Raw genomic sequence first — 72,089 nt, 5'->3', positions numbered from 1 at the left:
TAATTTTGGCAAATACCTTCCTGAGGTGATAGTTCAAGAATGTATTAACCTTTATTATCCTTCTATGTATTCTCTGCTTTATGTAAAGCACTTTATAACCGTGTTTAAGAAAGTGCTATATAAATAGTTAATAATAATAAGTAATTGTGAATTAATTAATGATTCATGGCAATATTAAAAAATATTAATGTATTAGTATTGTTTATTTATTATTATATTTGATTCACTTGATGACTGTTGATCATTGCTTAAATTATACACAGTATTTCTAAAAAATGTTGCACCAGTCCTAATAAAAAGCAGGCATGAAATGAGTGTCACCCTGTGTACCTGTGACTCTTGCAGAGGGACCTTGCTCCTGCCTGGACGTGGTCTACAAGCTTTCACTACCTGTCTCGCTTTCAGCACAGGGTAATTACGAAATGAAGTGTTTGTAATTCCCTGGAGTATCGACACTGGCAAACTGCATACAGAAACACAAACACACACACACACACACACACACACACACACACACACAGCACATCTAAAGGCTTTTTGCAATCCTTGCATGTGTAATTGAAATCCACTGGGGTGCGTTTGTGTGTGTGTCAGTGTGTGTGTGTGTGTGTGTGTGTGTGTGTGTATGCATGTATGTGATAGCAGTTAACGCACTCATCTGGATTTGAGGTGGCACTAATCGCTGTTCCAATCAACATCTTAGCCTAATGAAATAAAAAATAAACAAATAAACATTACAATTGTTTTGTACACAGCACAACACAACTGGACCAGCACTGTGTTTTTTGTATGTCAATGTACTGATGTCAGAGAGAGAAAATGACTTTCTGTAATGCAGGAGTAATGCGGGAGTAATGCAGCAGTGTTGAACACAGTAATACTTTTATTCACACACAACGAAGACAATGTAGCTCACATGCTGACGTAAGGTTACACCAACAATCAACAACTACAAGTCTTTATATACATGAACCGTAACGACACGAAACGAGGAACAGGTGTGATACACGGGTAGGGCATGGCCATGCAGAGTGTATGTGTTCTGTTACCTGGTTTTGATTCCACAATTTGTTGTAAATGATTGAAACATTTGCAAAGTTCACAGATGTCAGTGTCATTGCTGGAATGTATGTTGCCAGTGCATCTGGAACGTTCACCACTGCTTTAACTGGGTCTAAAGAAACAAGCTGAACAAAAAGGTAGGACATCAACCTCAGATTCTATTTAAATTATCCCTAAAGATGGAGTTTTTTTACAGTTCATGATATTCTATAAATACAAAACATTCTGCAGCTTTTATTAACCAGTAAATAAAAGAATGGTTTGTGTATCACAGTATACACAGTGTTTCAGAGTGTATGTTTGTGGGGCAGGGTTTTGTGTGTGTGTGTCCATGTGCATATGCGCACCTTCTGGACAAATGTCTCTTGCAGAACCTCTGGTGCTGTCAGAATGTTGTTGACAAATGTTGGATTCTGGGATACAGTGAGAAGTTGAGAGGATGGAATACTGGACATGGTTGCTGTGGAAACACCTCCAATGAGCGTGCCCAGAGTCTCCAGGGCGGCGCCACTGCTGATCTGTCAATCAAAACATAATTAAATTAAAATGCATCTAGTGAGGTTACCAACAGCAAACAATTTTTTTCAAGATTAATTTAAATTATTTTGGATATGTGTGGGTTATATTTCCCAATACAAACATAAATAAACTGAAATTGTACATTTTAACTTCATTATCATAGTTCAATTTCATATCCAATTTAGTGAACAAGTAAGACAAAAACAGTGTTTTGTGTCTTAGGGTTTGGGGTTTGTGTTAGCGATAGGGTTAGGTTAGTTAGGTTATAGCAGCTCAGTCGTGTAGTGTGTAAAGTGTACTGTAATATACAGTGTGTAGTATGTAAGGTGTGCTGTGTTTTATTGTGTAGTGTGTAAGGTGTACTGTGCAACATGTCGCATATATTTACTTTGAAGCCTGCATTAGTGATGCTCTGGACGATGGCGTTGGCCTGGCCTTGGTTCCAGCCAATGACTGTGCTGAAAGTCGCCAGAGAACTGTTTATGACAGTAGAAGGGGCAGAGCTTATCTGACCCTCCGTCAGGCTGATGCTCTCGTTGCCGAGTGACTGGAAGATGGTTGCGGTTAAAGTGGGAATGTTTGCTAGTAGTACTGCTGTGACCTGTGAGGAGAAGAGGATTGTGGGTAACTCAAACAGTTAGCTGTAAACTGATAAGTGAACAGATTGATCACTCAGATGGACAGGAAGACCTAACTGAGTAATTACCTCTGGATTAATCGGACTGCAGAGGCTGTTGATGGTCTTTAGGATGCTCTCACTATCTTTTGCTCCAAGTGTCACAAAAGCAAAACCAGGAGCTGCACACAACAGTTGACCTGGCAAGCTACACACACATACACACACACACACACACACACACACACACACACACACACACACACACACTACTGATGAAGTATTTATTAGCAAATGAGTTCTGTCATGTGCATTTTCTGTGCAGAAGCAGAAGAAAAACATTCTGATCCATCCCCCTCTGATTCTGATCCATACTGACAAGCTTTTATTCATTTTGGTATAGTGAGAAGCGTCTAATATATTAAGTACATAGTGTTTAGTGTGGTATGTAGTATTTAGGGTACCGAGTGAGTATATAACCCAATATAGGGTTAGGGTTAGGGCTAGGATTAGGATTCTGCGTGTACAGCTGTGTGATGTAGTGTATTATATATAATGTATGCAGTTTGTAGTGAATGGTGTGTGTAGTGTATAACCTGAGGGGGTTGAAGTTAGGATTCTGGTTGTACAGCTGTGTTACGTAGTAGACAGTAACACTGGCTGCAATTCCTGAGGTGTTAAACAACTGAAGATTATCTGGGTTTGCCGCAAACACACCGATCTACAGGATACAATCAAAACTATGCATTAAAATCCGTGTGTGTGTGTGTGTGTGTGTGTGTGTAAAGCAAGTGCAACTGTCCTTACTGTTGAAGACTTCATGTGCACAGTCAAGACATCACACCAAACATCTCCACTTCCAGAGAAGGCAGAGTCAGCTGACCCTACAGTTAGTAACCCTAACTGTAACAGTGAGCGGTTAGGAGGTGGACGCATGTGTGGAGAAGAGCGATGGACAAATCCAGATTCAGAGTCATTATAATGGTCAAGGGTCATTGAGCCAATACGGAGAGTATGAGGATACATGATTAAACAAACAAAAACACACAAAGGCAAACAGGGGAAGCAAGCTATAACAGATGCTAGAAAGAACTCAGAGGCTAAGAAACACAAAGGCTAGGAAAAACAGTCAGACTAGGATACACACAATACAAACTTACAGGCATACAGATACAGGCTTTCAAACAGTCAATGAACAGTCAAGACACAGGGCACAAGACTGAGTTTAAATACATGAATTTAACAATACTAGAAATTATGAACAGGTGTGGAAAACCGAGAGAAGGGCGGAGAAAATGAAACTAGGGAATGGAACCAAAACACAAGACAAAGAAATCATGGAACAGGGAAGCTAGGAGGGACAAACTGTGACACTAACGCCAACTATGACACGGTCGCATATGGCAGGTCCACTGCTGCCGACAACAAGGCTCTCCAGAGTTTGGGGAACAGTACAGAGCTGCAGGACACCTGTAACAGGCCACCTATTACAGGACACCTGTGCAGGATGCCTATTACAGGAAAAGCCTGAGTAAAGCCAGTAGACTTACCTCTGACCACACACTCTGGACATGACCTCATAACGCCTCTAACATCTGACCTCACACAGTCCAGCTATTAAATTATGGATATTGGGACATACTAATAATAGCATGAATACATTTCATTATATGGTACATTTATGCAAAATGGCAATACATTTGAATAAAACAAAAGTCAGGGCTTCAAAAGAATGAACAATAAAAAGATTCATTAATCAACCTCAGTACGATGAAGATTGAGTTTATTTTGTCATTAGTAAATAGGAACATAAATGTAAGACTATTGTTCCCAAACTTATAAAGTCTAAATATCTAAAGATCTATATGCTCTTACATGATAGGATAGTTGTTGCAGTTCATGTATGATGTCACATTAAGAAATATTTCTGCGGTAACACTGGGGAGTAGAGGGACCAGCTTCATGAACAACCAGTCAGTCCAGTTGGAGGTTACAAACTGTGAAAACTCGGGGTTAATGATCTTGAAGGTTTCGTTCATCATTAGGTCTCTCACAGGAGTAATGATATTACTAACCTGCAAAGAAACACATTCAGAATATTTATATCATAATTACTTCTTGTTGCATGAGAGAGTTTTTGGGTAAAAAGTTTGTGTAAAATGATGCACGTCAGGTACCCCTTGAGATGTGAGGGCAGTGAGAAACACATCCACATTTGTGAAAGCATCGCCTGTCTCGAGTCGGTTGAACACTTGGTTCATCTGACTTGTGCTGTTCAGTGCTCCAGAGCTGAGAGTGAGCTCAGCTACTTGGGTAGGGCTCAGAAGGTCCAGTGATCCAGAAGGTCCAGTGATCCAAACTGCAAAAACATACAGCAACAAGTCACTGATAGGCCTTCTAGATCATGGACAAAGCCAAAGATGGACAAACAAAGACTTAGACCAAGATTGATATTTCTCACAGTGGAAACATTTGTGAATAAAGTTTGAACCTTTTCCACATTGGCCTTAAGAGGTTTGAGACATTGTGTGAGAGTGTGAGAGAATAGGAGAGTGTGATTATGAGATTGAGCATGAGAGAGATTAAGGCAGTGTTAAAAAGTGAGTGTGATTGTCAGTTTATTTGTGTTGCTGTGAGAGAGACAGACTGACAGAGAATCAATGTATCTCAGGGAGAATGGTTGTGTGTGAGTGACTGAGCATGGTATGTATATAAAAAATCAATAAAACAGTTTTTTACAAAAGATAAGTGTCAACATTTGTTCCTATAAGACAAATGTTACATGTCATGTGCTGAGTAGTGTTCAAAAGATAAGTAAGGACAATGGTGCATAACAGGTTTCAGTTCTCTTCAACATAATCCCTATTTACAACAAAATAATAAATCATTCAATTTTCTCTGATGTCGGTATTAAAAATACTACATGCTCTGTAGAATGGAGAGTGACATACCCCACTGATGTTGAACTGTGTCAGATCAAGGTACGACACATAGCCGGATAGCTTGCCAAAGTTCTGGGAGACCCAATTTGCGTCTGTCTGGTTATTCAACCAGCAGGCTGCATTAAATCATGAGGACAAGTGAGCACAGCATTAGAAAAGGAAAAAGATGAGAATCTTGTGGTGTTTGTTTAAATCTCAAATGTAGTGCTGATTTGTAGACAGGTAACTTACCTGTTTGATTGACTTGCTGTAAAGACTCCTTTAGGTAGGCTACCAGAACAGCTGCAAGTCCTTGTTTGTTGTTTTCTGGTATGTTGCCAGAAACATCGTTCAATCCTTGAACACTGAGAGGAAGAAGGAGATCTGGCTTTAAAAAAACAACAAAAAATACAGAGGCAGAAAAGTACAAAGGAAGAAGGACTTGGTCCTGGATCTCTTCACTATATCTAGGAAGGGATGGAGGAGAGGCATGAATCTGATGCTGGCCAGCCAAAAATTCAAGTTTTGCGCTGTAACTTTATTCCCTATGATTAGGTGAACTTAACCAAGTTCAACAACATTCTCCCATTTTACTCAATTTATCCCTACAATTTTAGTTATGTAATATATGTAATAAAGCAGAGACTCAGAACAACAATAAAACACTGATAATAATAATAATAATAATAATAATAATAATAATAATAATAATAATAATAATAATAATAATAATAATTAGCTGTATATGTCTATTTGTTTTATCTGTAAGCTATTTTTCTGCATTTTGGAAGGCATTGAAACACTTTTTCATTTCGGTCTCTGGTAGCTGGTTTGCACACATAGCAAGTAGAGAACACATTTCTAGATTATTTATACAAATGGTTATAACTCTGATCATTTATATATCGTAAATGTTTTTGAAATATTTTTCAGTAAACGATATGATGCTACCTCTCCCCAAGTGTCACACAAACACACACACACACACACACACACACACACACACACACACACACACACATATATATATATTTTTTTTTTTTTTTTTTTTTTTTTTTTATTATTATTATTAAACCCCAGACACCACTTGACTGTAGATAACCATTGCCTGTTGGTATTCCTTCAAACAACATTAATTTCTTAAAATTAAAACAAGTAAAACAAAAACAAATGATGCATTACCTTGTGTTTACAAGTGTATAGTGGCAGAGATTTGTAATGCAGATACCCCAGAAATAATGATGAAAGAGGATGTCCACTCTGATGTTTGTATCCTTGCAAGGGAGAGAAGTGCTTATCTGTTCAATGGTACAGTGCAGGTATGAGAATGGCAGCATGCAGGGAGAAGAGTGACTGCTTGAGTCTGTACAGGGTGGGGCTGGTCACATATAGTATCAGTTAGTCCAGCCTGCTGGATGCCTGATTAACCCCCATGGCCTTTTATTCACTACACACCCAACAGCACCATCCAGTACTGCATCACACAAAACACTTTTATTCTGTGCTTTACCAGTTATAAATTGCTGTTTGTTTAATAAAAACAGAATAAATGGAAAGTCTGAAATATAAATAAACAGAAACACAAACGGATGGTGTCTTGAGCTGTCTCTTGTTTGTGTTCCCCTGGATCAAACTCTTGTCCAGCTGGAAAGGTTTCTGGGTCATTCAGCCGTCTGCTCTTCCCTTCCTCCCAACCCTTCTCTCATGACAGTAAGAGTAAGAGAGAAAGTTTAAGAGAGTCTTTATTGTTATTATACGTGAGTATAACAAAATTTCATATACCGCTGTATAATGACGAAATATAATGGCATATACACACTTATAATGACAATTTTGTAATGTCACAATTTCAAGTCATTTAACCATGCACAGTAATGAAGCATCCATTCTCCTTTAATGTAACAGGGTGTCTGTAATACAGTGTCTGTAACAGGGTGTTTGTAATACAGTGTCTGTAAAACAGGCTGTCTTTAATATTGTGTCTATAACAGGGTGTCTGTAACAGGGTGTCTGTAACATGGTGTCAGTAATAGAGTGTCTGTAATGGAGTGTCTGTAACAGGGTGTCTGTGATGGTGTTTTTAACATGGTTTCTGTGACAGGGTGTCTGTAACATAGTGTCAGTAATAGAGTGTCTGTAATATGGTGTCTATAATAGGGTGTTTGTAACAGGGTGTCTGTAATACAGTGTCTGTAACAGGGTGTCTGTAATACACTGTCTGTAAAACAGGCTGTCTTTAATATTGTGTCTATAACAGGGTGTCTGTAACAGGGTATCTGTAATAGAGTGTCTGTAATAGAGTGTCTGTAACATGGTGTCTGTAACAGGGTGTCTGTGATGGTGTTTTTAACATGGTTTCTGTGACAGGGTGTCTGTAACATAGTGTCAGTAATAGAGTGTCTGTAATATGGTGTCTATAATAGGGTGTTTGTAACAGGGTGTCTGTAATACAGTGTCTGTAACAGGGTGTCTGTAATACACTGTCTGTAAAACAGGCTGTCTTTAATATTGTGTCTATAACAGGGTGTCTGTAACAGGGTATCTGTAATAGAGTGTCTGTAATAGAGTGTCTGTAACATGGTGTCTGTAATAGATTGTCTGTAACATGGTGTCTGTAACAGGGTGTCTGTGACGGTGTTTTTAACATGGTTTCTGTGACAGGGTGTCTGTAATAGAGTGTCTGTAATAGAGTGTCTGTAACATGGTGTCTGTAATATTGTGTCTGTAATAGAGTGTCTGTAACATGGTGTCTGTAACATGGTGTCTGTAACAGGGTGTCTGTAACATGGTGTCTGTAATAGAGTGTCTGTAATATGGTGTCTTTATTAAGGATCTCCTTTACATTAGTGAGTGATAAAAGACAAGTCAAATGGTTGAAATATTTGTCATCGTCATTTCTAACTGTTGTCTTTCTGTGTGCTTAGACAGCAACTCCCCTGCTCTAAGCAACTACTCACTGAGCTCTCGAAACCAATCTTGACAAATCATCTAATTTTTCACAAGCATATTTCATAAATCAAATAAATAAAACTTTACTTATTTCATATTTCATGTTTGTCTCAATAAAGTTTTATTTATTTTCAATTAAACATTTGAGCTTGACTCTGGTAAACACTCAACTGTTTGAGTCATAAGTAGACCTGAGTACCTTTGTGTGTGTGAACTGAATTTTGCACTGCATTGATTAGAATGACCTCGTGCCAACTTTTCAGCTTTCAGAGTAAACCAGTCCTGCATCTGTAATTGAGCCAACATCCATCTCATCAGCACAGACACTCTCAGTTACAAGTTCTGTGTATGTTACCAGTAAAGATATGCAACCTGTTCATTATCAAAGTCTATTTATAGTTGAATATTTTTAACCTATTCCATAATCTTCTTGCCGTCTCAGAGACATTTGAACTATTTGCGACAGTACAGTGGCGTTGCAGCCCAGACAGGTACAGTCTGCTTCCCCTCCCTTAATGACTCACCCAGCAGCTGAAATACAACTTGTCCAGAATGCAGCAGCATGACTGGTCTTCAATCTTTCAAAGTTCACACATGTTACTCCACTGCTGCGCTCCCTCCATTGGCTCCCTGTAGCTGCACGCATCAGATTTAAAACCTTGATGCTTGCCTACAAAGCCAAAAATGGACCAGCCCATTCATACACGAGGTCAATGGTCAAAGCCCGATCCATACCTCGAGTACTTCGAACCTCAAGTACAGCTCCACTTGAAATACCTTGCTTCAGGTCTCATGGATGACAAGCTTTGAGACTATTTTCTGTGCTGGCTCCAAGATGTTGGAATGAACTCCTGCTTGCTGTCCGGACAGCAGAGTCCCTTGCAGTCTTCAAACGCAGACTGCAGACCTATCTATTTGCAGAATATTTAAAGGACAACTGACACTGCTCCCTTATTGACTGACTAATTTAATACTTATTGTAGGGCACTGTTTATGTTTTTTAACAAACTCTAGCACTTATTGTTTATAGCACTTATCATTGTTTAAGATAGACCTTATGTATTTTGCACTTTTAGGTATCAGCATTCATCCCTGTATTCTACAGTATTCTAGTTCATTGGTATGTTTAATTCTAACCTACTATACTGTACTTGGATATATTCTATGAGTAAATGACAAAGCACTTTTATAAGTCGCTCTGGATAAGAGCGTCTGCTAAATGCTGTAAATGTAAATGTAAACTATGTCCCTCTCCCCCACTCCAACAAAATGCGAGCTCCCCATAGTCCATATGCGCCTTGAGAACTGCCGAGAGGGTTCTGTATCTGTGTGTTCCTCCAGCGTTACCCAACCTGTACCTGTGGCTATCCCAAAAGCCACCCAGTCTGTTCCTGTTCCCGGCGTGAAAGACACCATTCAGTCTGATCCAGTTCCTGCGTGAGAGATGCCACCCGTCCTGATCCTGTTCCTGGCGTGGAGGACACCACCTGTCCTGTTCTCAGGTTTGTTCCCATAGCCACACCTCCGGACCTCACGGACCTACTGCTGACCACCATAGCCGTGCTTCTGGACCTCCCAGACCCACCGCTGAACACCATAGCCTCGCCTCCAGACCTCCCTGCAGTGCCGCTGAACGCTGCAGCTGCACCCCTGGGCCTCCCAGACCTGCCTCTGAATGCTGCAGCCACACCCCAGACCTCCCAGACCCACCCCGGTCTGTGTCTTCTGCTGCCTCCGCCCCTGGGTCCCTGCCTGTCCCGCCCCACCCTGTGTCTTCCGCTGCCTCCGCCCCTGGGTTCCCACCTATCCCGCCCCAGCCTGTGTCTCCTGTTCCCCATGTGCCTCCTGTGTCTCCGTTGCTGCCTGCTCCGGCTGTCTCTTTATTTTTTCCTTCTCCATTTCCTGGTTTGGTTTTGGCTCCTGTTGTACTGTCTGTCCCAGTGTTTTTTTCATCCTCACTCTGTTTCTGTTGTGGGTTCTGCTCCTGCTCCAGCTTCTGCATCCGCTCCTGGTTCTTGTGCTCCCGTTCCTTTGGTTTCTGTATCTGTTCCCGCTTCTGTTCCTGGTTCTTGTTCTTCTGTTCCTGGTTCTGTTCCGTCTGCTTCTGTTGCCATGGTTTCTTTGTCCGCTCCTGTTGTGTCTCCTGTTTATGTGTCTGTTCCCTTGTCTGCTTCTGTTTGGTCTTCTATTCCAGTGCCCGCTCCTCGTCGTGTCTCGTGTTCTGCCCCTGATTCTGGCCTGTCTGTTCCTCATCTGGGTCCTGTCCCTGCTCCTCGTCTTGCTTGTTCTGTTCATGTCACATGCTAGTCCTTTTTTTTTCTCATGCTTTGGGGGGGTACTGTGATGGTTGGAGCAGAGCACCCCAGTGAGTGTAGTGCAGGGTAGGTCTAATGAATCTGCTGATTTTCCTCCATGGTAGAAGGTGATACAGTTGATATGGTAGAAGGAAGGTGATACAGTTGAACTCTATTTCCTTCATGTTCACTTTCATGCTTGAACAGTGTTCATACTGGTTTGCCAAGATCACTAATCTATGTTGTTCTGCCACTATGAATGCATATTGTCATTTAAGAATCATATCCTGAATAAAAATTTCATAATCTCTAGATTACACTGCTGCAGTATGTTGCTGCCGGAGTTGCTTACTGACTCTTCAGCTACTTTACAAACCAGTAGCCATATCCAACCAGGAAACGTCTTATTAAGTTTACAATGGTGGCCTTTTAAACATCAACAATAGTAGTGTAATTAAAGACTTGTGAATCCTTTAATGGTCACAATGACTTTAGAAATCTTGAATAGCCTGATATATTTGATCAATCTCGAGCTGTCACGGTCCAGCCCAACCACAGTGCTAAGGTGCAGACATATCAGTTTAACCTTATCCTTGGAGTTATGTGTGACTCAGCTGGTGAAGGTTTATTCTGTTATATAGCTAATAAATCCTGGAGTAGTGTTTCAGAGATAATTTATTATTGTTGTTGTTATAATTGTTATTATACTCATTGGTATTGTTGTTTTTGTTACCACAGTGATTGTTATTGTTATTATATTCTATAACAGTGATTTACAGTGATATTACTAATGCAAGAAGTTGTGCAAATGATCACAGGAGACATGTTGACATTCTCCACACATAATTCCCAGGGTATTTAGAGGGAGGCATTTTAATAGGAGTCTGGCATGCTGTTTTTCAGGTGTTGTAAATAAACCCTTTCCTGGATGCTTTGGGTGTCACAAACACCAGGACAAAGGCAGATGTGGATCCAATTGTGAGAGAGTTTATTATAGTAAACAAACAGGTAGGGGTTGTGTGGGGGGTTGGTAGGATAGGCGTCAGAAGCTGGGAGATCGCGATGCCGAGAGTTGTCAGTCCAATCCAAAACCAGTAGGCAGTAATCCAAAACCGGTAGGCAGAGTCCAGAGTGATCCAAAGGGCTAGGAGTGAGGCATGGTCTAGGACAGAAACAGAGGTCGGTAGCCAGAAATCGCAACTGGGGAATAAAACACTCGGTTTGCATCTGAGTGGAGCAATACTTCAGAAGGTGGACTGGGAAAAGGGGAAGCTATAAAGGAAACAGATGAGAACCAGAGGTGTAGCCTGTCAGTACTCAGGAGAGGGTGATCTATTCCGGGGTGTGCTAAGACTATTTGGCTGGATCGAATCTGACACATTGGGCAGAGTATACCTGACAACAAAACAGATGCACTAACACACCCTGCATGGCTTTGTCTTATGAGGTTATTGCTTATAGGAAGGGAATGAAAATAACTACTATGCTTCCTGTCTCTGCACAACTATGCATGTAATCCAGCTATTTATTTATTTGTTTGTTTGTTGTGTTTTCACTATGACATAAAAACAGAATGGAATGTTACAAGAAAACGACCGATATTTGCAAGTGACTTTCTATCTTTTACATTCTAAAATCAGACTCTTTAACGTCTTCTAAAAATGTCAGCAAAGAAAAAGATTCCTTAGAAGAAAGAACCAATGCAAACTCAAATATGGCATGATGGACAAAACATTGTCCATGATGTCATTCATATGTGGTGTAAACTCTGGAAATCAGTCACACCTCAGACAGATCATGGATTGTTAGCACTGTTGTTCTAGTGATTCTAGTAAACTCGATACTCCTGGTCATTGTTGATGTGATTGTTGTGCAAGTTTTACTTATCTATGCTTATTCAATAAACATACCATCTGTTTGTCTGTTTGTCAAGAGTGATATAATATTTGGTAGTTGAAAAACTGGCAATAAATTCATGAGTTGAGACTGAATTATTAATTATTAATAAATTAATTAAAATGAATACATTTTCCATGTGAGTCAGGGTGGTGCCCCAATTAACCACATTAACTGTAATTGACAATTTATTAAAAGTGTTAAAACTGCTACAGACAGCAACACAATTATGTGGTTCTCCATCAGCCTATGTTGGAAACAAGGTTGTAGGGTTACGTGTAAGTGTAGGTAAGACTGTTCATATTACACAATGCTTACGATGATTACTCTTATGAAGTAAATGTCCTTGCAAAGCTTTTTTAAACATCAGAGTTCATCTGTATATCTCTTTACAGTGATATGTCAATGATAAGTGTTATTCTAATCCTCATTTTAAGTTCTGTAACATTTTTTTACTTATCTCACTTGTTTTAGTAACTACTAGCCAGGGTGATTACAATTGAGCTATATACTGGGTTAAAGAAGAATTTTCAGTCAAGAATATCTGTTCATGTGTCAGCATGTGAGTAAGTATATGTTCACATGGCAGAGTGGACTAAGCAAAAAATCTGCACATAAACTGCAAGAAATCTGCCTGTATTAAGTTTTGTCATACAGAGAAGGAGTGGAGCAGATTTTTATCAGTGGTGCTATACTGAAATATTTAGTAGATATGGGCACAGTTTTTTTCATTGTGGTATAGAGATCACGTGCTTCAGTTTTTGGTGCTCCAACATGAATAATATTTTCTCCCTGTCCACTTTGTTTTTGAATTTTGGCAGTTTGAACAGAAACCACTGGAGGCTGCTGATTATTTGTTTTCCAGGACTGAACCCTCTTCAATAAAACAAGGCAAGGCTAGGTGAGGTAATGTAGTTATTTTAATGCAGTCTGGTTGTTATACTGAACACCTACTAGTTATGGTTCATAATTTTAGATGTGCTGTTATGGTGCCTTTTTTTCTTCTTCTTCTCAGACACTGTATCCTTATTCTGGACTCTCTGGAAACCTTATGTAACATCAGAGGGTAACTCACTGAATTTGATCTATTCACAATGTTTCACGGCCATCATTTCTTTGTATAATAACTGTTATCTATATTTCAACATTTTGTTTAAGTGCAGCCTGGGGAAAAACTAACAAAACTCCAAGAAGCTTTGTATAACTTCTTGCTATTTCTGTTACTGTTCCCTAGCAAAGTGGATCAAAAGAAGGTGGCATTTTTGTCAACTTGTTTACAAGGAGATTCCTGGAGGTGCCTTAAGAGATGTAATTTTTTTGTCCATATATATATGTTGTCCTATATACATGCAACACTGGAGAGTAAGATATACTCCTAAGGCCTCATTGTACAGAATAGTTGGATCATTAGATTGGAGCCAAATGGCAAACATTTGACTGTGTTATTTTTCTGCAAGTTAGTAGTATGGACTTGTAATTGTGTACTTATATCTGGAAAGTTTTTCTCATAATCATTTTTAACAAATTTATCAAAAGCATATGTTTACATGTTTGGCCTTTACAGCCAATCACACAGCTGCCATAATGTTCAGCAGGGAAGATAAACCTCTTCTAAAAAAGCCTTTTCTCACATTGTTTGCACATTTTAGAGTGCTTTCTTGTTCTGCCTCCAGAGGGTTTAAGACCTTCCAATTGTCTGCAAATCCTGTATTATATTGAAGTATGTGTTTGTCTTCCCCAGAAGAACAACAATAAGGTCATTCAGTCTTTGATTTTTTATACTCTTCTTGTACTCAGTCATAATTGTAAGTCGCTTTGGATAAAAGCATCAGCTAAATGTCATAAATGTAAATGTTAATGTTGAGGCAGTGAAAAAAGCTTTGAGACAAATTTTGGATCTAAATTCAATATTAGATCCAAAATACAGCAAAATGTGTTCATTAAACAGTCTCACCCACCCTACTGAATATTTTAGACATGCATATTCTAGACCTTAGACAACCATAGTCCCTATTAAGGGAAAAATATTATCATGGATAAATTTTAAGAAAGCATTTCTATGGCAGCTGAGTATGACTATAAATGGATTAGCAATATAATCTATTCACACACAATGATAATTTCATTGATCATAATGAATTAGCTGCTCTATAAGATTATAAGTAGCAATTTTCCATTCTATAAGATTGTTGGTATCAGAGTCACCATGGTTATAACAGACCACAATCTGCCCAGAGATGAGTAATGTTCTACCAGTTGTTTTGGAAGGATATGCATACTTCCATAAACCTGAAAAACTGGCCAAGGAATACTTCCGTTGTTTCTTTAAGTTCTTCTTTGTATCAAGCAAAAATATCACAAATGTTGATATTTGACTTTACATTAATCTTTATTAAATTAACATTTTTTATTTATCCACATACAAGCAAAAACAATACATACTGTAGAGCATGAGTTCAGTTCTGTGAAAAAACTGTATGATGTCCTGTCTTGTCTGTGTTATCAGGTTCAGCTTGATAGCCAGCACATCAATGCCTGTATTTTACAGAAAGAAACATCTTTTTTCCCCTTTTCTAATTGCCAAAAATGCTTAAGTGCATATTTTGTTGTGAGTTTACTGAAAATTTGGTTTAAAAATTCCATTACTCAGGCAGACAGAAAAAGACAGATAGCAATATACTAATATACTTTTAAACTGATAAGAATTAATTTTTTAAAAAGAGCAAACATTTATTATGGTTGTCTGAAACCTTTCACTGACAACAAAAGTCAAATGTACTGGCTTAGGTGACATGGTACCAGCAGAGCAAAATATCTCATACTTTCCAAAGAGAGCCTTTATCCACCATAAAGCACCTTTACAAGCAAAAAATACAAAGAAATAAAAAAGAAGTAAAAATAAAAAATTGTATTGCTTTTTATCATTATTATTATTAGTATTACATGGCAGAAGAATAAAAGTAAATAATTTATAAAGAACTATTTCTTGAAATAATGATCTGAAATCAGACATTTATACTTTTGCATTATTACTTTGGTCCTATATGTGAAAACAGGCCTCAGTTTTTTAATGCCAGCTTAAGTGTGGCTCAGGTGTGCCTTGAACTGTCTCTAATGGGAAGTGTCAATAAAGAGAAGTCTGATACTGATTTACACAGTAGGTGGTGTCCAGGAACATAACAGCTTTCTCATATTTCTGACAATTATTCTACATAGATGGTGTTTGCAAAACAAAGATAAGATCTGTCCAATCAGTGTAGGGTTGACAGAAAAGGAAATCTTTGATGTGCTTTGGGCATCATCTTTGTGTAAACGGCATCTATGTATCAGATATGTTTGGATATTTTCAATGTCCTTTTGTGTAACGAAATATGCATGACTGTTTTGATATCCTTTCCTCATTCATGAGCTTTGACAAGAATGGTTTCTGGTTTTACCCCAAATGTAAAAACCAGCTCAGGACTAATTCTTTTGAATGTCCCTCTGATTGGTCATCTGGCCTGTGGACTGAATGCACACTGAATGTTTGTACTACTGCAGTATAATTTGCCCATTTTGTTTTTATTTTAAATAAAACTTAGACTTTATATCTTTGTGCCTTTCAGCTTCTAGGTTTACTTTTTATCTTAGCTCATTCAAATTTCATTTGAAAAGAAAACAGGCTCACATTGATGTCATGGGTATTACGGGTTTTTGATTCATCACAACTTCTTGAGTTGTTGTCCACCATCTACGCCACACAGATGATGGTTATGACAGATTCCTAAGACAGTGGGTGAGGCAAAACTATTTTTTAAGCTGTTCAACAATCATATTACACATGTCTCTTTCATATCCTCTCTGCACTGTTTAGGGGCCCCTAAAATGTGGTCATCAATGTATTGTAGCAATACACTCCAAACTATCCATAAAGGCCTGATTGTAGATAATAGGAGACTCACAGTAGCCTTGGCATAACCTAGTAATTGTGTAATGCTTGTCATCAAATTGGAAGGCAAACCAAAACTGACTATTGACTATTCTTATTTACTGGAATACAGAAAAAGCCATTGGCCAGGTCAACCACTGAGACAACTGTTTAACCTTGCTCAAGTCTAATAATTCTGTTGTCCTATATACATGCAACACTGGAGAGTAAGATATACTCCTAAGGCCTCATTGTACAGAATAGTTGGATCATTAGATTGGAGCCAAATGGCAAACATTTGACTGTCATAGCATGTCATGGAACCAGGGGGCTTATGGGTATCAGTTTGTAGCATTACTGAAGTGGCACACATGCTATTAGACCAGTGTATGTTATCTACTGTAAATCTCCCACAAGTCATTGTATTCCATATCTGCCATGTCCTCTGTGACATGGTCATCTGTTGTACACACTGATGAGAAGCAGCAGCCAGTTTGCACACAGTGTACTCTCTATCAGAAACCAAAGCACCCTGTTGGTGCCATACCCAGCCCACAACCATCACTGGACATACATACTGGTTTTTACGACTTGCTGGCGATTGACCATGTAGACCATCTGGGGGGGCACCTAGGGAGATCCCATCAATGCCATCTGGATAGAAAGCATCCAAATGGAGAATTTGTTTCATCCGAGTCGATTTACGAGGAACCTAATCTCTGGTACCAGGTACCCTTTGATCCCCTCACTCAGCAGTGTTGAGAACAGTACTTAATCCTACTTTTTATACCTTGAGTTCAGTCCTCAGGACAGTACTTAGTTCTTGTTTTTCTTTGAGTTCATTGCTTAGAACTCCATACCTGAGGATCAGCCCTTAGATCTTCTTCTATTTTGAGTCCTCTGAGAGTCAGTCCTTAGACACTCTTTTAACTGGTTCCCCACAAATACCCAAATATTATCCATGTTCCGACTGACACCAGAGATGCTCACCATTTCTTTTCGATTTCAGCACCAAGGAAGCCCTTCCCTGGTCCACAATGTCGCTTCTCTGAAAGTATCCGAGGTTGAGACCAGAGAACTTTTTTGTGCCTGGGTGTTTCCCAGGTTCTGACACCCCAGTCATGCAATTCCATCTTCATCACCAGGCTTGTGGTGGAAACTCTGGAAATCAATCACACCTCATGTAGAAGATCATATTTGAATACTTTCTGCACAAAGGACTCAGTCTGTCTCACAAAGCAGCTGAGAGGAGAGGAGCCCTGAGCATAGTCACAAAGGTAGCTCTAAAATGTATTAATCCAGCTCGACCTGTAAATATTTCATCCAATCTAGCGCTTTCTCAGAGGAACACTAATGATAATTGTGAATCTTATAATGAATTAGAATGAACTGTTGTTCAAAATAAATTCAAATACATATATATATATATATATATATATATATATATATATATATATATATATATATATATTTATTTATTTATTTATTTATTTTTATTTTTTTTTTACTTTAGTTCCTCCTGCACTCCTTGGTGCATTGGGCAACAAGCGCTCTCCAATGGCTGCAGCATCTCTGGCTTCGTCCAATGAGCGTATGTCAATAGTTTTTAGGTCGGTGATGAAGGTTGATCTCCAGGTGGTTTTGGGTCGGCCTTGCTTTCGCTTTCCTCCTGTCAGTGTCCAGTGTACAGCTGCCTTTGAGATGCGTTTGTCTGGAAGACTTAGGAGATGACCAGCGAGGCACATTCTGCATTTGGTGACGATTTCTTCCAGCTTCTGCAATCCACTCCATTGAAGAACTTCCTCATTGGTAATTCTGTCCTTATAAGAGATACCCAATATTCGGCGGACGCACCGTTGATGGAAAACGTTTAGTTTCTGGGCGATCCTCTTTGTGTTCCTCCAGGTTTCACTGGCGTAAATGGTGGTTGGGATGACGATCGTGGAGTACAGACCCATTTTGATTCCTGTATTGATTGTTGTTGAGGACCAGATGCGGCGTAGACGCTGGAACACACCCGCCGCCTTTCCGATCCTACAGCGAACGTCCGCTTCTGAGCCACCGTCATTATTGGATACTATGCTGCCGAGATATGTGAACTCGTCGATGTCCTCCACCGTTTGCTGCCCAATAGTTATCTGCCCCTTGGTTTGACGATTCACCCGCATGACCTTGGTTTTGTCTGTGTTAATGCGCAAGCCAACCTTTTCCGCTTCGCCCTCAAGGCATGTTGTCATGGATTGTAGAGCCGGTTTTGTAGTGCCTAGCAAGGCAATGTCATCTGCGAAATCGAGATCAGTGAGATGAGATCCGTTTGTCCAAGGGATTTCAGTCACTGGGCTCATCATCACCTTTTTCATGACGTAGTCGACTGTGAGCAAAAAGAGAATTGGCGACAGAATACATCCTTGCTTGTCTCCGGTTTCGATGTTGAAGAAGTCTGTGTAGCCATCGTCTGTCCGGACGCAGCAGCTAGAGCTGATATATAGGTTCTGGAAGATGTTGACAAACCGTTGTGGAATGCCGTAGGCTCGTAAAATTTTCCACAAGGAGCCCCTGTGGACGCTATCAAAAGCCTTTTTGAAGTCAATAAAGTTGATGAGCAGGGGGCGCTGGAATTCGATGCACTGTTCAATGATATTACAAAGCGTGTAAATCTGCTCGCTGCACGATCGGCCCGCTCTGAATCTGGCTTGCTCTTCCCGGAGAATTTCGTCGACTGCATGTTGTAAGCGCCATAATAGAACGCTGCAGAAGACTTTCCCAGGAACTGAGAGGAGTGTAATGCCCCGCCAATTGTTGCAGTCAGCGGTATTGCCTTTCTTGGGGAGTTTAACGATTACTCCTTTCCTCCAGTCAAATTTCAAGAAAAATTGGAAGTAAACCTACTTTCTACAGTCCCTATGTGTGAGTGTCGCCGCTGTCATTCATGTTTTATGTTATTAAATGTTTCACCATGTCATGGGAATCTGTACATCCTGTTCCGTGCCCTGCAGCACTTGGGCCCCTGTCACACTCATGTTTACATTCTAAAATCAGACTCTTTTTAATGTCTTCTAAGATGTCAGAATGAATCAATGCAAACCTAAATAAGGCATGATGTCATTCATATGATGTGGAAACTCTGGAAATCAATCACACCTCAGATAGATCATATTTGAATACTTTACCTTAGTGCACAAGGTATGAGTCCTCTGAGACTTGTGTTCATGACCAGACCGTTAGTGTCCTGTGTATTAGAGTTCAGAGTGTTAGTGTCCTATATGTTAGTGACCAGACTTAGTGTCCTTTGTGTTAGGGTCCAGAGTGTTAGTGTCCTATATGTTCGTTTTCTGTGTGTTAGGGTCCTGTTTGTTAATGTTGAGTGTTTTCAGTTTTCCTTTTGTGCACAAATGGACCCTAGAGATAAAAATACAAATGAAAGTATCCATGTTACCAAAATGTGATGGTGGACAACTGTGGGTTAGTGCTGACAAAGACGGATTCCAAGCAACACAATATCAAAAAGCAGACACAAGTCAAAACACTAACAACAAAAATCTCTTCTCTAATAAGCTCTGAGTCCTTCTCCCCTCCTCTTCTTTTAATGTGGTCCTCAGCTCACTGGAAAACCTGGTGTAGATTGGGAAGGGGGACGCTGGCGAGTCAGGCAAAATCTGGAACACAGAGAAGACAGATACACACGGGGGGACCTAACACTTTCCTTACACCCTCTTCAACTTCCTCTCACCTACACCTCACCGATAGTTCATTGTTTTTTCTAGATCATAATGTATGTCTGCAAAATTCAAATGCATTTTTAATGAGTCATCTCTTCACAGAAATCCCACTAAACAAGCAGAAGTAGATGTCACTGCATAATTTATTGCAGGGTTCGGCTCATTTCAATCCAAAAAAAAGAAGATGTGACTCATTATAAATGTTAGTGCTGATGGAATCAATTACTGGCAATGTAAAGATGTTTCGATAATTCATTATGAATATTATTGAAATAGCAAGATTACATGGGCATTAGGCCATGCATACATGCATTATTAGTTAGACATTGTCACCTTTTTTGCAGTATTTGGCCAAGAAAGATTCGTTAATCCGAATTTAGTCCCAGTTAAACATTTCATATTTCATCGGACTGACTTGACAATTATTTGATGATAGGATGACCTGTCCTATTTTCCTGTCCTACATGAACACAGCTGGCTGGTCAGAGCTTTGCAGCCTTGGCAGGGCTGTGTCTGCTCTGTCTGACTCGCCTTCAAAATGCTACACACATAGTAAAGAAACCCTTATGATACCATGAAAGCATTGGTCTGGGACTGTCTGGGAGTCATACTCAGTTGTTCTGATGAAGCCTTCACAGCTGCCAGCCCAGTCAGTCTGTCGAATGATTTCATACCCGTGTACGTGCTGTCAGACCTGTCTACATTTTGCTACATACTGATGTTTCTAGAAGGGTAAGTGAGACATTTCAATTGCAGAGCAGTGAGTCAGATATCAAAAACATATATGTAAGCATCAGCAAACAAGTTCTCTTAGTTATTTAATTATACCCATCTGTAGGTCACATGCCATTTCATTTGTTTTGACTGGTTGGAATCTGTCAAAATACTAGCAAGACAGTGCAGCAGAAAGCACTAAACAACTCAGATGTTGCATTTACACTATTACATTCTGAAAAGATCCCCCAGTTGTAATTATATTAACCTCATCTAACTCATTACTTTTTTGTTCATTTTACATTTCATGAACATTTCAAGTGCTGACTAGCTGCTGATGTGGTGTAGTAGTTTTCACACTGAGTGTTGACCCACCATGCAAAAAATCATTTTAGGGAGGTAGCACCACCAACCCCACCACCTGCAAAAACTAATCTGAGAATTTGTAAAGGGACCTAATCTGAGAATTCGTAAAACAAAATCTGTATTTTAAATGTGAAAACTTTATTTTAAATGTAACTTTATTTTAAAATTGAGAACTTGTAAACTAAAATTTGCACTTGTATTTTTGAAAACTTGTAGATTAAAAATCTGAAACTAAGTGAATATTAAACATTTTCACTCACAGACAAGTGTATTTTTAAACTGGAAGTCACAGAGAAAGCCATAAATATGAATGAATAGTAAGATAAATACAAGCATATTTATTTGTACACAAATTCAATTTTAAGTGTTCAACCATAAATTTAAATCTCACAACCTCTTAAACATGACAGCACAACTTCAAATCTGCACACTTAGACCTCTGCAGCACTTCTCAGTACACTTGTTGTAGAGATCAGAACTGGTTGGGGCAGTGGGATGTAATTCATGACTAATACAAGGTGCTTGTTTGTTTATTTATTCAAAGAAGAAGAATAAAAAAACTGGATGCAGATAAAAAGCTCTGTTCTCAGCACACCAAATGCCCCTATATGTTTGTTTTATCTGCACTGTTTACTAATAATGCAAGCATAGCACGTGATATTAAGTATTAAAATATCCTATATTACATTAAAATATGGTCAAAATAGTCTTGAATTGTAATGACATTTTGTACAAAGCTGTCCTAGCTTACTAGTGAAGCTAGTATAATACAGTTTGGCTTGGCTTAAACATTTTGAAGGGTAGATAACCAGCTTGCAAAGATTAGTTTGTTAACTGTGGCTCAGTGGTCAGGTGCAGGTGTGGTTACAAACAAAACCGCCCTCCCACTGCACGTGGCGGGCCAAACCACGTGACTCGAGGGAGGCGAGCGTTCCGTGACAGAACCCCCTCCCAAGGGGCGCGGCTCCCGACGCGTCCGTCCAATGAACGCGAACCTCCGGGTGACGTGTACACGTAAACAAAACACAGCACGGCAGTGCCCGGCGCCCACCTAGTTCCAGGCGGGCCAGGTGCCGCCAGCAAGGGAGACCTCGCTGAAAGAGGGAAAAAGGCAGCTTCCCTGCCTCTCTCGGAGCAGTCCGGTACGCTTCACAAAACGTTGCGCCTGTAAACACAAAAAGGTGCAAACAAATACAAGGCGCTGTGACGTTGCGCCCGCCGTCCCCGCAGGCGCCTTGACGTGTCCATGGCCTCGACGGACACGCAGGGGTGCACGTCCGCCCCGGTTCTAGACATGCCACCTCCCTAAACAGTCCTCCTCTTTCCTGCCGCTCTAAGAGCGTCCCTGAGGCGGTTTGCCTCCGAGGCTTTGGGCAGGCCCTTCCAGTTTCGCTGGCGAGTCCGCTGAGGGAAGGATCTTAGGAGATCCCGCTGGCTCCACGCGACCGCCCTCTTTCTGGTCGTCGTTGTGCCCCTCGGTCTTCCTCGTCCCGGGCTCAACAGCCTCGGGCCCCCCAGAATTTCCTGGGGGTGGTCCCCTCCGCCTCCGGAGAAGACGCAGACAACGATCGCGATCATCTCCCCAATATCCTGGGATCCAGACAGCGGTGCAGGGGGTGAGGACGCACCGCTAGTGAGCCCGTTTTTCGCCGCAGAAGCGTGCGTCTTGTGGCGGTTGGTTATTCTGTAACGTGCGGTGGCCAGAGTACCGCAGGACGCACAGACTCCACTGACTGGGACGTACATTTATTAACATAGCACACTAACGGCACTCACAAGATTCACACACGAGGAACATGAAACGGTTAACGTTAGACAGATACAAGAATACATTTTACATTAAGACGAAACATGCGCACATTACTCCTACAATAACCAACACCCTCCACACTTTGACACGGGTTTATATACATTTAGACGAACAAGGTGCGGGTATGGTTACAAACAAAACCACCCTCCCACTGCACGTGGCGGGCCAAACCACGTGACTCGGGGGGAAGCGAGCGTTCCGTGACACATATAATTATTTTTCACTGTCTTTATTAAAATACAAACAGAAAAATGCAGGAGATATGTATATGAACTTAAAAAAATAAATGAATAAAAAACACAATTTTAAGAACAAATGACTATTACAGGCTAATGTCAGTATTTAGTATAGCACTAAGCACATCTTGAACTGTTTTGGAGAGACTGTCCTGAAGTTTTCTGAAGTAATCCTCCGATATATTATACCAGACTTCTTTTGGAAATTCCCTGAGTTCTTATTTAAATTTAGACTGTCTTTTCCCATTATTGTTCAAGCATAAGGGCAGGTCACACTAAATACTTTCCACTGTAGACTATACAAGCTGTTTTACCTGATGTTTTTTTTTCTGTTTTTTAATACTACATAAAATATCCTTTATTTTCTAGTTGTCCATTTACCAATAAAGAATGTATATCTATCTTTACTAATAAAGACGGATTATAGTTGTATCCTGACTACCAGTTATCTGTGCTCTTAAATAGTGTGGACAACAAATCAGAACCATGTATAATAGTGGTACATGTTTTCAAACTATGGAATTTGTGGTTGATGACTCTCAGAAAGTTCTTACATAAATATGAAAATTACTCATGTATGTGTCATGATTGGCCACTCCCTACTGTCTTCGTTGTCATGGTTTCACTGTCTCTTGTCTTTGTTTTGTTTTAATTTCTTGTTCTAGTTCCGTTGCTTAGTTTTCTTTTCTCTGCCCCTAACCAGCACCTGTGTCTTGTTAAGTCTTATTGTACGTGTATTTAAACCTTGCCTTGTTGGCTGTGTGTTTGCTGGTCATTGTAATCCATGCCTTGAAATTCATGTCAAATCCTAACTGCCATTCACGTTCCAAATCCTTGAGTTTTTTCTGTCTGTTTGGTATCTCTAGTCTTAGTTATTTGTTCTTATCGTTGCTTGTGTCTTTTTTTTTTCTTTCTTTTTTTATCATTGTGTGTTTTGTCTGTTTTTGTTCACCATGTATTCTCGTATGCTTCATGTTGGCTCACTGGACTGTTCCAGTAATGACTTTGATAATGACTTTGATTATGGATTTACCCTTAATAAATCTCGCTCTTCTCAGCATGTGCATCTGCCTCGTGATCGTTCCACATTACAATATGAAAACAGAAGAGGGGTGAAACAGAACTCAGAACAACAGTTTTGTTCCTAAAAAAGAAATTGTTTTATATGCTTAATGATAATAAATAGATTTATATGCTGAATGATGATAACAGTCATTGTCAGCAGGTGTCTGGCCTCTGAGAGGGCAGAATGTGACAGCTCCCCTGATGATGTCTATTCAAAAAACTAATCTGCTCAGAAAACCTGGAATCATAATTTCTTTAAAGTTTTGCCCTACGAATATGGATGCACAGGTAAACCACTGGTATTCTAATTGTTCCTGTGTTTCTGAAGTAGACATCATTATTAGAGTAGTACATTATTATTATAGACATCATTTCTGATAACATTATTAACATTAAATATAAAAGTTCCACTCAGCCCCAGTGTAACAGTGCCCCCTCTCTGTCCAGTCTGTCCTCTCTACAAACTTGGAGAGCAACCCCAATCAAGGAACTTGAGTCAGTTGAAGTCAGAGAAGCTCTAGATTTTTATCTATTATAATTAGAGGAGACATGGACAGTCCATGAGGACAGAAGAGGATCAGGGAGTCTTAAATCAGAAGATTAGAGGAGAAATGGACAGGCAATGAGGACAGAACAGGAACAATGAGTTTTAAATCATAAGATCAGAGGAGACATGGACAGTCCATGAGGACAGAAGAGGAGCAGAGAGTGTTAAATCATTAGATCAGAGGAGACATTGACACTCCATGCCTGAAGTACATGATCTTCTTCATAGTAGACTAACATAAGTGATTTTGTTCTAAGAAAAACTTTATCCTAACAGTGCCCTCTTTTATTCTAACAGAATAAGAATAAAGAACAAATTCATTTAGAAATAATATCTAAATCATAGCCAGACCCAGTAGTTTGCCCAGATAGAAAACAAAACCACAGGCAGTCCTCTGAAGAGAGAGGAATTAATAAATTGACTACTGACAAACAACACCACAGTAAAAATAATTACAGCGTTGAACAAAATCCCTCCAGGGTCAGGTGAAAAATCCCACTCTTGTGGAGAAAATTCCTGACCTGACCATCTCAGCTGTCACAGAGAATTCTCTCCTGAAAGTACTGATAATAGAACAAAAAAAACATGTTTCCAGCAGGAGGGTTATCATCATCATTGCTATGTTCTTAGTGTCACAATTTGTTCTTCCCAGCTTCCATGTTCTGTGTTTTCCCTGACTTGTGTATTTTAGTTCCATGCTATAGTTTCCCCTCGTTTGATTTTCCACACCTGTCCCTCATTTAATTAATGTATTTAAACCATGCCTTGTACCGTTGGTCTTGGATGTTCATTGTGCCTTGTTATCCTAGCCTTTGTGCTCCCTGGTCTTTTGCTATAGCCTGATTCCCCTGTTTGCTTTTATGTACTTGTGTGTTTGTTTAATCATGTATCCCCATGCTCTCCTTGTTGGCTCTATAACCCTGAACTGCTACAATGATTTTGGATTTGCCCATGATAAATCTCGCTCTTCTCCACATATGCGTCCGCCTCCTTACTGCTCACTGTTACACTTAGTAATCAAAGGCTTCACAACTGGAGGTAGATATCACCAAAGGAGAAGAAACATGGCTAAAACAGGCAACATAACAGTAATCAGCCAATGACCCAAACCAAACAAAAGGTTGTAGAACTAGTCAAAGCAGGAATGGCCATCAGTTGGCAGGGTTGTGAATTTTTCATATGCTTAATAATATTAGTGACTTTGGCATAATGATCAGAAATGTAACATGAGGTGTAGCATGTAACATGAACCTCCTTCTTTAGCTAACAGAAGGTGAAGGACCAGCCTGTGTTGAGCAACAGTAGTATGAACAGCTGAAGGTTCTTCATTAAACAATGACATTGAGTTAGTGGTATCATTATCTAATTTCAGGACTCACCAGGATAAACCACTGATCTTGTTCAGTGCTGCAGTGGTCCATGACCCACTGCCTAAAAACGCACAGTGCAGTAAATAGGCACTTGCTCATTGCGGTATATTACATGGTCAATTATGTAAGTATGCTATCCCCATTGTGTGGATGCACTCGGAGAGACCCAGTAGTGTTATGCCATTATTATTATATACACAAACAACTACATGAGGTACAGGAACCTGTATGATTGATTCACGGATATAAGACGACGGGTAGTTAGGTTAATGACATTAACTACATCTGAAGGCAAAATGCATTTGCAAGGATCAGATCTGGCTTCAGCCAAAGGGGTGGGTCTATATTTCAATTGTCCCACCCAATATCAAAGGCATGAAACACATGGCAGGGTTCAGATCTACTGACACTGGATACCACTTTTAGAGAAAGAGCAATCTGACTCTGAATGATCACATTACAATATGGTACAAGAATAAGATTAATGCTAATGCAAGCATTTCTTTCCCATGATATCCAGACTTCCCAATAAACATCTCATGGCCTCACCAAATGTCCTAGGAACATTTGATTAACACCTTGTCTCCAGGCTTAAACTGGTGAGTTGGTTAACCTGTTGGTAAAGGGAGTCATAAGCAACATTAGCTAGAGCACCAGTGAGTTTTTCAATGAGTGCTGCAGTATTATCAGAGACAATTGTGTCTAAACTGCCAGCCAGCATGGAGCCAGAATGGCCCCCTGACAAGGGTGTCTTCCCATCAAAGCTTTGAATGGTGACATTTTGTTTCTTTCAGAGTCATGCCTATTTTATAAATATCAAGCTATTTAGGAAAATGATCAATAATTACCAACATTAATTTAAATGAGCAAGTGTGTGGAATCAATCTGGACAGACTGAAAAGGGCCTTGGGAGGTGGGAGTGCATCATCTGTAGCTGTTTTTATTGCCACATTTTGTGTGGCATAATTTTGTGCACAAATTAAACAAATGTCTATGATCATATTTGTTGTTTTTCTGACATCCATAATGCAAAAGCATGGCTCAATGTTCCCTAACCCCCTTTGTGCAATATGAGACATCCTGTGAATATGGTGCATAAGAAAAGGAAGACAGGACTTTGGCAAGGCCAAAGCCCTCAGTAATTCAGCACTCAGTAACTCAGAACTCAGCACTTATTAAGCACTCAGTAACTCACCACTCACCACTCAGTAAACACTCAGTATCTCAGCACTCAGCACTTATTAAGCACTCAGTAACTCAGCACTCACCACTCAGTAAACACTCAGTATCTCAGCACTCAGTAAGCACTCAGTAACTTAGCACTCATGACTTAGTAAGCACCACAAGGTCAGTGAACAACTCACTAAGCTCATGCGAAACAATGAGTACATGCAGCCACTGCCAGACAGTTAAGGGCAGACAGTGCCCTCGTTGGTTGCATATGTCGCGGTCAAATCAAAACCTTGTCCCTACCACCCCTCCAATAATTCCTGCTCACACTACTCGTATAATATGTTAGGCTGGGTGGTGTGAACAGTGTCCCCTCACACTACTCATATAATGTGTTAGGTTGGATTGTGTGAGTACTGGGCTTATCAGAAATGTTAATATGTGTTTTGATATTGTACAAGACTGTCTTTTGTGACTATCCTGGATAACCTTTTTCTCTCCCACAATACAATACAGCCTACTCACTGCACTATGCTAACGTTGATGCTAACGACATTTGGTTCCACTTGTTGCATTAGGATATGATGTGGGTGTTTACACTTCTGTAACGCTCTTTTCCTTTCATCAGTACAGTTTCATCACTCATTATATACTTACCCAAGAGACTGGTTCATTGACCATCATTAGCCACTAGATGTCGCTGTGGACTGCTGTTTCAAGCATTTCTGATTCCGAGGCTTTTGTTCTCACGCTGTTAACGGCCTATTGTATTCTTTCAATAGAAACACCCATCTAAATAATGGCTAGCCTACACTGGGTGTTTCCCAATATTTATATTGCCATTCATATTAAAATATTTTCAAACATGAATATTTAAGAATAGCTTTTCACTGTTTGTTTCATTAGTCTATATCCTCGCTGCCAAAATCAACTATTCAATATATACAACACAGCTAGTGTAAAACACATGTAATGACAATCAGCTATTTCAACTTACTTGTCTTATGAAAGATAAATAAAAACTCACAGGTACATCCATCCTTCACTGAATACAGCACCCACTGTCATTCAGGGCTCTCAACACCAGATGGCAGTATATATCGCTGCATCTTCATTACTCCAGGTGTTGGACATTTCATTTTTATTTTATGTATTTATAATTAGAGGTCAGCCCATAAAGAAATGCATGAAATGTAGGAAACTGGATAGGAGTCATTTTCTTATTCCATTTTGGGGATTTAAATTTAAGTGTAGTTTTTACTTCTCAATGTACTTATCTGAATATTGTAAAAGAACCTGGTAAACACCTTTTTAAACCCTAATCATAGTAAACCCTTTAAAAACAAAACTAGGAGACTAAGAGTGTTGTTGCTTGTGTGTGCAGTTATTAAATGCTGAAAGAACTATTTAATTTGTTCTTTTCATATAAATGTCAGTGCAAAGGGTTGACTTACTATTGTTGTTGAAGTCTATTATATATCTACATTATATATTTCCAACACATTTCCCATAAAATGTTTCCCACAAATTTTAATGCAGCACCAAATAATTTCAACATGTGATAGAACTATATTAATACTGCACAGAAATAAAATTTGGTTGCAAGAAAGTGAATTTTAAAAAATTAAAGATGTGCAGAGGCATATGCAATATGACAGAGTATAATGTAATACAGGGGTAATCCAAAGGCATAGTCAGGGAACAGGCAAAGGTCAAAATATCCAGTATACAAATGATAGGCAAACAAATCCAATACAGGAACAGGCAATAGCTTGAATCCAGGGAGCAAACATAAGATGGTAACCAGAGAACACTAATGCATAACAACAGCTCAGAAGCATATGACAGGCAAAACGAGACTTCGCAAAGACACTCTGAATTTATATAAAAATAAACATTAGGGAAAACAAGACACAGGTGAGTTCAGTAATCTGTAATGTAGTCAGATGAGGACCTATAGTCCATCCAGGCTGCATGAAAGTAACCTCCCCAAGGAGTCCAACACAATAGGAACCACCAAATGGTTGCGAGGATGAATGGTGAAACTACAGCAGTAAGGAGGACTTCTCTCCTGAGGACCATATCCCTTCCAATCAATGAGCTATTGGATCTCATTTCCCCTTCATCTTGAATCCAGGATTTCACAAACCGTATAGGTGGACAAACCCTCAATGTCCAGTGGCTGTGCAGAGTCCTCCCTACATTATCTGATAATGGTCCTGGAACATGGGGCTTAAGGAGGGATTCATGAAATGAGGGAGATGTGTGATATGTACGCGGTAACTTCAGTCTGTACATTACCTCATTAATCTTCTCATTTTTGAGGTAGAAAAGGTCCCAGACAGTGTGGTAATTTATAGCTGCCCATTAATCTTAAGTCTCTGGTGAATAACCACACCCTGTCCCCTGGCTGGAATGATGGTGCTGACACTCTCCTGCGATCCACACGATGCTGAAAATGCATAATGGCTTTTCTGATCTGTTGATGTAAGTTCTCCCAGATGTGCTCACTTCTCTTCACTCACTCATCCACACCAGGTGCTGCAGAGGGTTCTGGGTCCCATGGTACAAATGAAGATGATATCCTAAAATACACTGAAATGGGGTTAATCCAGATGCAGAGTGAACAATAGAATTCTGAGCCATCTCAGCCCATATCAGGTACCTGGACCATTCACTTTGCTGATCCCTGTAGTATAGTCTGAGGAATTTCCCCAAGTTCTTGATTCACTCTCTTAATTTGGCTGTTACTCTGTGGGTGGTACCCAACGGTTAGGCTGACTTTGACTCCTGTCTTTTCCTTAAAGGCCTGCCATATACGTGAGGTGAATTGTGGTCCACAATCAGACACTATATCCTCTGGAATTCCATAGTTGAAACTATAATTCTTAAGTTCTGAATGCTAAAGAAAGAAAAGGTAAGGGCAGGAACCTTAAAACCTTGGAGAAATGATTTACTATGGTAAGAATGGAGGGTTTATTCTCAGATCTCAGCAGCTCAGTGAAAGGTCAATTGCTAGGGCATTGTTTATGTTGTTTTACAAACTCTAGCACTTACTGTTTATAGCACTTATCATTGTTTAACATAGCCCTTATGTATTTTGCACCTCTAGGTATCAGCATTCATCCCTGTATTTTACAGTATTCTAGTTCATTGGTATGTTTAATTCTAACCTACTGTACTGTACTTGGATATATTCTAGGAGTAACAAAGCACTTTTGTAAGTCACTCTGGATAAGAGCGTCTGCTAAATGCTGTAAATGTAAATGTAAATATATGTGACCAGGGACAGTGAGGCACAGGCAAAGGCTTGATCTTACCGGCAGGTAGAAAGCACTGCATAGTCAGAACACGAGGATGCAAAGTGGTGTATATCCTTATTCATAGACTCCCACTAGTGCCTTCGTGCAATTGCTGTGTTTTTACCTCTCCTGTGTGACCTGAGGTAAGGGAAGAGTGCACCCAAGTGATTAGTCGATCTCTGAATGTTGGCAGTATATATAATTTGTCTTCTGGGCAGGATGACGTGACAGAGCAAGTTGTTGTCAAAGTCCCATTGAACAGCACTGATTACATACTCTGGAGGCAGAATAGAAGTGGGTTCAAGAACCCTCTCTGAACAGTTTATTTCATAAACTCGAAAGAGAGCGTCTGCTTTGGCATTACAAGATTCACGTCTGAAAGTGATTTGAAAGATAAATCGAATAAAAAACAATGACCATCGAACCTGATGTGAAGTGATGCTCTTAGCCTTCTTAATGTATTCAAGATTCTTGTGGTCTGTCTATACCATGAAATGATTCTTTGCCCCATTTAGCCAATGTCTCCATTCATCTAATGCCATTTTTACTGCCAGCAGTTCTCTATTACCTACATCGTAATTTCTCTCTGCGGGTAACAGTTTATGCAAAAATATGCTACGGGATGAAGCTTTGGGGGCATGCCATGACGTTGAGAAAGTATGGCTCCTACTCCATTTTCAGAGGCATCCACCTCGACAACAAAAGGTACTCCTGGATCAGGAGTACAAGTGCTTCAGTGAAGGCTCTCTTTAGTGTCTGAAAAGCCTGTTCTGCCCTTGGATTCCATGACAAAGACTTAGGCATCCCTCTTAATAAGCACATGTGAGCTATAGAACTAAAATCTATATAAACCTTCAGTAGAAGTTTGCAAAACCTAAGAAACTTTGAAGGTCCTTGTTAGACTGAGGTACTGCCCAATTCACTACAGCATCTACCTTTTGGCCTTCATGTCACTGATGATATAACCAAGGAAGGAGGTTTTCTGCAGATGAAATGCACATTTCTCTCCATTTATGTAGGAGCTTTTGCAAGACTGTTCTCACATGATCAGTGTCAGTGTATTCAGGGAGAATTTTGAAGTATATCAAAATATCATCAGTGTATGTGATTACAAACATACCTATAATTTCATTATAATCATTAATAAATGCTTGAAATACAGAAGGGGCATTAGCCATGCTGGAAGGCATGACCAAGTATTCGTAGTGTCCAGAATTGGTGACAAATGCTATCTTCTACTCATCTCCCTCATGTATCTGGACAAGATTATAACCACTCCTCAGAGCCAACTTTGTGAAAAATCGAGCCCCGCTCATTTGTTCAAGTACTGAAGGGACCAACGGCAAGGGATAAGGATATTTGATAGTGACTCCATTGAGACCATGATAATCAATGCAAGGACCTTGTCCTCTGTCCTTCTTAGAAATAAAGAAGAGACCAGCAGCTGCAGGGGAAGTGGATGGACATATGTATCCTTGAGCCAGTGCCTTCTTTATATACACCTCCATGGCTTCAATTTTGGCAATTGACAGGGGGTATGAATAAACTCAGGGAAGAACACTCTTCCACTAGCTCGATAGCTGAGTCATAAGGATGCTGTGGTGGTAGAGGGGCTGCTCTCTTTTTACTGAACACTTCAGCCAGGTCCTGGTAATCCTCAGGTATCTGAAAACCCTCTTCATGTTCTGGATTCTCCACTGACATTGAGGAAGTAACTAATCTAGGTGTCTTTAAACAATTGTCCATACAATAATTTGACTATGAATCTATATCTAGTTCCTCCCATGAAATCACTGGATTATGATGTTGAAGCCCAGGGCAGCCCAAGACCATTGCATGGTTGGCTTTAGAAAGTTACCGGCTGCTCTGGAATTGATGAATGCTGTGACAATAGTGAAAGAAGTATTTCCATGTTTCTCACAAGTAACCTCTGACAGAAGGAAAAATATGGAATACTCGCCGCCCTAGTGTACGAAGCATCCCAGGGATACTTATTGTGGGTGTTACAGATCGATTTCTATAAGGGTGAGTGGGACAGTCCCTTAGATTATGGCCAGACTCCCCACAATAAAACACAGAAGCCAAGATGATTATTTTATATTGATTTGCATCTTGTCAGACTGAGGTAGCAGTGGTGATGAGTAATTGGATTGTACTTGTTTCTGGTTTCTCTCTCTCTCACTAATCACTTCTTCCAATGATATGGACTCATCTTTATAGGCTAGTTCAGTGAGCAGTTCTGTACTGAGTCCCTGCCTGTATGCTGTAGTCAATGCCACTTCATTCCATCCACTACTGGCAGCCAAAGTGTAAAATTCTAGGGCATACTCTGCTGCCGATCAGGAAACGTTTTAATCTATACAAAATCTCCCCACTAGCCTTGCCTTCCAAGGGGAGATCAAAAACTGCACAAAACTGATTTGTAAAAAGGGCATGGTCTCTAGTGATTTCTCCAGCCTCACTCCAAAAGTCTCACTTAGGGCAGTGGTAGCTCAGTGGTTATGGTACTTGACTTGTAATTGGAAGGTTGCTGGTTCAAGCCCTGCCACTGTTGGGTGCCTGAGCAAGACCCTTAACCCTCAATTGTTCAAGCTGTACTTATTCAAAAGATAAAAGTGTCAACTAAATGCCATAAATGTAAATATTGGGCTGATTTGCAAGAAAAAGCCCCCCTCTAGAAGGGCTAAACTAAAGGGAGAAACACTAGCTGTGGGTGGAGGAAGCATAACAACAGTAGGAATTCTCACCTCACTGGGTAGCCAGATGGTGAGTAAGCTTGATAACAATGGAAACTAAAGTGTGAGTTGTTGGGTCTGCCTAGTTAACCCCTCCACCATGTTACCAAGAGATTCCAGCTGCTGATGGTGTTGATGTAACAACACCAAAGTAACAACTTGATGGCAAGTTGTTACTTTGTCCATCTGTGGAAAAAAAGAAACATATGTCTGTAAACATATTTCTGTGGGATGAGAAAAGTTGGTTGTCCTGGTAAGGGTTTGAGTCTTATGGAATTTATGGTCACAGTTCCTTGAAGTATAACCAGACTGGTAAGAGTTTCTAGCCTTCCAATCTGTGGGTTGGAAAGGGGAAAAAAGTCAGAGAGCCAGGCCAGCATGATAAGCTAGCAGGGTCCTGGGTCTTGTCTGTGACCCGGAGGTGAGAAAATGCCCACCCTGACCAGGTCAAAGTTTCACCAGGGGAATAATTTGTAGTCTATATTCACTACAAAGACCTGTTTCACTCTCCATAATAATGAATTATCCTTAATAATCTGTTTCTCTCTAAATAATAATGACTTATCAATAATGACCTGTTTCACTCTAAGTAATAATGATTTATCAATAATGATCTGTTTCACTCTAAATAATAATGATTTATCCATAATGATCTGTTTTACCTTGATAGTCTATAGGAGCTGAAGGAGTAGCAGAGAGTATAAGAAATGAAGACTAAATAGGTACCTATTGTACATATAGAAATGAAGACTACATGTCTACATATGGTACATGTATGGGGAACTCATTGGGCTAGTTAAGATTTTAAAGCCTCTGTTGCCATAGAAACTGAACTGCAAGATCATATTTGTCCTAGTAAGGTCTAAACATGTCTAGTCAGGTACTTAATATAAATTCTGTGAAAATGACCGAAGATGGGTGTGATATGTGTGGAATGGAGTGGGGACTGTATTGATGTAATGTTGGTGGAGCATAGGTAGAATGTAGGTAGGTGTGATATGTATGGAATGGAGTGGGGACTGTATTGGTGTAATGTTGGTGGAGCATAGGTAGAATGTAGGTAGGTGTGATATGTGTGGAATGGAGTGGGGACTGTATTGATGTAATGTTGGTGGAGCATAGGTAGAATGTAGGTAGGTGTGATATGTGTGGAATGGAGTGGGGACTGTATTGATGTAATGTTGGTGGAGCATAGGTAGAATGTAGGTAGGTGTAAAGGACAGGGAAGGGGTTCAAATGAAAGTCCCATAGCAACACTAGGCACAGTAACAGTACACAGGTGAAATGGAAAACAGGAAACTTCAAGCAAAAGCATATGGATCACATGTAGAGGCACAAGAGACATCGCATCCAATGAGAGCAAATACATCTGTAACAGTAACGACGAGGTAGTTTTGCTACTGCACACCAGACAATGCAAACACTTGACCTTCCCGAGTCCTTCCACCAGACCTAGCTTTGGACACTGGACACACTATTGCCATGTCACACTTCAGAATTACAGACTATAATGTCAATATATTTCCCCATTTACTGTGATTAATATTTCTAGTTCACATTTGTTGTTATATTTCACTTATTTTATCCATGTCACCATGCTGTACGGTGTCAACCAGAGGTGGATGGGTTCCCCTTTCTGAGTCTTGGTTCCTCTTGAGCCTCAGGGAGTTTTTCCTCACTACTGTCACCCTGGGCTTACTCAATGGGGGCTTAGACTCGGACAAGTGTAAAGCTGCTTTGTGACAACAGCCGTTGTTAAAAGAGCTATATAAATAAACTTTTTTTTGCTTTGCACACAGTTCTAATGAGTACAGGGTGGGCATCAGGCTGATGAGGAGGCGGAGCAAGGGGCAGAACCAGGGCAGAGTCAGGTCGAGGCCAGGGTAGGACTGTGGGCAGGGTCAAATGTTCCACCCAGAACTCAGTAACAGCAGGATAATCTCCACACTAGAACTAGACACTAGCCAGGAGACATGTGAAAGAACTGGGGGCCAATTCAATTCAAAATGATATGATTATATGACAAATGAACACATGGACGAACATTCACTCTCCTCATTCAGAGAACAAGTATGGCGTAGATGCCGTGTAGGAAGAAATGCTCAGTGAGAACTGTGATCATAAACCTCCTGTGACATCAGCATTGATTGTGGCTGGAGCACATGTATCGACCAGTGTTCAAACTGACAGTGTTTACTTCGTATGTTCTGAATCTGGACAACCACAGATCAGCATCGACCCACCCGATTACAGCCAATTACAGCTCTGGTCCCTCCAGCGGCCCCTCTACTGATGGGCTTCACTATCGACTTGCAGACGGCCGTGCGTGACGTACCCACTGGGATAGGCACAGATGCCTGAGACACGCAGAAATTTGCACCGGCACTCAGACGCAAGCGTGCCAATCAATACATGTGCTGGCAAGCTGGACAATAGAGGCAGGAGGCGTGGCTGTCTCCGAGGAGACAGGAGAGCAGGCCGGAGAAGAAGATGCACTACTCCTCCTCTCTGTCTTCTCCAGAAATATAGGGCAAGCTCCCTCTCCCACTATCTCCTCTCTCTTTCCCTCACTCACTGTAATAACTGGTTGTGTTTGCAGTAATATCTTCCTTCCTGATGGCATGAAAAGTCATCCAATCCTGCACAGTGCATGAAAATCCTTACAGTATTCCTCACTCCTGTCTCTCTGTCTCACAGGTACACATACACTCTGTCTATCTCTATAACCTCTCACTTGTACAGCAGACACACACATCCAGTCCCATCTCACACACCTCTCTCTCTCACACACACACACACACACACACACACACGAACGCACACACAGTTTCTCCTAATGAAGCCCTTAGGGTCCCTAACAGAACTTCTGTCTAAGAGATCCACGCCTCAACACACACGACTGCAGAGACACAAATGAGCGAGAGGGAGAGAAAGAGGGAGAGACAGAGAGGGACAGAAGGAGAGAAAGAAAGAGAAAGTGAGTAAGAAAAATGCAGAGAGAAAGGGGAGAAGAGAGAGAGGTAGAGAGAGAGAGCAGGAAAGAGAGGGTGAGAAAAGAGTTGGGGAGAGGCGCAGTTTTGTAGACAGCTTATAAAAGTGAAGGCTGTGTATCGATACCCTAAATCTGGCACTGCACCACAGCCTGAACTACACACTACATGGCCTCCATCAGCACCTCTGTACTACACACACTGCTGAACTACATACACTATACAACCGGCCTCCTTAGGCGCTTAAACTTGAGGAATGTATAAACAGATTAGTCTTCATTTGTTTATTTATGGAGTTATTTGTTGCTTTATTTATTTCAAACTGTCAACAAAAGTAAGCAAATACATTTACAATCATTAACTGATAAATAATAAGCAGTTTCAGAGTTTTTATGAAACAGTGAATAATTAATTGAAAATTGAAAATATGGAATACGGAACACTGGTTTTAGCAAGGACACAAATTATAGGTGTTTATTTACAGTACATTACAATCAAAAACATAATGAGGTCAGAACGTTAGGTGGGGTCAGAGCGGTGGACTCACAAAGGTGGGGTCAGAGAGGAGAGTGTCGTCAGAGAAGTGGGGTCAGAGAGGAGAGTGGGCTCAGAGATGGGGGCAGGTGGTCTGAGAGGTGGAATCAGAGAGGGGGGTAGGTGGTCTGAGAGGGGGGGTCAGAGAGGGGGGTAGGTGGTCTGAGAGGGGGGGTCAGAGAGGGGATGGGGTGTCTAAAGGGGGAGGGGAAGAGCAGAGGGGGAGTTGAGGGGAGAATGAGTATATGGCTGTTGATGAGCAAATGAGTTGGAATTTTACTAAAATCCTTTTTACACAGTGAAAATCATTCATCCAAAGCTGAGTAAACAACCAAACAAAAATTATTTTAGCACAGGAAAAAATCCAAAGCTTCTTCCTTTTCATCTGTTATTTGTACACTCTAAGATGCAGAATTGGACATTGGCAGAACCCGGAATCATACAAGGCCAGTTAAAGAGAGCAAAGGGTGAGCAATAGCAAGAATGTGTTAAGTATTAATGTTTGAATTTTCAAAACTTCTCCATTAGTGAGCACAGCTGCATTACCAGACAGAGAAAGAAAGAGAGTTGGGGAGTGATAGAGAGATGGAGAGAAGGCTATAAAGGAGGTTAGACAGGGTAGGTGTAGAGAAGGGCGGGGCCTCAGAGCCAGGGGGCTGGCGTTTGAGGCGTGGGCCGTTACACAGAGGAGTGCTACAGCAGGTAATGCACACGGAGTTCAACTTCCCTGTACAGAACTGCTGATAGCCCGACGATGCAATAAGACATGCCCCCGACGACGCACATGACTTCCTGTAGTGGATCCCTGCACGCACACACACACACACACACACACACACACACACACACACACACACACACACACACATACACAGAGATAGAGGGTAGGAGGGAAGAAAAAGTTAGAACATGATTCAGAATTATAGCAGCAGTATTTACTGATACTTAAACATCACACTATGGACTACTTACAATCATTCAGAAGGAACAAACAGACAAGCACACAAACATTGTCTAGTGAGGATTTAGAAACTGTCACAAACAGGCCACCGATCTGATATCATGTATCGGGAATCAGGCCGATACCAGCAAAAATGCTTGATCAGATATCGGTGAAGAAATGTTTAAGGAACTGATCCGATACAATCCTGAAAATAGCATGGCAGCGCAGCACATGTGATAACAGCCAGGTTGGTTTGAGCAGGAACTAACAAACTATAGTGTAAATTTGAAGAGTGAGGGAGGCAGCTGTACTGAGCAGAGACAGCCAGAGACAGCCAGAGAGAGAGAGAGAGAGAGAGAGAGAGAGAGAGAGACCAAGCATGTGTGCTGAGGATGAGTACAGTAAAGCTGAGACCCAAACAGCAAATGACCAAGGCAGTAAATAACACAGATATCTCTACATGGTCTGTAGTTAGGATGGGTTAAAGTTTATGTCAGGTTCATGGGAATTTGCTTTTATATAGAAAAACATAGAAAAACCCATGATGTCAAAAAAACTAAATTTTTTGTTTGACATCACTCCCTATTGGTGCTTGAATGGATGCTGTGCCCTGTGGGAGCAGTTGTCTCCTCAACAAATAATTCAAATACAACCAAGATATTTTAATAAAATAATTAAAATTCTTACAGATCTGTTTAAATCATCTGATCAGCCAACACAAAGAGGTTTCTGTTGGAATTAGACTGGGTACTGGTGTCTGATGAAAAAATTACAGCCTACAGTAGGAAAGCTAGCAGGGGGAATAGTCTGCTGTGACAGCCCGAGTGCTGCAGGGCAAGGAGCAGGACGCTCAGACTCCCTCGACAGAGACAGACATTTATTAAACAAACACGATACAATAAACACAACGGCCCTCATGTAAAACAAACATGGGCACAACTATAGTCACAACGAGCGCCATGATTAGAATCGCAAACAGAATCAAAGATCGAAACAGAGACACACACCAACAGGTGTTTAAATACATAAACACATAACAAACCAGGTGTAGGTGTCTGCTAACAACAGGGGTGTGGTTACAAACAACACAGTTAGTGAACCCCCACTGCACGTGGCAGGCTGTACCACGTGAACAGTGGGAGGGGGAGCATTCCATGACAGCTGCATTCTGTGAGAACCCAAAGTTATTTACAGCTAACAGTAATGGTAAGAGTAATGTATTTATAAAGCACATTTTAAGATCAAAATGCAACAAACAAAACCTATAAAACATGTAACGGACACACAAATACAACCTAAGCCCCATTATGACAATTCACATCTCACATGCAGATAAGAAAATGCAGATAAGACTTCAGCCTCGATTTAAAAACCCTAATAGAAGGTGCAGCCCTAATCTCCATAGGTAGACTATTCCAAAGTTTGGGAGGTTCTATAGCAAAAGCCCTTCAGACTTCAGCCAAGACCACAGGACAGTTAAAAGAGGTTTGACTGATGACCTAACAGTCTGGAATGGACAAGAGGTTCAAGCAACTCTGTGACATACAGTGGTGCTAAACCAAGCCAGGCCTTATATACTAATAGGAGTATCTTGAACTGAACTCTAGAGTATACTGGGTACCAATGAAGTGATGCTAATAATGGAGAGACATACTCTCTTTTTGAGGACCCTGTGAGCAATCTAGCAGCACCATTTAGTATCTTTTACAAACAAGTTATATATAGAGAACGCAAAACAATAATCCATGCATGAAGAAATAAGGGCATGGACAACCTTCTCAAGGTCCTGAGGGGTGAGAAATGAATAAAAAATTACCCCATGATAAAATTATACACAGCTAACAAAACGGAACCCAAACATAGTTAACAGAATGCAACATAAGCACAGCTAACAAAACACAACCCAAACACAGCTAACAAAACTGAACCAAGGTTCAAGAATAATGAATGCCCGAATGCCTGGGGAAAGTAAAACATGATGTTGGGACAGCATTAAAATCACCTGCCCTGTTTGGCCAGTCCATGTTGGGATGGCTAATGAAGCACCTCAAGGCATTAACAAATGCATTGGTTGACAGATCCTCAAGCATTTCGATGTGAACAGCATGAGAAAAAAGGCAGGTGAAGATCAATCCATATCTTTTGTAATCTTTGTGAGCCTTCTTAATGAGGAATAGCCTGAAACAATCCATACCACAGTAAATGAAAGGGGCTGAAGCTTCAACACGCTCTTTAGGGAGATCAGCCATACGTTGGTTATACTAAGGTGGTCATACTTTGGAAGCATAGCTCCTGGCTGAGGGATGACTGTTTCAGTCTCCCTCCTACACAAAGTAATTCAAAGTAGTATCCAAAATGGGGACAAGGTAGTAGAGTGGACTTGAACTTGGGAGAATGTTTCCTCTTTGAAGTGTCTTCATTTCTTGGAAGAAGGCTTGCTGCTGGATGATCTTAATCACTACCTCAGCCACTTTCTCACATTCTTTGGTTGTTATAAAGTCTCTATGATGTTCTTGCTTAGACCCTAACCTCTTAATTCTTGCAGCCAGTTTAAGAAGTGTTGACCAAGAAGAAAACCGATCAAGATGGCTAAGAATTTCTACACATTCATTCCTCTAGGCAGTAAAGGCCTGAACTGACCTGACCTTGGGGTCGCCAACAAGCAGCTCAGCAGAGGGGTTAGGTGTAGCATGCACTTCCTGCTCCCACAGAAATTTGGGTCCTGATAACCAGGTGGGTGAAGAGATATCTGATGCACGAAGGCCTTTAGAGGCATGGTACAAAGGGTTTTCTGCTGTATCAACATAGTGCCACTGCCTAGTATCTGTGGTTTCTCTTATCAGTTGAACATGATTAGCAACAAATACGTGGAACCTTTGAGATTCACTGCTGATGTAAGCCAGCACAACCTGAGAGTCTGTCCAGAGAACTCATCATCAATCTTTATTTCAAGTTCAGCTTTCAGCATGATGCTCACTTTGGCAGAGACCACAGCTGCTGAAAGTTTTAATCTTGGGATGCTTGTGATCTTTGTAGGTGCAACTCTCGCCTTGGCCATTAAATGACTGCAGTGGAGAGAACAGCCTATTGTTGGGATGGGTGGGGTCCTTCACAGTCCTCCTGGCCTTGGTCTGGCACTGCTTGTAATAGATGGTCTGCAGGTCAGGAAGTTCTGTATGAGTGATGCGCTCTGCTGAAGGCACCACCCTTTGAAGTGCTTGTCTGTCCTGCTTGGTGTTGTATGGCGGGACCAGGACAGGTCCTGCGAGATGTGAACACCAAGGTACCTGAAATCTACTCTCTCCACCGTGGTTCCCCTGATCCTCACAGGTTGGTAGTGCCGCTCCTGCTTCTTGCGGCAATCCACGATCAGCTCCTTTGTCTTGCTGACAAAGATTATTTTCCTGGCACCAGTTTTCCAGGTGTTTCATCTCCTCCAGGTAGGCCCTCTCATCGTTGTCCGAGATCAGGCCCATGACAACGGTATCATCAGCAAAGTTGACAATGATGATGGAGCTGGAAGTGGCTGCGCAGTAGTAGGTGTACAGTGAGTAGAGCAGGGGGCTTAGGACACAACCCTGAGGAGCTCCAGTGCTGAGGGTGAGGGTGGATGAGACACAGTTGCCCACCCATACTGATTGTGGTCTGTCTGTTAGGAAGTTGGAGATCCAGTCGCACGGGGATGTATGCAGTCCTAGATCCTCCAACTTAGTAGTGAGTAGGGATGGGATGATAGTGTTAAATGCTGAACTGTAGTCGATAAATAGCATTTTAACATAATTACCCCTCCCTTTGTCCAGGTGGGTCAGTGTGTTGTGGAGCAGATGTGCAACTGCATCATCAGTGGAGTGGTTGTGGCGGTATGCAAACTGCGGTAGGTCCATGGAGGCTGGCAGTGAAGATGTGATGAAATCTCTGACTAGCTTTTCAAAGCACTTCATCACGACTGATGTGAGGGCAACAGGGCGATAGTCATTGAGGCCAGAGGGCCGAGGTTTCTTCGGAATGGGGACGATGGTGGATCACTTGAAGCTGGATGGGACGATACCGATCGTCAGGGAGAGATTGAAGATGTCAGTGAATACCGGGGCTAGCTGGTCTGCGCAGGCTTTGAGGACTCTCCCGCAGATACCGTCTGGTCCCTCTGCCTTCCTGGTATTCACTCTTTTGAACACTCTCCTCACGTCACTCTCCGTGATGATGAGAGGGCGCTGTTCTATGGTGGGCTCTGCGCATGCGCCGTTGGCCATGAGAAGGTTGTCCATGCCCTTATTTGTTCAAGCATGGATTATTAGCGCTATTAGCATTAGCGCTGCCAGATGTAGCCTCGAAGTGAGCGAAGAATGTGTTTAGCTCGTTCGCCAGAGACTCATCCGCACTCATCAGTCCAGAGGGTGGGCTCCTGTAGTCCGTGATCGTCCGTAGACCCTGCCACAGGGATCTAGAGCCACTCTGCTGGAACTGTGTCTACAGTTTCCTCCCATAGCGCCACTTTGCCTCCCTCACTGCCCTGCGCACTCTGTATGCTGCAGACTTGTACTCGTCCATGTTCTCGCTGATGATCCCCCCGTTATAGGCAGCAGTGCGAGAGTTCAGAGCCTCGCATTTGGTTTTGTCCACTTCTTGATGGTGGCTCTTGGAATCATATCATCCACCAGTTTCCCAATAAACCCTACTACTGCCTCCGTAAACTCGCTGACATCATCAGTGCTGCGCCGGAACATGTCCCAGTCTGCGTCATCCAGAGTGTCCTGCAGAGCGGCCACCGATTGGTCTGTCCAGTGCGCGACCTCCCTCTGAACCGGAGCTTCCTGTTTCAGGCTTTGTTTATATTTTGGTATGAGGAAGATAGCGGTGTGGTCCGACTTACCAAATGGTGGATGAGATAGTGCCTTTTAGCTGTCCTTTTATGGGGTGTAGCAGTGGTCGGGAGAAGGTTACATGCTGGTTATGTGCTTTCTTATTTCAGTCAAATTTGTGAAGACATTGGCCTCCCTTTTTGCACAGCTTCTGTGATCCAATGATCACCTCTCTGGCATCTTCAACTGATGGAACGCTGATCAGCCCATCATCTCCATAGAAATTCTTCTATAAAGGCCGATGCAGATGGATAGTCAGCTTTATGTTGCTGTGCTAAATATTTAATGCCAAAATTGGAACATCCAGGTGACAAAGCATCACCAAAGAGATGAACTGTCATCCTATATTCTTATGGCTCCTTTTCCAAATCACCTTCCTTCCTCCAAAGAAACCCCAGGTAGTTCCACACTTTGGGAGTGACTGAGAACTGGTGGAACTTCCTATCAATATCACAGATCACAGCTACACTTTCCTTCCTGAGACAACACAGAACTCCTACCAGTTAATTAGATCGGGGCCTGTCAATAAAGTGTCATTTAGAGAGATGCCACGGAACAATCAAATACAACTCTCAGCCTATCTGGATTTTGGGGTGGTATACACCATGATGGGGAATGTACCACACAATCTCTCCTTCAGGTGTTGTAGGAGTGAGCTTCGCATAACCTTTATTGATTCTTCCATGTAGGTTTTATAGTGATCATGATATTGTTTGTTGGCCTTTAACTTCCTTTTCAAATACTGAAGGTGAACAATGGCTAGCTTCTTGCTGTTTGTGCTGAGGGGCATTTCATAGTGTCAATCTTTCTTTTGCCTGTTGTTTTCACTAAGGAACTGGATGAAGTAAACATAATCTTGGGACACATACTTGTCCTCATAATTCCTTTCATTGAAGTCTGACTACAAAGTTTTTATAATATCAGTAGTTGAAGGGACTGGTACTTCCTTTAGGACAACTCGATGGCACAAAGCACTGGCTTCCCTGTCTATCCAGTTGGGAATTAGATGAGCCTATTATACTCCAGCCAAGTTCAGTCCTCTGTGTAAAGGGTTCATTCTCCCATCCTATGATGACCTCAACGGGAACTAGTGCTCAGGGGTGGTCATACCCAATTAAGAGTCCTACTTCATAGTCTTGGAGTGGCAAAAACTTGTTTGCTAGATGTTTAAGATGGGGCCACTGCAATGCTGCCTTTCTAGTTGGAATGTAAGACTTATCAACTGGGATGAAGTCTCCAGTATAAGCTTGTTGTAGATGGATATGATTTTCAGAGTGGGTTTCTCGAAATTGTAACCCAGGAACGCTCTTGTTCGCTATCATTGTGTCTACAGCCGTCATTGTCCTACGTTTCAACTGCACTAGCTGTGCAGCCACCTGTAACTTCTCTACCAAGTCTTCCAATATGAAAGTTGAATCACTCTGTGTATCAAGTAGAGCATAGGTGAGAACTTGCTTTTGGGGGTCCCCTACTGGTGACACAAGGACTGGGACAATGCTGGTGGTGGCAGAAGCACGCTGCATCAGTGCATGTGATGTGACACTGTGGACACTCTGACTAGACTGGGTTTCTGTAAAGGCGGAATCCCTCTTTGGTTTGTCAGAAGACCTTTTGTCTCGTTCTTCATGCAGGCAGGTAGGATGGCGTCTGTCAAATGTGCTACAAATGTGTTGCTTTCTGCTGTCTTTGGTGGTTTGTCCTTTTCTAAGGCATCCAAAGCAAAGGTGATTTTCAAGAATGAAGGCTTTCTTTTCTTCAGTTGTCTTTCTTGAGAAAGTGGGCCACATAGCAATACCACATATTTCATCTTCACAGACAGAGCAAGGTGGTTTTAATTTTGATGCTCTTTGCAACACTGAGATGGAGTTCATTTAAACACTGGTGTTGAAGGCCTTGGCTATTTTGGGTGTTCTCTCATCTGTGACTTTAAAGCTCATTAGGAGTGGAGAAGCAACACGATTACAGACTGTTCGGGCTTCCTTTCGCACAAACTCTGTGAAACGTGCAAAACTTGGGTAGTCTCCAGATTTATCTAACTCATCCACCACAATTCTGCTCCACCTGCGCACAATCCATTCAGGTAGTTTTTTAAGCAGCTTATGATTTTCTTCACAATCATTTAGGATGACTAGTCCTTTGATGTGTGGAATAGACTCGACACATCTTTGTAAGAAGTCAGCAAATTCTCGAAGTGCTAGAGGATCACTGGCATTGATTTTGGGCCATTTCATAAGTTTGTCTCGAAAAGCCTTTTGAACAATAAATGGATTTCCATACCTTTCTTGCAAGACTGACCAGGCACTCTTGTATGAATCCTCTGAGTTTTTTAGATAAAGCATCTTCTCGCATGCTAGGAGGGCTTTATGGTCAATAAGGGCCATGAAAGACATCTTCCAATCTATGAATTTTAAAGGGTCACCACTAAACATTGTTGATTCTGGGGCAGACAACCGGTTCATGTTTAGTGAGCTTACAATTGCCTGGGCTAGACTGACTGTCTCCTGAGTAGCTGCTGCTTCTCGGGGCACTCATTGAGGCTGGAATGACATGGCTTCTGGATTCAAGGTTCTGTAGTTATGTTCACCCTCATAACTGTCATATACCCTCACTCAGGCTGTGGCTACCTTGACTTCCTCATCTGCTTGTAATTGTTGTAGCCTTGCCCTCTCCTCCTCCAGTCATAGCTGTGTTTCCGCTTTCCTTAGTCTTAATTCAGCCAACAATTTTGCCTCACTCAATTCCCACTCATTTTCCAGTTTATGAAGTATTGCTTGCTGAGCATGGATTTTTTTGCATAGCTTTTGCTGCGAGTTCTGCATCTGCTCGCTTACTAGATGTCCTGGAGATGGCCTTTGAGTGGCTGTCTGATCTTTGTGATAAATCTGAAATTACTGTTTCCATTTTCGTGTATCCAAAGACAGACTCATATTCATCTTTAGTGCCATCCTCACCCTTTCTTTCTCCAGTTGGTCATTGAAGGTTTCTTCAATGGTCTCTAATCACTTAGTCACAAGGTCAGGGATCTCTGCTGTCAAGGCAACACAAGCATCCATTCTCTTAACAATGCCTGGAGGAGTAGTGTGATTGCGTCGAATGGGTTCATAGCATTGGTATATGATGTCATGTCTAATTTGAATATCTTGTTAGATTTTTACAAGGTCATCTTTAGAGCAAAATGTTTTTAGTCTTGTTCTTGCCTCTCTTGTTAACTGCTTCCAGGAGTCATCAGCCTTACTAAATGCTCTCTCATGTTTCTTAGCTTTCTGATCATGCAACACCTTGCCCTTCTCTGTTAAACTTATTTCACGGGAGCTTGATCTGACCTGTTGTGTGTCTTTGAGGTTACCTGGTTCCTCCATAGGTGGCAGCATATGATTGGCTTTTGCAGTCTCACTACAGCCTTTAAATGACCTTTTGTCTGGTTTTGAACTTCAGTGAGCAATGACCTATATCTAGCACTGACTAACAATACCTATGCCAGACAATTCCGATTATATGGACACTCAAGGTATTTTAGCAAACTGGGCCAAAGCAAATGTCACGATAGTGCTGTGGATATTCAACAATCAGATAATATCTCCCTTTAAAGTTTTAACAAGGTGTGCTTAGGAGTAATTTATGAACTGACATTACCCTTTAAAATTAAATCTTGTAGCTCAGAAATGCACATTTCCATACATTTAAGCAGCCTTATCTCACAGATCACAAAATACCAATTTCAAAATAATGACTAAACTCTTTTTATCAGTTCTTAATCCTTACAAGTATCCAATGTTCACTTTCTTTGTCAGCCAAAGTCTCTCACTTAATCTGTAGGATTAATACGTTTGCTATATATCACGAATGGCCACCCTCCTGACATCACTGTTCCTTTAGTTTCTCTGTCGTGTCTTTGTTTTTCCTTCACTTCCCTGTTCCGTTCCTTGGTTTCGTTTTCTCCGCACCTCGTCTGTTCCTAAGTTCCAGTCCGTGTTTTAGTTCTCCCTGTTTTTTCACCTGCGTTTTGGTTATTTTAGCCCTGGCTTTTGTCTTGAAGTTTGTTGGTTATTTTGGTAAGTTGCATTTGTTCTGTTGTGTTTAAATTATGCTCGTGGGACTGTTGTCGCCATTGCTTCTCCGGTTGCTCACCACACGATTTGCTCCACCAAAACAGCCTGCTTTAGCTACCGCCCTCCCAGACACCCTGTTAGCGCTTGTCTCTGGTGTGAAGGAACCCACTATTCTGTATCGATCCCAACAGGAACAGGCAAGAGGCAGAATGTGAATGCAGGAGGAGGTGGTTTATTAAGCGAGGGAAACACAAACACGGAGGGTAAATTAAACTGAGCAAGGGGAAAACACTGAAGGAAAAAAAATGCGCAAACGGAAAAGCAATGGCAACAACAGTCCTACGGAGAGTGAGAGGCCAACTGTACTAAGAGTCACTCTTCACTCGAGCTCTGCTTTAACCAATAACCAAAATGCAATCTGATTGTGTTTAGATGATTATTTTTAAAAAATCTATGGATAGTTAGTTGAGGTTTGCTAATTCAAAGCTTCTTATTCAAAATATCAAGTCTACCGTAAAACTCGACAGGCTAATGAAAAACCTGTCGTATTTTTGTTTTACCCATGCGGTTAGAATATGCTAAAACCATAGAGTAATTAACTTAATGAATTTAGAGTATTTTAGTAGTTTGGTTATTCTGTCTCCTCTCCGGCTCTGGTTCTGTCAGGTGTCTACTGGTCTTTCTCCTTTCCGCGACCCGGAACGTCCTTTACTTCACGGTCAAACTGGAAACGTCTCTTTTTTTTTTCTTTAAAAAAAAAGAACGGATTAATAAAACAAAACACAATTGGTCATGGATGGAAGTGGACAGTGTTAAAAGGCTACATGGTCTCGTTTAAATGTTCTCATTGGAAGGCCTGTGCCCCACACTGAGTTATCAAACTGATAGCAATGGAAATGACGTGTGCGAATACGTGTGTATTTGTGGAACCATTCATGATGGCTGGTGAAAAATATTCTAGGTGGGGCTGGAGATGACATGCTCAAGTTTCAGCAACCATCCAAATACAACTTAACAGAAACTACTAGTGATCTGTGAACTAGCCAGTAATTATTTATTAAAAATCAACAGAATAATAAATGACAGTTATCAATAATTGCAGCTCTAATGTGCTCAGATAGAAGGGACTGTGTGCATCACTAGCACCAACACCTTAGGTTTGACTATATTAGATGGTTTATTGGTAATAGAAATGAAAAACTCACACACAATACACAACTTGAGTAGCTAGCCAGCCATCTTAGCAGGTTCTCTCAAATGGATTTTGGAGATCTTAATGAAATTGGAAGCATCTGAAATGCAGTGCCTTGATAAACCACATTCATCATTACCAATAACATCAGTCTCAACTCCACCACTGGCTGAGTAGCTGTGTTCATCGTCCTTAATGTCTGACTGACTGTTTCCATTATCAGTAACATCAGTTATCTCCACTCCACTGACTGACTCTGTTATCAATAACATCAGATGTCTCTACTCCACCACTGACTGACTCTGTTTCGGGCATTAAATGATGCACCTTTTAGGCATCAGCTTGGCTAAATTTTTTCTGATTGGCTAAATTTATGTTGCTAGGTGCATGTCTTTTCAGCAACGGTCAGCAATTGGTGCAACAATGGGGCAATATTTCTATCTGGCTAGCCAGCACCTAATTTCCAGCAAGCTCATTTCCTCCAATATATTTTATATATTACATATTATTTTGCATTTTATCACACTCATACTTAAAATAAGTAGTTATTGATTCTTTTAAGAATGTTTGTTTGTTTTTAAAATTAAAATAATTTCTACCATTTGGGTGTATTGACCACAGTGGTTCTCCCACTGATTTGGACATTACAGTTTTAATCGTTAAAGGCTAAGAACCAGCAAAAGCTGCGTTTCCGACTTGTGATTCTTGAAAGTTAGAAAACTTTTTTTGCAAACGCAAGGAAAGCGGTTAAACATTGTTTAGCCTCTCCCACTGTCTTAGGAATCTGTCATAGACATCATATGTGTGATGTAGATGGTGGACAAAAGCTCAAAGTTGCATTGTAAGTAATGCAAAATGACAAAAAGGTCTGTTCTCTTTGGGTGCAATAATTCAATGTACAGTAGGACCCCTGTGCACAAATAGCCAAAAATATGTACAGTATTTTTTTCAACTTTAAAAGGCCACATTAGAAAGGACCGTCTGCTTACTGCATAGTGCTCATTTTATGCCTGAAGATTACACAGCTATGGGATGCAAAAAGCTGCGCTCACACAATGACTTGATCTTAAGACTGCTGCTTTTCTAACAATATGGGTATGTTAAGAAAGGTGTTCAAGTGCCTGTGTTGCTAAGCTTGTAGCCATACTAGGCTAAAGCTACTTCACATAGTTGCATTACGAAGATTTATAGAGTACCTTATGAATGCAAATTCAGCATAGACTGCTTTTACAATAATAACGATAACTGAACATTTGCATTTAGCTACACAACTAGTAGCTAGCTCGCTAGCTAATCAAATGCTCCTGCTATAAGTAATTGTTAACAGGAAAGATATTACTTGAATTAACAGTTTTTTAAATTTAGGATCAGATTTCAGTATAATAGCTAGCATAAAAGGTTTTTACCAGTCAGAATTCCCAATTCGGTTGACTGGGTCAGGTTGTTTGTTGCTCTCTGGTGCAGCTTCTTCTGTCTCTGGCTCAAATCTAAATGGTTGAATTTAACTGTTGTGAATTACAGTCACCACCACTGTCACTGCAGATTCACCAATTCAAAAATATCTTCAGAATCTGAATAACCTGCCATGGAAAATTCACAGTCCAAGCCAGTCATAATGGTGTTTGATCATGGCATTGTTCACTATTGTCCACCAGTGACATCACTAGGCAACTGGAATTTCCGGAGCAACATCAGGTTTTTCCGTCAATTTACAGATATTTAAATCATATTTTTAAATAAATGAATGTTATTTTCATTTTAATTCACAGATCCATTTTTTCAGTAGCTAAGATGATGTGAAATCTTAGGGAGGGCCATTAGGTGGTGCTTAGCCCAGCTACAGTTAAATTCTACAGTGGTGTATAAACTGTGTTAAAACTAGCCCAGCTGTTATCACATCACCTGCTCAAAGTAACCCAGCTGTGATCATGTGACTATCACATACGCTGCTGAAATCGACCACATTCTGATATGTTATAATGGATTGGTGCGATCTTTACTTAAAAGTAAAATAAAATAAATATTACAATAAATAAAATGGGCAAGCCAAAGATAATTCAGACTTTCAACAATTAACCTGCTGAAAATTTGATTACAACTTTCATTACAGCGGTCATGATTCCAGCAGGAATGAGGCAAGAGGCAGAACGCAAATGCAGGAGGCATTTATTAACAAAGGAAATACAAACAAGAAGGGCAAAATAAAACGGAGGCAAGTGGGAAACACTGAGGGTAAAATAATATATGAATGGAGCAAATGGAAAAGCAATGGCGACGACAGTACAGCGAGCATAATATAAACCTGAGGGAAGGAGCATAACTTACAAAATAACTGACAAACTAGAACACAAAACCCAGGGATAAAATAACCAGAACAATCAAGGATAATCAGACGCAGGTGAACATAACAGCACAACCAAAACACAGACTGGAAGTGAGGAACAGAGGAGGTGCAGAGAAAACTAAACCAAGGAACGGAACAAGGAAGTAAAGGAAAACAAAGACTCAACAGGGAAATCATAAAACAAGGATGCTTTGGAGGGTGGCCAATCGTTACATAACCCCCTACCGAGGCGCACAACACCAGGGTGCGCAAAAACAAAACAGGACTAGACACAGGCAAGCGGAACAGGTAAGACGCGGAGCAGGGACAGGACCCAGAAACAGAGGCAGGAGATCAGGAATGACATTGAGCGGGAACAAAAGGGCTACACATGGCAGAGACAGGGCCAAAAGGAGCAGCCAGGGAAGATGAGACAGGAGACAGACGGGGGGGGGGGGGGGGGGATCCGGAGCAAACAAAGAAGTGGAGGCCAGGCTAAGGGCAGGACTACAGACAGGGATTGTGGCAAGATCAGGGGCATATACGGGATACGAGGCCAAACCCTGGACAGGTGCAGGAGTCAGGGCAGATTGAGGGATGGAAGTAGGATGGGGAAAAGCAGTCAGACTGGCAACAGGGCTGGAAGAGGAGGCAGGTACAGAGTCAGGAGAGGAAAGGCGAGGATACACGCTGGGTGTGGGAACAGGGACAGGAACAGAAACAAGGACAGAGGTAAGTACATTCAGCACAACAGACACAGGAACGGGAACAAAATACACAGTTGGCACGGATACAGATACTGGGACGGCCAAAGGAACACAAATGCCACAAGGCAGGGTAACAGGTTTCACCAGGGTAACACAAGGCAGAGTAACAGGCAGGATAACAGGTTTCACCAGGGTAACACATGGGAGGGTAACACAGGCATGGCTGTATGGACAGGAACACAGATAAAATCGGGAACAGGAGCAGGCAAAACAGGAACTGAGGAAACATTAGTAGCCTACTCTGGGGTAGTAGGGGGGCTGTTGCAGCAGCCTCAAGGGGCACAAGAGGTACAGGAAGTGTATATGATGTGGACACAGGAACCGTAGGGGTCCGGTAGGCCGACAAAGAGGTCTTAAGGGTCACTGGCTCGCTGCGAGGTGTGGCCGAAGGAGTCCTAAACATCTTTGGAGGCACACCTGTAGCAGCTAGTGGGGGCACAGGGCAGTCTCAAGGAACAATCATGGGGACAGGCCTAGCACAAGGCACGGGGACAGGCTTCACATGAGGCAAGGAGACTTGTGGAGTGGGCTCTTCCACTCTAAGAACAGGAACTGGCAGGTCCAGTGATGCGGCGTTCAGCGGCAGTAGGTTCCGGGGGTCCGGAGGCGGGGCTGCGGCATTCAGCGGCGGGTCTGGGAAGACCAGAGGCATGGCTATGGCGGTCAGTGGACTTGACAGGAAACAGAACTGGCGGCATCCACTATGCCTGGAACAGGAACAGAACTGGCGGCATCCACTATGCCGGGAACAGGAACAGAACTGGTGGCATCCACTATGCCAGGAGCAGGAACAGAACTGGCAGCATCCACTAGGCTGGGAACAGGCTCAGGACGGGCGGCGTCTCTCACACCGGGGACTGGAACAGGCTCAGGGGCGGACAGGGAGTCTGGGAGGGTGGTAGCTACAGCAGACTACTTAGGTGCAGCAAATCATGTTGTTAGAAACCAGAGAAAACCTACCACTGTCCTTGCCTCCTGAGCATGGTGCTCAGGAAAGAGGCAGAACGCAAATGCAGGAGGTGTTTATTAACAAGGGAAATACAAACACAAAGGGCAAAATAAAAGAGGCAAGGGGGAAACACTGAGGGTAAAATAATATATGAATGGAGCAAATGGAAAAGCAATGGCGACGACAGTACAACGAACATAATATAAACCCGAGGGAAGGAGCATAACTTACAAAATAACTGACAAACTAGAACACAAAACCCAGGGATAAAATAACCAGAACAATCAAGGATAATCAGACGCAGATGAACATAACAGCAGAACCAAAACACAGACTGGAAGTGAGAAACAGACAAGGGGCAGAGAAAACTAAACCAAGGAATGGAACGAGGAAGTAAAGGAAAACAAAGACTCAACAGGGAAATCATAAAACAAGGATGCTAGGAGGGTGGCCAATCATTACAACGGCAGCATAATCTAGACTTTAATCAGATGCTAATTAGAATGTGCTAATTCAGTCATTTAATTGCATTTCCCATGAGAGTGTACATACTGAGGTATAATGATAATTAAATTGTGAAACATGTATTTGCATTAGCACATTTATGTACAACAGCTGCTAAATCTAAAATGGAAGAGGAAAGTCCATTTGACCATTTATTTTCAGTGTGTGATTGTGTCATATATGAAGAAGCAGCATCAGTCTTTTCATTCTCCATTCTCTACACTCGGTCATCTGCACACTGTCCAGCAATTACAGCTGTCAAACACTGTGGACGGGACATCGGGAGGAAATTTAGGAAGTGGTAATACAGTCTGCAGCGACGAGTAACAACAATAGAAGGCGCTGGACCAGTTGGACCAGTGTTTAGAGTGACAGACACGCTGGCTAGCACAATGAAACTGGCAAGTTTCATTTGGATTAACTGTCCAAATGAAACTCACCAGGTAATTCAAGGCAGGCAGGTGTTAATTGGTTTTAAGTCAGGTTGGCTAGCCAGGCTGGTGTTAAGTGACTTCAACTCAGAGGTTAACTAGTCAGGCTGGTGTTAATTGTTTTAATTCAGAGGTTAGCTAGGCAGGCTGTGCTCATTAGTTTAAATGTGGCAGACATTTTACACTGCAGAAAAATGCTAACGCAGACACAGCCATAGATGCAAGTGGGTATTTTGCAAGCAGTGCTTCTCTCCTGCTGTCAGTGTGTGTCCCAAACACACAAAGCAGACTGACATACCCCCAAAGCCCAACATACTAATCTACATATTAATAGTACATTAATCACCATATTCATAAAATAGAAATCTGCGTATTAATAACATACACATATGCATATTAATGAATAATAGAGCAAAATCTACAGCTTCACAAACCATATGTTTTCATGAATATTGTGTGTCTGTGCATGTGTGTGTGTGTGTGTTAAGCTGCAGTATTCGGCCATCTGTACCCTGTGGCATAAACACGCACACGTAAATACATACGACCACATATAGATTACCTCAATGTATACAGTTATAGAGATGCACCACGCAGTCACACACACACACACACACACACACAGATACATACATGATGGGAGAGGAGAGGAATATGACTCAGGTGTAATTCAGCAGGATGAGAGTTGTGGTGTCCATTAATTGATGCTTCTTTTCAAATAGTCATTAAAATAGATTTTGATTAAAAAGCCAATTAGAAACTTTAATAATATGACAGGGCTGGTGTGTGCCCACACACCTATGGATGCAGGAAATATCTGTGAATGTCCACATTCTGTTCAAGGGGATTCAGCTTGTATAGATGTATAACCTGCATGAGTCTCCATACAGCCCTATGTGTTCATTAGCACAGGCGGGGTTCTAACTGAGGCTCCACACAGCCCTGTGTGTTCATTAGCAGGGGTAGGGTTCTAATTGAGGCTCCACCCAGTCCTGTGAGTTTATTAGCAAAGGCAGGCTTCTAATTGAGGCTCCATATAGACCTGTGTTCATTAGCACAGGCAGGGTTCTAATTGAGGCCCCATACAGCCCTGTGTGTTCATTAGCACAGGCATGGTTATAATTGAGGCCCCATACAGCCCTGTTTGTTCATTAGCACAGGCAGGGTTCTAATTGAGGCCCCATACAGCCCTGTGTGTTCATTAGCGCAGGCAGGGTTCTGATTGAGGCTCCATACAGCCCTGTGTGTTCATTAGCATAGGCAGGGTTCTAATTTAGGCTCCATATATCCCTCTGTTCATTAGCAGAGGCAGGGTTCTAATTGAGGCTCCATACAGCCCTGTGTTCATTAGCAGATGTAGGGTTCTAATTGAGGCACCATGTATATCATGACGTGTTGTAAGTTTGTAAAGTGTAACACTGTAATCTTGTTACATTGTAAAGCCTAATGTAGTGCTATAGTGTGTAATGTAGTAAAGCATTGTAAAACAAAGTAGAATGCTGGGTGTAACAAAGTAGATCATAACACATTACTGCATGTGTGTATGCGTGTGTGCATGTGTGTCTGCAATCAGTCTTGCACATTACTGTGTGTGTGTGTGTGTGTGTGTGTGTGTGTGTGTGTGTGTGTGTGTGTGTGTGCGCGCGTGTGTGTGTGTGTGTGTGTGTGTGTGCGCATGTGTGTCTGCAATCAGTCTTACACATTACTGCGTGCATGTGTGTGTGTGCATGTGTGTCTGCAGTCAGTCTTGCACATTACTGCGTGTGTGTGTGTGTGTGTGTCTGCAGTCAGTCTTGCACGTTACTGCGTGTGTGTGTGTGTGTGTGTGCATGTGTGTGCAGTCAGTCTTGCACATTACTGCATGTGTGTGTGTGTGTACACATGTGTGTCTGCAATCAGTCTTGCACTTACTGTGTGTGTGTGTTTGTGTGCGTGTGTGTGCATGTGTGTCTGCAGTCAGTCTTGCACATTACTGTGTGTATGTGTGTGTGTACATGTGTGTCTGCAATCAGTCTTACACATTACTGCATGTGTGTGCATGTGTGTCTGCAGTCAGTCTTGCACATTACTGTGTGTGTGTGTTTGTGTGCATGTGTGTCTGCAATCAGTCTTACACGTTACTGCGTGTGTGTGTGTGTGCATGTGTGTACATGTGTGTCTGCAATCAGTCTTACACATTACTGCATGTGTGTGCATGTGTGTCTGCAGTCAGTCTTGCACATTACTGTGTGTGTGTGTCTGCAATCAGTCTTGCACATTACTGCGTGCCTGTGTGTGTGTGTGTGTGTGTGTGTGTGTGTGCATGTCTTACACATTACTGCGTGTGTGTGCATGTGCATGTCTTACATATTACTGTGTGCGTGTGTGTGTGCGTGTGCATGTGCATGTCTTACACATTACTGCATTACTGTTTTTTTATTTTGTTTTTTTCTTCACTGTCATTGTAAAGCGACCTTGTGTCTGAAAATCTCTATATAAATGTAAATAATAATAATAATAATAATTATTATTATTATTATTATTATTATTATTATTATTATTATTATGTGTGCATCTGTGTATCTGCAATTAGTCTTGCACAGACTTGTGTACATGGGTGTGTGAAGTGCACGACAGCATGCATGTTTGTGTGTACACAAAATATGAGTGCATATGCATGTGTATGTGCATGCAAGTCTGCTTGTGTGTGTGTGTGTGTGTGTGTGTGTGTGTGTGTGTGTGTGTGTGTGTGTGTGTGTGTGTGTGTGTGTGTGTGTGTGTGTGTGTTTAAAGTTAACAAGCCTGTCTGGTGTAGCATTGTTTTGACCTACACAAGAGGTGATGAAGACAGGAAATGATTAAGTAATGAGGACAAGAAGTGAGGTCAAATTTCTTACCATCCTCCATGACAAGAACTTCCTTCTGGCACATATCCTGCACGTTGACGGTGCAGTTAACGATGAACTCAGGAGACGAGCAGTCATCCTGCCGAATCTCTTCACACTGATAACACTGAATCTGCAGAGCAACACCTACACACACACACACACACACACGCTTTTAATTATGAATTCAGGTGATACTGTACTGCAGAGTACTTTAGAGGTCAGTATTATAGAGGTCAGAATTGTAGAGGTCAGTATTGAATAGGTCCATATTGTAGAGGTCAGTATTGTAGAGGTCAGTATTGTAGCGGTCCGTATTGTAGAGGTCCATATTGTAGACATCAGCTTAGAAAAGGTCAATATTGTAGAGGTCAGTATTGTACAGATCAGTACTTTAGGGATTAGTATTGCAGAGGTCAGTGTTACAGAGGTCAGTAATGAAGAGGTTGATAATGCAATAGTGATTAACAAATTATATAATGTGTAGCCCTGTATAGTCCAGTCTAATCCTAGCCCTGTATAGTCCAGTCTAAACCTAGCCCTAGCCCTGTATAGTCCAGTCTAAACCTAATCCTAGTCCTGTATAGTCCAGTCTAACCTTAATCCTAGTCCTTTATAGTCCAGTCTAACCTTAATCCTAGTCCTTTATAATACAATCTAAACCTAGCCCTAGCTCTGTATAGTACAGTCTTGCCATGACAGGCAGCCCTGCCTCCACCTTGGCCCCACCCCTTCCAGACCTACTGAACCTCTGAAGTGGCCACACCTTTCAAAAACAAGGTAGAAATCTTTTTTTGCAATAAAATTATTTTCTGTGTTGTTTTACTTGTTGAATTATTATATCATTGTGTTTTGCTTTTGGAGTTATTATAACAGTGATTCAATAGTACTTTGCTAGGAGTCACAGTGTATTAAACCCCATTCAATTCAAAATGAAACCAAAACTCAAACTCGTGCCCATTTTTGCATATATGTGCTTTACAAAAATAATCTGATTTTTTTTAGCAGACATGAAGAGGCATACATTCATTTTACTCTCAGCCCTTATATTGCCATATCATAAAATATTTCCTAAAGAAAACAACAAATTTATGCCATAAATCAGTTCAAAATCTAGTGTTTTTTATATGGCATATAAGCTTCACAGAGCTGAACTACTAATGTAAATTATAACCCTAGGGTTAACAGTCTGTGGTTCGTGTATCAGCACCTGTCAGCACCTGTGTGTATTCTGATATACACACAGAGTGGCAGGAGAGAGAGAGAGAGAGAGAGGAAGAGAGTATGAGACCTGCTTGAACTCTAATGCTAGTTAATTAGGTGAGAAATTACAAAAGATGCAACAAAACAAACATTAATAAGAGCACTGAGCCATAATCTACCCCTACAAACATACTCAAATAATGTAGCGCATGTGCACGCGCATTTGTGTTTGGGTGTGTATACATGCCTCTCAGCATGAATGTGTGTTTGGTGGCAAAATAGGAAATGAAAAGTGATGGGAACTAAAAGCAACCTGGTGGAGAACTTTAGAAGCTCATGGCTGGTATCATTATCAACCTGGTGGAGAACTTTAGAAGATCATGGCTGGTATCATTATCAACCTGGTGGAGAACTTTAGAAGATCATGGCTGGTATCATTATCAACCTAGTTAAGCACTGTAGAAGATCATGATTGGTACAACCAACCTAGTGGAGAACTGTAAGTCACGATTAGTATCATCATCTTATTTGCATAATTCTGTAATTTATATTTCACTTTAGATTTGTGCTTTATATGGAATTAAATGTTTATATAGAAAAGATAAAAGAATGATTTATATAATGATAATTAAGCTTTCCCTATCATGTAATTATACAATGAAAATATTTGTCTATTTTTGTCTAATAGCCTATTTTATATATTTAGAAATGCAGGCCTGTGTCCTGATAATAATGTTACTGAAAACTCAGCAAGTATTTTTGAAACAGAATTTCATTTGTGATCACAAATTATCTAAAAACATTTTTTTAAAAGCCAGCTCAAAACATTAGTACACTGCCAGTACTGGCAGAACAAAGGCTGTCAATTATTTTTGGGTTTCTTCATATAGCACACAGACCATCTGACTGCTGGGCTCCATTTCCTCTCCAGCTTCCTGTGCAGACAAGTTTCTGTTCAACACACTGTGGTACACTTCTTCAAAATGTATTTTTTAAATTTATTATTCACTTAAGAAATGGGTAATGACCTAGTAAAATACTACTCCTGATTAATTTAGGAGTGTGCTTACTGTCATGCATGAAGAAAGATGATATATCCATGAAGATAATGTTATTTGATTTACTGGAAACAAATGTCTGCATTTTATCACACATCAATGACCCTAGTGTGAGGGCTGAGACATGTACTCACAACTAGGGGCTGAGGGCTGAGACATGTACTCACAACTAGTGTGAGGGCTGAGACACATGTACTCACAACTAGTGTGAGGGTGGAGACATGTACTCACAACTAGTGTGAGGGCTGAGACACATGTACCCGCGCACAGTGTGAGGGCTGAGACACATGTACCCGCCCACAGTGTAAGGACTGAGACACATGTGGCCGCCCACAGTGTGAGGGCTGAGAAATATTACATACTGGAGGTTCTGCCTCATCAGGTAATATTGATGTAGTGTAAATGTCCTCCGATCCTCATTATAGTTCTATTAAGTTCTGTGCGCAGAAAAATCTTTTGACTCATGCCCCATGTAAGTTAATGCCATCAATAAAGGTATTCACGAGTGACAGTGTTTTTAAAAAAACATTTATAAATAAAGGTATTTATTTTAAAACGTATTTATAAATAAAGGTACTCATGACTGACAGTGCTCTAATCTCTTTAAACAAACATTTATAAATAAAAGTATTCATTAAAAAGGGATTTATAAATAAAGGTACTCGTGACTGACAGTGCTCTTTAAAGAAACACTTCCATATTCCTGCATTCTTCAAGCACTTTTCAGCCTGATCTCCATCTACTGAAATTACAGACTGACGACAACATTTTTAACATATTTCCCTGTACTTAGGGGAAAAGTGGAAAAGTGTTGATTAAATAAATATGAATTCAAGAATTATATTATTGTAATTATTTTGCATTATACTGCAAAAATACATTTTTTACACATATGAGAGAATGTCTTACCAAATATTTTCTTATATTTTTTTATCCACCTTTAAAAAATCCACAGCACAGTAAAACTGCCTTATATGTCTCTAAGGTTTGTGGTGTACGTACACAAATGGGCACAACCGTAAATACAAATGAATTATACAGATTTACTCACATTACAATTACCTTTCACTGAAGAATTCATAAATTAATTACCTAAAAGTATGAATTATACAGATTTACTCACATTACAATTACCTTTCACTGAAGAATTCATAAATTAATTCATTCTACAAAATTATGCATTTTGCATAAATATTAATTGGTAGAATTCAACAACTGCCCAACTGTTTCCATTAAGGGTATGTTTCAAGTTAATGAGTTTTCCATTCATATCTTAGTAAAGCTAAAGTGCTCACAGTAATCAACCATATATGGTATATCAAGATATTATGTTTAAAAACACTGTAATATTCCTTTAATTTGAGATTATGTTCAAAAACATTGCACTAGTGCTTTCATTTAAGATTAGGTTTAAAAACACTGAAATTTTCCTTTAATTTGAGATTATGTTCAAAACTTTGCAGTAGTGCTTTAATTTAAGATTAGGTTTTAAAACACTGCAGTAATCCTTAAATTTATGATTAGGTTTAAAAACACTGAAATATTCCTTTAATTTTAGATTAGATTTAAAATCACTGAATTATTCCTGTCATTGAAGTATTGTACTCCATTTAGTGTCCTCTTAAACCGGACAAAATTTCAAACACAATTTCTGACATGCCTATCTGTGCTATGCTTACAGCAGTCCTGATCAAACACACCAGACTTTTGACCGAGAGTCCCCACTCACGGCGCAGGAGACACAAGCTGACAGTCCCCACTCACGGCGCAGGAGACACAAGCTGACAGTCCCCACTCACGGCGCAGGAGACACAAGCTGACAGTCCCCACTCACGGCGCAGGAGACACAAGCTGACAGTCCCCACTCACGGCGCAGGAGACACAAGCTGACAGTCCCCACTCACGGCGCAGGAGACACAAGCTGACAGTCCCCACTCACGGCGCAGGAGACACAAGCTGACAGTCCCCACTCACGGCGCAGGAGACACAAGCTGACAGTCCCCACTCACGGCGCAGGAGACACAAGCTGACAGTCCCCACTCACGGAGCAGGAGACACAAGCTGACAGTCCCCACTCACGGAGCAGGAGACACAAGCTGACAGTCCCCACTCACGGAGCAGGAGACACAAGCTGACAGTCCCCACTCAGGGAGCGGGAGACCCACACACACACACACGTGCACAAACACCGTACAAACACACCCACACAAACCAAGGGCTTCAAAGGAACAATCATTAAAATGGTTAGTCAGCTGTTGTACACTAATGAAAATCTCTACAAATGCAGCAACACTGAGATATCATCACCATCTCCTTCTTTATCATCCTCATGGATGCCCTGTGTCACCTGACAGTGACAATCTCTAGTGTGTAATATGGCCTACTGCCAGTGTGAAACCAGTATTTTACACACCATCTTTAAAAAAGCACACCCAGTCATGCATTAAATATGGGATATCAGTGGGATACCAATAAGGGATATCAGTGGGGTTCAGTGGGGATCAGTCCCCTAGATCAAGTGTGCAATATGTAATAAACTTGAATATTAAAAATAATAGAAATGTGCCTAATGAATAATGATGAATAATGATGGTGTGCAAGCTGATAGAGGATTTTACACAGATACACAGCATCACTCACACACACACAATTATACACAATCACACACACACAATAAGACACAGGCAATAACATGTGCACAGATTATATATGTGCAAATGAGGTATGTCTGCACACTCAACTTTAAAACATTACACCATGTTCTGTTACGTCTGCACACCCAACCATTAAAACTTGCTAGACCATGTCCTGTGTTATATCTGCACACCCAACCTTTAAACTACACCATGTCTTGTGTTATATCTGCACACCCAACCTTTAAACTACACCATGTCCTGTGCTGTTATGTCTGCACACCCAACCTTTAAACTAAAACCATGTCCTGTGCTGTTATGTTTGCACACCCAACCTTTAAACTAAAACCATGTCCTGTGCTGTTATGTTTGCACACCCAACCTTTAAACTAAAACCATGTCCTGTGCTGTTATGTTTGCACACCCAACCTTTAAACTACACCATGTCCTGTGTTATGTCTGCACACCCAGCCTTTAAATTACACCATGTCCTGTGCTGTTATGTCTGCACACCCAACCTTTAAACTACACCATGTCCTGTGCTGTTATGTTTGCACACCCAACCTTTAAACTGCACCATATCCTGTGTTATATCTGCACACCCAGCCTTTAAACTACACCATGTCCTGTGTTATTGTTTTTTGTTGTTAATTTCTTGAGCGAGAGGAATATGGAAAGTGAGAAATGGAGAAAGAGATAGGAAAAGAGACAGTGAGATGGAGAGAGATAAAGAGAGAAACATGGAGTGAGAGAAAGAAAGAGAATATGAATATAGCACATAATAATTAATCACTAATGAAGGTTAAAAGCTAGCAGTCTTTTCTGGTTCACTGTTGAACTCAATTAATGAATGACAGATTAATTAAATGTTCTATTTTCCAGAAGTGTTATTTTGTTTTTCCCTAGATTTGGACATTGGGGAACATGCTCCAAGACCCACCCTCCCCTGGCAAAATCACTGATACGCCTTTGTATACACATACTAATATTATATACAAAAGGTCATTCAATCCTTTTAGTATTTCAGTGTGAATCTAGAGCTTGTTTAAAAACGTACGTCAGTCTTAGTGACAGTGCGTGTGCAATATAATGTTATATTAACAAATATTTATCTTTTTTGTTAAGAAAAAAATAACTTATACCATACTTTTAAAATATACAGTTATCTTTTCCACCTGTAGTATATTAAGTACATTTAATTGTAAACTAAATCTGGATCATTTGCGTTTCTGTCACCTCCCGGGCCGTCATAGTCGCAAAACTCCTGGAGGAGTAATTACAGACTGTTGGGCATAATTTTATTTTTCATTAATTAAAAGGAAGTAGTCATTAACGTTGTGTTTGACAGCGCGTTACTCAGGCGCGTAGGGTTCGAGATAAAACCGCCCTGTCACCTTGAATCGACACTAATAAAACTCCGTTCTTGCGTCCGCCTGCCCCGTTCGCTACCGAGAAACTACCCGCAGATTTAATTATGATTAAACACAAACTTTGCGCAGAGAAATTACATTCAACTTGGACTCAACTCAAAAGTGGAACTTATCGTAATTAAGACGGCGTTCCAAGTGAACTATAAGTCACACGCAAATAAATAAAAAATCTCTACGCCTATTAGGACATCCGCCGCGGAGATTGAGCGGTGTGTAATTAAAACCGTTATTACTAGTTATTAAGGTTGATGGCGCACGTTTGGCAAGACAGAATCGAATATTGATCAAAACAACACAGGGACAGGCAGTTAACTTGCAGGGGAAAAAACAAATATTCATTAAGCTTTCACGCCAGCCGTCGTTCTGGAAAAGAGTATGTCTTTTTTAAAGCCATGAGCAAAACTAACACTATTAAACTGACCGTTTCTCACCCTCTTGCGCCGTTCCCGGTAACTAAGAGATTCGGTGCCCTAATAAGAAGGGCGGCGCTCAACTATTACCGCGAGGCGCCACGGCTGTTTCTACGGTTTGCATCGCTAAAGCAGTTCAGAAATATTGCACAAGCTTCAAGAAACTACGTCTTTCTCGTATTGACTCAATACTCTGTTTTTCCATACTATTATTGTTGTTGTTGTTGTTGTAGTTTCTGTCATGTTATGCGTAACAGGTTCGCACCTGCACCACGCTGCATCATAAATAGCGCGTGCATCTACTCACCCGCTCTGAGGAGAACCGCCAGCAGGCTCGCGCACACTAGCAGCCGCCGCATGCTCCACAGCGTGCAGGTCAGTGCTGCTACCACGCGAGACAATCACGAAGTCTCCGGGAGGCTTCGCGCAGCGTCCATACCGCGATAGGCGCGCAGCGCTGAGAGGCAGTGTGTCAGTATGAGATAATTTCCACTCGCGCTGCGTGAAGAATATCATAGAACGCGTCACGTGGTGGCGCCGCAGCTACCGGCTTGCAGCAGTAAGGGGTCAGACTTTTTGACCAGGCGTGACGCGCGTCTGAAAATGAGGGTGGACGGGACAAACGCTTAAAAAAGGCATATCCATCACTGCAGTGTGACAACGTCCCGTGTGCTCATCGCTCTGCGCATGCAGGTGAACAGAAAGACATGCAAGCGCTTAAGTTCTTTAAACACTCGTCACATCATACTGTTTGTGACTCTTTCAGTGAAAACTAAAATACTAACATGAAGCAGCAAATTCGTCATCATCATCATCATCAAAAACAAACTGGCCTCTATCAGTTGGCGATATATTACAGGTTCCTATTGCGCACAGTGTGTAATCACTGTCGGCGACCCACCAGCGTGAGGATAATGTCACTCAGCTGGACCTCAAACTCGAGTGTGTCCCCGCAGCGGAATGTTCACCTCACAGGAGTTACAAACGCCTAACAACTCGAATTAAATAGTTCATCCCTCCTCCCGCGAGACAGACGGACCGGCGGACTCGCGGTCACTTAAAGCGCGGTATTTTACGCATGTCAGGTTCGCAAAGACTAGGGGGGTAGCTCTGGGATTTTGCTTCAAAACAGAGGAGAGGTCAGGCCATTTATCTGCGGCAGACAGCGCCATGGAATGAGAACAATAAGCACTGGTTCTCCGAGCAATTCTTCAACTGTCGTCTTCCTACAGAGGCCTACTGGTGCACGACAAATATAAATTAACCTCCCTGACCTTCCCTGGCAGATCTTGGGCTTCCTGTTTATTTATACTTCGTGCAGCTGACCATTAGTATGGCAACACTGTAAAAAAAAAAAAACAAAAAAAAAACAATCAGCTATGATGGTGAAGCAATGGGGAAACCAGGAGAGAAAGGTGTGTGTGTGTTGAATGAACTGTTGTGACAGACATTTGCTCTCAGGGTTTTATACACTTGACTGATCACAGAGAGACATATACACACACAAGATTAAGGCAAACTTCATCTTAGCCATCTGTGAGGTCAGACACCATCACTGTGTGAGAGAGAGTGTGTGTGTAAGGAAGCTCGCACGCACACGAACACGCACACGCACACGCACAGACACACAGACACAGACAGACAGACAGACAGACAGACAGACAGACAGACAGACAGAATCCTAACCACTAACTATTTCTGCCTAATCAGCCCAAGTGTTTGAGGAGAGTAGCTCAGACTGGCTAAATATCTGTTTCAGTCAGACAAAGATGCATCTTAAAGGAACAATGGCAGGGTGAGCTCTGAGCACATTGTGTTCTGATATAGTGCACTGTGTTCTGATAGCTAAAGTGCTGCCTGGTCACAGAGACTGTGTTCTGATAGCTAAAGTGCTGCCTGGTCACAGAGACTGTGTTCTGATAGCTACAGCGCTGCCACAGAGACTGTGTTCTGATAGCTACAGCGCTGCCACAGAGACTGTGTTCTGATAGCTACAGTGTTGCCTGGCCACTGAGACTGTAGCTGCTCTACACTGCTTGCTCTCTTAAAACCTTCAAAGGTTTCACATAATCTTTCACAAAAATAATAGCATGAAATTGTTTATAAAAACCTAATTCTGCATGTTAATCATATATTATTAATCATTATTTTTAAACATATACAATGATCATGTTTTGACAGTGCTGAATCCTTCTGCTTTTTTTTTTTTTGCATTTTATTTTAGCCTGCAATGTAAATAAACAGGTCAATATATTTTAAACATTTTTGTAATGAGATAACTGGCAAAATATAGCTATAAACTATAGCCATTTACCAGTCCAGCTGAACAGCTGTAAAGGACATTTCAGAGGTATGTCTGTAAATGTTGATTTGAGGATCATCCGGTTCTCAGACGTTTTAGGCAGTTTTGATGCCATCCATTGTCTGGTCTACACCGAGGAGGTTTGTGTCCACATCCACTGCCTGGTCTACACCGAGGAGGTTTATGTCCACATCCACTGCCTGGTCTACACCGAGGAGGTCTATGTCCACATCCACTGCCTTGTCATACTGGCCATGGAGGCAACATTGCAGTTATTTATTTACATTTACGGCATTTAGCAGACGCTCTTATCCAGAGCAACTTACAAAAGTGCTTTGTCATTTACTCATAGAATATATCCTAGTACAGTACAGTAGGTTATAGTCCAGCATACCAATGAACTAGAATACTATAGAATACAGGGATCAATGCTGGTACAAAATGCATAAGGTCTATCTTAAACAATAATAAGTGCAATAAACAATAAGTGCTAAAGTTTGTGAAACAACATAAACAAGACCCTACAATAATTATTAATTTAGTCAGTCAATAGTCAGTCAATATGGGAGCAGGGTCAGTTGTCCTTTAAATATTCTGCAAATAGATAGGTCTTCAGTCTGCGTTTGAAGACTGCAAGGGACTCTGCTGTCCGGACAGCAAGTGGGAGTTCATTCCACCATCTTGGAGCCAGGACAGAAAATAGTCTCGCTGCTTGTCGTCCATGAGTCCTAAAACAAGGTATTTCAAGCCGAGCCGTACTTGAGGTTCGAAGTACTCAAGGTATGGATTGGGCTTTGACCATTGACCTCATGTATGAAGGGGCTGGTCCATTTCTGGCTTTGTAAGCAAGCATCAAGGTTTTAAATCTGATGCGTGCAGCTACTTGAAGCCAATGAAGGGAGCGCAGCAGTGGAGTAACGCGTGAACTTCAAAAGATTGAAGACCATTCTGCATTCTGGACAAGTTGTAGAGGTTTGATGGCTCTTAGAGGAAGACCAGCAAGTAGTGAGTTGCAGTAGTCTAGTTTTGAGATCATAAGAGACTGCACAAGCACCTGGATAGCTCCCTGCAAGAGAAAAGGCCAAATCCTTCGTATGTTACAAAGGAGAAATCTGCAAAACCAGGTGAGATTAGAAACATGAGTTGAGAACAACAACTGGTTATCCAAAGTTATGCCCAGGCTACAGGCAGCTTTGGATGGTGATACCAGGGAGTTCTCAAAGGAAACAGGTCATGGTAAGAGTTGGGAGTACCTGGGATGAACAGAGGCTCAGTTTCACTGGGGTTGAGCTTCAAGTGGTGGCCTGTCATCCATGGCACATCAGTCAAGCATACCTAGATACATCTGGAGACCTGCGTGTCAGAGGGTGGAAAAGAAAGAAATAATTGAGTGTCATGTCGGTTTATGCTGTCACATTAGGCATAAACCAGAAAGCTGGTTATGATTTTGAGTGCTTTCAAATTATTTTTACTAGCATAAACAATGTAGCCAGCGATAAGAAGCCTGCCAAGCCTCTTCCATTAATTGGCATCTACAGGCCACAAGGACCCTATTCAGAATTTATTAACAAGTTTGCAGATGTTCTCTCTAATCTAGTCACTCTAGTAGAAAGAGCCATTATTGTTGGTGATATATTGTTGGATATATTGTTGGTTGATTTATTGTTGGTTTCAATATTCATTTGCTTGTGCCCAAGACCCTCTGAGATGGGCCTTTATTTCTATATTAGAATCAATTGTTTTCATCCAATGTATGAGAGAACACACACACTCTGGTGGACATATGGTGTAGACATAGAGAACGTAGTCATACTACCCCACTTTGGTGCCATTTCGGAGCATTCCCTCATTTCATTTGAACTACGTATGAGCCACAATATAGTAACCTCACCTCGCTACCACACCAGATGCATGATCATGTCAGCCACTGCACCTAAATTTATTGCAAATCTCCCAGATTTATCATTTGTGACTAGGATGCCCTCAGACCCCACAGAACATGATCAAATAACTGAACGCTCAGAATTAGTATTTCACTGCACACTTAAGAATAAAAAAATAAGGGACAAAAAATTAGTACCTTTGTATAAAGATCACATTCACAGTTTAAAACTGAACACTCGAATGTAAATGATGCCACACTAAACTTGTAGTCTTCCAGCTGGCATGGAAGAAGAGCTTTCTCAAGTATAGAAAGGCACCTATTACTGCTCGAACATTATCGCTTGACCCTAATAGAAAATAAAACAATCCTACATTTATATTTAGTACAAGTGTGCATCTAACTAGGGATACAACTGACACCAATGCTCAGATTACAACTTCACATAGTAGTAATGAGTTCATGAATTTCTTTAATGAGAAAATTAAGCACATTAGAGATAACATTCAGAGTATCAACATGACATTGGGCAGCTACTTAGAGATCAGAATAACCAAGCCAAAAACAACTCTAGAATCCTTTACACCTTCAAGAGCAAGAACTTAGATCTCTGATCTTGCACCCAAAATCCTCCACTTGCTTACTAGATTCACTGCCCCCACACTTTCTTAAGGAAATCCTACCTGAAGTAATCGAACCTTTACTAAATTTAATAAACTCCTCCTTGAACATTAGCCATGTTCCTAAATCATTCACATTAGCAGTAATCAGACCATTTGTCAAAAAGATATACCCTCAACCCATGTCAGCTGTCAAACTACAGGCAGACCTCAAACCTCCCATTTATTTCCAAGATCCTAGAAAAAGGATACCTGAATCAGAACCAGATACATGAGGGTTTAGGCCTCATCATAGTACAGAGACAGCACTGATTAAAGTTGTTCATGACCTGTTGGCTTCTGACCAGATTTATGTTTCTTTGCTTATATTGCTTGATATGAGTGTAGCATTTTAATAAAGAGGTCACAACATTTGATTAGATAGATATTGTTTGGATTAGGCGAACAGCCCTTTCCTGATTTAAATCTTATCTAGCTGGTCACTAACAGTAACATAAATGGAGACTATATATATATATATATATATGCTACCTCCAGGTGACATACATAAATAAACACTGTGCTAGTTTCCACTGCTATGCTGATGATACCCAACTATATGTCTTAGCCAAGTCAGAGGACATATCAGCTTAGTATTATTGACAAATGCATAAAGGATGTCAGACACTGGATACTGAGAAACTTTCTCTTACTTAATCATAACAAAACTGAAGTGCTTCTATTAGGCTCAGAGACAGCTAGGTCCTTGCTCTCTAATTACTCAATGAACCTCAATGGTCTCCAGATCACATCTTCTTTAACAGTTAAAGATCTTAGACTTATTATGGATCCCAGTCTCTTGTTTGAAGCTCATTTACATTTACAGCATTTAGCAGACGCTCTTATCCAGAGCAACTTACAAAAGTGCTTTGTCATTTACTCATAAACATACCAATGAACTAGAATACTGTAGAATACAGGGATGAATGCTGATACCTAGAAGTGCAAAATACATAAGGTCTATCTTAAACAATGATATGTGCTATAAACAATAAGTGCTAAAGTTTGTTAAACAACAAACAATGCACTACAATAAGTACTAAATTAGGCAGTCAATATGGGAGCGGTGTCAGTTGTCCTTTAAATATTCTGCAAATAGATGGGTCTTCAGTCTGTGTTTGAAGACTGCAAGGGACTTGCTGTCTAGACAGCAAGTAGGAGTTCATTCCACCATCTTGGAGCCAGGACAGAAAATAGTCTCGATGATTGTCGTCCATAAGACCTGAAGCAAGGTTTTTCAAGCCGAGCCGTACTCGAGGTTCGAAGTATTCGAGGTACGGATTGGGCTTTGACCATTTACATTTACATTTGACCAGGCTCATTTAAATAATGTTTCTAGGACCTTCATTCTTCACCTCAGGAATATTGTAAAGACTAGGAACATGCTCTCCTCACATGATGCAGAAAAGCTAGTCTATGCATTTATATCACTTCAAGACTAGATTACTCTAATGCCTTACTATCTGACTGTACCATTAAGTGCCTAAACAAGCTCCAGCTAGTTCAAAACGCAGCAGCCAGAGTTCTAACTAGAACTAGAAAATTTTAGCACTTCACTCCTATCTTAGCTACTTTACATTGGCTCAAAGTACCTTAGAGAACTCTTAGTGCATTATTTTCCACTACATCTGCTTAGATCAAAAGATGCAGCTCTTTACTACTACTACTACCACCAAGAATAAGAACATTACTGCAGGGGGCATAGCCTTTTCCCTTCAAGCTGTCACTTCACTTCTCTTTTGTTCCTTTAAGTTTGTTGACTGAGAGCAGCAGCCTGCTGATTTTAAAGGGTGTCCTCATGCTTATGGTTCCTTCTGGCTCTTTCCTTTTAGCTGTTGTGCCATAGCCAGATCTGATGGAGTCCATCTTTGCACATTATAGTTCCCTAATTTACACACCCTTGTACCTGGACATGCCTAATAATCTTGTCTCTTTCTGCCGAGGTTCACCTATTCCTGATGTCATGATGTTACTGAGCCTCAACCCCTCTCAGCTTCCATGGCTCCTCCCACCACCCCCTAATGCCCCCTGCTGTAGCCCACCACACCTCCAACTACTTCTCCATTGCCCTTGAATGACGTTGTCATACGACACACATCCTCTGTCAGGACCAGACTAGGACTTCTAGAAAACTGGATTAGACATTGATTACTTATTTTTTCATTTTTATTTTTTCTCTCTCTCTTTCACTACATATTCTGCTCCTTATTGTTTATATTGTTATTATTGTAGTGACCGTTGTTGGCCAGAGGAGGAGGGGCCCCCCTTTGAGTCTTGGTTCCTCTCAAGGTTTCTTCTTCATGCTCTAGGGAGTTTTTTCTTGCCACTGTCACCCTTGGCTTGCTCACTGGTGGACAACTGTTGTACTATATAAGCGTTATATAAATATATTTTGACATTTTTGACTGGTTTACTGTAAGGAATTCTGCAATCACCGCCTGGTCTGCAGTGAAAATGTCCACATCTACTGGAGGTCCAGCTCTACAGCCTGACTTGCACTGAGGAGGTCTACATCCACTGCCTGGTCTATGTCCTGTCACGGTACAGCCCCTCCTCCCAAGTGTCTCCCTGTGTGTGTTTGTGTGTGTATGTTCGTGTCACACCTGTTTGTAATTGTTTCTCATTAACATATGTATATAAACCCCTATGGTTCTGTTGTCGGTGTTTGATGTTACGCTAGCTAAACGGCTACGTAATCCTTGTTCTCGGTGTAAATAAACGTATGTTCTTGTTTTCTGTAACTCGTCCCTGCATCCTGCTTAGCCTCCTATCGTTACAGGAACACTGACCGACGAAGGATGCCTGGGAAAGTTTAAAAGAAGAAGGGAAAGAAGGGAAGTAAATGCCCTCCTACAGCCCTTCAGGGAAGCCCCCCCATGTTCTCAGGCACCCTCCTGACTCCTACAATAGGTGAGAGTGGCCCAGGTGAGTGTGGTCCAGGTGAGAGTGGCCCAGGTGCGGAAGCGGGGGAGTTGTGCGGAACCACGTCTGGCTACCAGGACTGGCATAATGATTTCCAGTCCTCAAGAGTTGGACTCCGTGGACTGCTCCCATACCGCATAGAGACCTTCGCTCATCCTGGCTTCACAATGGGGGAGGAACCCACTGGAGGATTTTGGGGGGCCCTGTGTATGGTCCGGGGTCAGACTCTGCTGACTCCTACAGAGACCAGCCTGACTACAATAACCAGCACTCGGAGGTTGACTCCGCTGGGACCTACGACCCCTACATGGACTATTCGGAGGGCTATGCTGAGTATGGAGAGAGAGGAAGTACAATGACATCAGTCTGCGATCGGACTTGGGGTCCGATTATTGGGAGGATCCACCGATGGAGGTGGAGGAGGTTCTCCATGGGGATTCTCTCGTGGACAGTGACATTCACTCTGCCATCTCCGGGAACAATGAGCCTCCGGTACGTCGGATACTGCCCAAGGCTCCACCCAGGAGGTGTCACCTAGGCACAAGCAAGCCTGCAAGTGCAAAACTCCTAGAGGTGACCTCATCTGAGGAAGGAACTCCCTCTACGAGGGCACACAACCACAGAACTCATGTGCGTGCACCTAAGCCTCATAGAGGAAAAGGGAGGCCACACCAGTGCCCACCCCAGAGACTGGCAAAGTAACTGGTGCACCTCCTGAAATGGGTGAACAGAAGTCACCGCCCCGGCAGATAGGATCCCCCACAGGCAGGTAGGTCTCAAGCCCCACCCACGACTGGGGGACAGGCCGGGGCTCCTGCCAGCTTGCCTGGACTCTTTAACAGTCCTTTATGTAGTTTATGTAGTTTGTACCCATCCCTGTCACTGTGTCCATCCCCATCACATTGTCTGTCCCAGTCGCTCTGTCCCCCTTTGTGTCTGTGCCTGTGAGTGTGTCCATCCTTGTGTCTGTTGTCATCCTGGTCCCTGTCCTTCCCCCCTCTGTCCTGCTCGCACTGGCCCGTTTCAGGTCACTCGGACCTCTGGCTTCGTTATTTGGTGTTGGCTTCAGGGCCATAGCCCGATAGGCTGGCACACCGGGAGTCGCACCATTGAGGACGGGCTCTGTCATGGTATGGCCCATCTTCCCAAGTGTCTCCATGTGTGTTTGTGTGTGTGTGTTCGTCCATGTGGCCACGCCCCCCATTTGTCACACCTGTTTGTAATTGCTTTTCATTAATGTGTGTATATAACCCCCTATGGTTCTGTTGTCTATTGTCAGTGTTTGATGTTACACTAGCTCAATGGCTACGTAATCCTTGTTCTCGGTGTGAATAAATGTATGTTCTTGTTTTCTGTAACTCGTCCCCGCATCTTGCTTAGCCTCCTATTGTTACACATCCTCTGCCTGGTCCACACCGAGGAGGTCTTCGTCCAGTGCCTTGCCTACACCGAGGAGGTCTTCGTCCAGTGCCTTGCCTACACCGAGGAGGTCTTCGTCCAGTGCCTTGCCTACATTGAGGAGGTCTATGTCCAATGCCTGGTCTACACTGAGGAGGTCTATTTCCACTACCTGGTCTACACTGAGGAGGACTACATCCACTGCCTGGCCTACTGATAAGTTCCACATTCACTGATGCACCACAGTGAGGCCTATCCAGGTATCAGCAGGTTCAAAGACCACCTGAGCTAGACTAGGCTGGCAGAGTGCTAACACGTACAGAGACGTAAAACCATCCAGCTCACGTGTGAAGCTTGTTTAAGTTGTAAAGTTGTAAACGTTCACTTACGTTTCATTCAGGTGTGAAATTCACATATCTGAGGTGTGAAGGTCACCTATGTACAATGTACAGAACCTATGTACAGGAATGTCTATAGTAGTAATTTGTTTGGTAGTCCATGTCTGAGGAAGGTCTGTAGCAGTGATCTGTGGTGTATTCCATGTCTGAGGAAGGTCTATAGTAGTAATCTGTGGTGTAGTCCTTGTCTG

The 72,089-nt window shown here is 41.5% G+C and overlaps 1 protein-coding gene and 1 long non-coding RNA gene across 4 annotated transcripts in view; one reads left to right on the top strand and one right to left on the bottom strand.

Annotated features, from left to right (window-relative positions):
- LOC145651960 (uncharacterized) overlaps window positions 1–1,623 on the top strand; it is a 3,445-nt gene extending 1,822 nt beyond the window's left edge. The window contains exons 2-4 of the long non-coding RNA XR_014118139.1: window positions 346–411; window positions 1,099–1,199; window positions 1,434–1,623. This is a non-coding gene — a long non-coding RNA (uncharacterized LOC145651960). The remainder of the gene's footprint in view (window positions 1–345; window positions 412–1,098; window positions 1,200–1,433) is intronic.
- Window positions 1,624–28,689: 27,066 nt separating this feature from the next.
- On the bottom strand, window positions 28,690–62,867 carry LOC113585181 (ly6/PLAUR domain-containing protein 1). 3 transcript variants are annotated; one of them, XR_014118303.1, is made up of 6 exons: window positions 62,645–62,867; window positions 55,616–55,750; window positions 36,736–37,527; window positions 33,211–33,384; window positions 30,482–30,601; window positions 28,690–29,756 (listed from the first exon to the last, which is right to left on the bottom strand). XR_014118303.1 is itself a non-coding variant. In XM_027022535.3 (3 exons), exons 1-3 carry the CDS (start codon window positions 62,694–62,696, stop codon window positions 37,265–37,267), a joined length of 450 nt encoding a protein of 149 aa, XP_026878336.2. In that variant the 5' UTR covers window positions 62,697–62,867; the 3' UTR covers window positions 36,468–37,264. The 3 variants fall into 3 exon arrangements, 1 of the variants encoding a protein (XP_026878336.2); XR_014118302.1 differs by having other exon boundaries at window positions 28,690–29,746; XM_027022535.3 differs by lacking the exons at window positions 28,690–29,756; window positions 30,482–30,601; window positions 33,211–33,384 and having other exon boundaries at window positions 36,468–37,527.
- Between the last annotated feature and the right edge of the window lie 9,222 nt (window positions 62,868–72,089).

The sequence above is a fragment of the Electrophorus electricus genome, chromosome 18 (assembly GCF_041902795.1).
Source record: "Electrophorus electricus isolate QZ-2024a chromosome 18, ASM4190279v1, whole genome shotgun sequence".
NCBI classification, from domain to species: domain Eukaryota; kingdom Metazoa; phylum Chordata; class Actinopteri; order Gymnotiformes; family Gymnotidae; genus Electrophorus; species Electrophorus electricus.
The sequence above is the reverse complement of the archived record's forward strand: the minus strand, read 5'-3'. Positions and strand labels throughout refer to the sequence as shown.

Bases quoted from the DNA above. Each gene is read 5' to 3' on its own strand.
- LOC113585181 (XM_027022535.3), bottom strand. From the start codon at position 62,696: ATGCGGCGGCTGCTAGTGTGCGCGAGCCTGCTGGCGGTTCTCCTCAGA. The intron at 55,751-62,644 runs GTGAGTAGATGC...GTGTGTGTGTAG, and splicing joins GGCGGTTCTCCTCAGAGCGG to GTGTTGCTCTGCAGATTCAG. The intron at 37,528-55,615 runs GTAAGAAATTTG...GTGTGCGTGCAG, and splicing joins AGTTCTTGTCATGGAGGATG to GGATCCACTACAGGAAGTCA.